Source organism: Gymnoscopelus microlampas (assembly GCF_963454915.1).
Source record: "Gymnoscopelus microlampas genome assembly, chromosome: 1".
Classification (NCBI taxonomy): domain Eukaryota; kingdom Metazoa; phylum Chordata; class Actinopteri; order Myctophiformes; family Myctophidae; genus Gymnoscopelus; species Gymnoscopelus microlampas.
Window position 1 is genome coordinate 49,000,962 of NC_139962.1, and position 72,089 is coordinate 49,073,050.

Here is a 72,089-nt window from a genome sequence, read left to right on the forward strand (position 1 = left end):
TTACATGTCAACCTTAAAGTCACATCAGACAATGAGCATGAAACTGTCACTTTTAAAAACTGTAATAAAAGTTATCCTTGCCTGGGCGTACATCTGTGCTGGAGGCTGACGACAGGGGAACAGGTTCTCCTGAGAGCAAGAAGCTGTGATGGAGAGATGAGTGAATGACATGGTCCAAGGAGTCTCAGATTCACTGAAGCAGTTAAATTTAGTCCAGAGCTCGATGAATGTTAGGGACCAAAAAAAGAGTCACTACAAAGTACTACCAATCAACTGTAAATTGCCTGAAACGTACTCCTAACAGGTTTTCGGGGGGACGATTTTGGCCTCCACACTTAGTGATTTTTTCGGATTTAACTTTCGTTTCGGTAGTGACCCAATGGTGAAAAAAGAAATGTACTAAGTCCAGAGCTCGATGAATGTTAGGGACCAAAAAAAGAGTCACTACAAAGTACTACCAATCAACTCTAAATTGCCTGAAACGTACTCCTAACAGGTTTTCGGGGGGACGATTTTGGCCTCCACACCTCCACACTGATTTTTTCGGATTTAACTTTCCTTTCGGTAGTGACCAACTTTCGTTTCGTTAGTGACACAATGGTGAAAAAATACATTTTCGGATTTAACTTTCGTTTCGGTAGTGACCCAATGGTGAATTTACTAAGTCCAGAGCTCGATGAATGTTAGGGACCAAAAAAAATGACACTACAAAGTACTACCAATCAACTCTAAATTGCCAGAAACGTAATAGCAGAAAGTTTGATGACCCAATGGAGTTAGCTGGTTTTGTCAGAAGCGCTTTTTAATACTTTTCATTGTTCAATATTTTTTTAATCAACACACAGACGTAAAGGGTGTTCAATGGCCCTGATTTATGGAAAAAAAATGCAAAAGCGGAAAAATGGAGTTAGCTGGTTCCTGCCGGACAGCAACATGGGCATGCCCACATATGGGCATACAGTATACTGATGACATCAGGGATCTCCATACAGTATATCAGCATAAAAAGGGACACAGGCAGATAGATAGCAGATACGATATCTCCATATATGGTCAAACATTGGGCATGAAAGGGACAGACGGGTACAACGGGTATTGCATAACTGGGTGTGGCATGCATTTCCAACTTGCATCTTGCCCGAGTAGGGCACCGGTCTATATATCTTAAAAGATACAAGGTTTCTTCCCGACAGTGAACGACATAATGTATGGTAGCAAGTTATTGTGTGCTCACTAGCTCTTCCCGCTGCAGAGCGAGCGCACTCATATTTATTAAGTGTGCCTGCCGTGCAATGGCAACACATTGTAATCCCCCCTTCCTTACATTTTATTTATTTAATCTTCCCACGTTGAGTCTGGGAGAGTCTGGGAGATCATGTGTCAGATCAGCATGACATACACTTTGGAGGGGGGTCCCTTGCTCTTTTCCCTGTACATATTACCACTTGGTGATGTTATCAGAGCACACTCAGTAGATTTCCATAGTTATGCAGACGATACACAATGATACATCTCCGTTGAACCCAACAACACCAATGCCATTTGCTCCCTCATTAACTGTTTAAAAGCTGTAAAAGATTGGATGAACAGCAATTTCTTTCCATTTTAAGTAAGGTGACCATGCAGGACAGCCTTCTTTCACCTTAGAAATATTGCCAAGGTACGCTCATTTTTATCCCATAATGATGCTGAAAAACTGATTCATACTCTTATGACAAGTCGGCTGGACTATTGTAATGCCTTATTTACTGATCTCCCCAAGAAATCCTTACACAAAGTCCACCTGAGATGTTCTACTAATCCCAGTAACCCACTCACCCAACACAAAGACCACCTGAGATGTTCCACTGACCCCAGTAACTCACTCACCCCAACATAAAGGGGAGAGTAAAACATCTCAGGTGTAGCGCCCCAGGCTGTTAGTGGTGGAGGGGGACTGCCTTGGCATGCTGTGTCTGGTATGTATTGTGCTTATCATTTTAGTTAGTATGTGAAAGGGAATTATTTATTGGGGGAAACGTGTCATGAAGTTAATTTGTTTGTGTGTGTTGTAATCATTGTGTACGTGTCACATCATGACATCAGCGTGGTAGAGAGGGGTAACATTCCCTCATGTTAGTGAGTAGGTTTGGTGTTTGGTTTGCTGCATCGCAAATAAAATAATGTTCTTATAAATAGTCATCAAGACCAATCCTTTCCATCTGAAACCATCATTACAATGCTGTAGTTTACTTTTTATATATGAACATTTGGGATATTTGCTCATCCCTCCCTGTATTATGACACTGTACAATAGGCCTATAGCTATAGCACCGCTGTGTTCTTGTTGATTAATGGTAGCATGTTTTGAAACCATCTCCAGTGACATGTCTCATTGTACCAGCAAATTAATTAATTTTAACGATGCACCTGTTGCGCCACTATTTCATCACCCCCTGGGGCCAGTTATCAGTGGGAAACACACACACCTGCCTTTGCTTTCCCAGCTCACATTTAATTTGTATCCTCCTGGGTATCTATAGGGCATTGCAGTGGTGGCCATGTTGTGGTTCCACAAATCGAAAGCCCATTACATTTTAGAGATTTCCAAAAATATTTATATTTATTATTATATGCCTGGAATCAAGCCATCCAAGCTCCTGGTGCATCATGACCATAAAACATTTGATTCTGTGTCAAACAACATTTGAAAACCGCAACAAAAGGGTATTTATTCAATATAGTACATTAGATAATTAAATTCTTAAACATTTTTGACACAAAATCAAATGTTTTATGGTCATGATTCACCAGGAGCCTGGGTGGCTTGATTCCTGAGTAGACATTAAAATTACTTCAAACCTGTTTGAAATGGTTCCTTTAATCTGTTACACAATATTATAGAGCTAGTAATATTTAGTAATAACAAATCTACAAGCTCACAATGCAGTCCATTGTGAGCTTGTAGATTTTAATAATTTATATAGTAGAAACTAGTCCTACATTATTGCGTCATCTAATTTTTTATATTTCTTTAACTGAGTGAACACTGGATGTATTGACTTCCACTTGTATTTATTAAAATTGTCCACATGAGGGCAACAAAGACCGAATAAAAACAGATCAACGGTGTCAGATCTTTGCAAGTGCTGTAAACATTAACACTAATCCATGTATTACATCATTTATCAATGGATTTAGATGAATGTTGTGTTTTCGACCCATGCTGCTAGTTAGTTAGTTAGATAGTTGGACACACAGCACACTGGTCCCTCTACTGTAATTATCTTCTTTAAAGCCACTCTTCATAAATAGCCTACACTACAGGTTCAAGCATGATTCATACATACACCATACACGCATGCATTTAAGATATTCAGGATAAACAATGTACTTTTGTCACCAAATTATTTATTAGCTTAAGAATGTCCACTTAAATTGCAACATAAACACAGGCAGAGATAGCTCTGCTATCAAGACATTACACACCACAGAAACAGAATGCTGCACGATTGACCAATCTGAAATGAGATTTGCAAGTGGGTCCTGATCCAGAAAAGCTTGAGAACCACTTGTTAGAACACAACAGATTCACATCTGTGTATCTGATATGAAGTGCGGAGTGGGAAACCTTCTGCCTCATGCAGAAGATCTCATGCAGAAGATCTGCATGAGGCCTGACTTCAGTAAATCTGATGTGAACATCATCTGAACATCAACACACTACGAAGACATGATTCTACAGCATGTATAGTACAGTAAAATGTCAAAATATTCAATACAATTTAACAGAAAAGCATATATACACCACATAAATATAAAACGAAAGCAATTTCTTAAAAAATAAATGTCTTCTATAACATACATTTAAACGTCAGGCTTGTAAAGGTACAAGAACAATTCTTGTTGACTGTATAGTATACAATACAAACTACACACCTAAAGTGCTACTTCAAAGTACTGAAATGAGCCATGAAATGACAAGTTTACACGGTACAGCAAGCAACTAAAACAAAAGCTTATCAAAGGTTTTTATAAAACAGTAGCTTTCATTTACACCATCTAAAATGTGTATGATGGTCATTTCAGTGCAACGGCCTAAATCTCCATGCTAATTGCCCTTGGTACCCAGGTCAGCACACACGGGTGGGCACATAATTTCTTTCCAGATGGCCATACTGACTTCAATAAAGTGAGTTAAGGGCTGAATCTTGATACACATAGTGCTGAATAATATCAAAACGGCATGACTTTAATTGACACAAAATGCTGACTTCACTCTGGTGTACTCTGAGGTCATAATGAAAATATGACTTATATAAAACAATCCACCTCAATGCATTATACATTTTTACACTAACCTACTAATTTATATCTGGTCAGTTGTCTTATATGCACCACTTAATAGATCACAGATGAAACGCCATTAATGCAATTAATAAATATGGACTCAAGGCAGACTATTTCACAAGTATAAACATTTGATATTTACCATTTGAGTATACAGTTGCCTGCATCGGCGGAATGCAGGTACAGACTGTACATATGTGCATTGCCAATATTTGGAATTGGGTTAATTTGCCTCGAAATCTGCTGCCTTTTATAATTCAGATTTTTTTTTGGAAGGGGGGGGGGTGTTTTGTTTTCCTTTGAGGATGTCGCAGGCCGGACTGAGATAGTCCACGGGCCGGGTCTGGGCCCCGGGCCGTACGTTGCCCATGTGTGGTCTAGCTTTATCTTAGCCTGGGAACATTTATTCATGAATCAGCTCAGATCACATTAAACATAAAGCTTCTGGCTGTAGATACAGGCACCAGTCCTGTACTACCAGTTCCTGAGTGATGGTGGATGCAATCAAGAGCAAAACTATCCACCAGATTACAACAATTCTGAGCCATTGTTTTATCCTACCAGCCTACCAGGGATGGGATGATATTTCATGTCACGATTATTGTGGCCAAAATAATTGGTGCTTAACGATAATAGCCGATCTACAAGCTCTCAACGCCAATGAGATTTGGTGTATGGAAAAAAAGCAGTCCAAGTACAGAGCCAACTCAGGTCCAGTGTATGATGACGGTCAAATTGACGGTAAATTAAGATCTCTGCGATACGATAATTGTGAGTTTTGTTTTATTGCAATAAACAATAATAACGATTATCGTCCCATCCCTAGAGGAATGCTTAGCTAGTATCACCAAACAACCACCAGGGTGTAGGAATGCTTAGCTAGTATCAGGTCAACCTTTACCTCCTGGTTCAAGGACCTGCACACACACACACCCATGCTGAATCAGTAGTCCTGCTAAAACTGAATGCAAAGTTCAAGCAGCCATGTGCTTTGTGCCACTCGTGTTAGAGTCCAGCTCTTTGTAGGAGTTGTTGTCGTGGGCCTGCAGCATGTGCTGCCTGGTTGAGCCGCTGATACTGGACCTCTGAGCGGAACCGCTCTCCTTCCGCCGCATTCTGTCCAGTAAGAAGAAGCGCAGTAGCAAGGAGAGCCCTGTTTTTTTTTGATTGATTGAAATTTTTATTAGGCAAAAGAATGTAAAACAACACAGTTACATTTATAATGCTTTTGTCTAAAAGGTCCGGCCTGTGGGGAGAAGAACCGAGCAGTCAGACAAACAGAAAGAAGTTAGAACTGGAAAGATTGGGCTCTGTACCTCCACCAACACTACACTTAGGAGCAACATATAGCGATCATTCCCCCTTAAAGATGGGGTGCCGTGATTTCTCCCCCCATAAACATGATCATCAGGTATTATTATTATATAAAAAAGTGTACAGTAAGTATACTTTAATGCATCATGATGCTTCATGATGCTATATGACATTAATTGCAGTGGTTCTCGTGTCAAGGACCCCCCAAATTGATATGCATATGAACCGTGGACCCCCATCTGAAAATCCGGTCCCAGAAGAGAAGACTTATGTTTAAAAAATGCATAAGTTTCCAAACATTTTCGATATTTTTCAAAAATCTTCAAAAATATCAGATCTACAAGCTCTCAGTGCGGCACAAAGTGACGCGCTGTGAGCTTCTAGATCTGTTATTTTCAATAGCCAATGTATAAATGGATAAAGTGGTTAAAATGATTGTGATGCTACATTAACTACTTTTGCCGGGGACCCCCTGGAACCCCCCAAGGACCCCTGGGGGTCCCCGGACCCCACTTTGAGAACCAATACATTAAAGTAGCATCATGGAAGCGATGACTACTGTAAAACCCTCTAACCTTTATGAAACGTCCTTGGCAGGCAATGTGTTAACTCATTCTGTGCCACATGACGTCTAAGACGTCACGTGGCCTGATGCCCTGAGCCCATATAACGTCTAAAAGACGCCATGAAAAAAAAAAAATATATATATATATATATATATATATATATGTTTCCTTTTTTTTTTTTTGAAAAAAATGTTCAGAACCCAAGATATCATGATTTGAAAATATTCTGCTCCATTCACTCTTTGTTTAACTTCTTACTGAAAAAGGCTGTATCTCGGCTCCTAAGCACTTTTTTTTTACAATGAATTTTGGCTGTGAGCCAAACTTCCATAAATAAGCTGGGCACTGAATGAAGGGGAACCACTGGTCTAGAGGGGGTCATCCCTATGTTCCCCGGGTTCTATGATCCCCCACTAAGGTTAGGGTTAGGGTTAGGTTTAGGTTAGGTCCTATGTTCCCCGCTCTCCCGAAAGCGGGGAACATAGGACCCGGGGAACATAGGTACGGTCCTGTCTAGAGAATCAAAGTCCAATGTGAAACCACATACCTTGGAGAGAGTTGAGGATGCAGGTCAGGATGAGGACATACTTGGACAGAACTCCAAAGTTGAGAAAGCTGAGGCTCCAGGTGCTTCCAAAGAGAACGCTGAGACCCCAGATGCCAAAGAAGGTCATGGAGCTCTGGGTCCTCCACTCGTCTCTGTCGCGGACCTGCCTGTAGATCAGGTACAGCATCACCAGGCCTGAGGCCACCAGGAGCCCCAGCATGCTCACGTTGGTGCAGTAGTGAGCCAGGAAGGCCTGATCACTGCTCTTCATCCAACACCTGGCAAATGGCAACACACACACACACACACATTCATTTTACATTGACGCAACCTGGGGTCAGACAAGCCATTGTCACTAATTGTATTTTCAACCCCCCAAAAAAACACTATTTGTTTACAATTCAGAATTACCAACCAAGTTAACTGTGTTTAGTGCTGTCCAGTGACCAGCACCAGGGCAAGGTCAGTGGCAGAAATAACTGGTACTTAAAACGACTTTGTCTTTTGGTGGGAGGAAAGCCACACATGTGGAGGGATACTGGTTAATAGCTTACTACTTTACTCATTCATTCCAGAGTGGCAGAGAGAGAGACGGAGAGAGACAGACATTACAACAACCTCTCTCCCTTTTTTCCGCTCCCCCCATTGGCTCCCAGTTGCTGCCCGCACCGAGTACAAAGCACTGCTGTTGGCCTACAAGGCAACCAAGGGCATGGCACCCCCATTCCTTCAAAGCCTGATCCATCCCTACCCTCCCACATATTCAGATCAGCTAACACAGGGAAGCTGTCTGAACCTTCCTAAAACACCCTGGACAACGCTCCACATAATCCCAGACTCTTCTCCCTGCTGGCTCCCAAACTGTGGAACAAACTCCCCATTCCAAGTTTCCACTGTAATCTGAAGACTCACCTCTTCAGACTCCACATCAGCCCTTAGCACTTACAGTAACTCTCTCCTCATACCCTCTCCTGCCACCTTCTGCTCGATTGCTGCTAGCTGCTACATACTTTGGTCATTTGTTCTCATGTTTTTAGCTTGTTTTTCTTGACCGCAATGTTAATGTTAATTTATATAGCATGGTATTTAAACAGATGCTAGGTTCATTGTTTACCTGGTATCCTAAAGTTTCAATGTACAGATTATTATTTTGATAGTATATTAATTACACTGATGCTAGATTCTTGGTTTACCTGTGATCCTAGTTTACTGAGGCACTAGTACACTGTCTCTCGGCATTCTATGTACAGTATGTGATTACCTTGCTTATTGTAAGTCGCTCTAGATAAGAGCGCCTGCTAAATGCCTAAATTGTAAAATGTAACCGAAGAAGGGCATGGGTGGGAAGGGGAATCGCATACTGTATCTGTCATCACTATTCTATAAATGAGTCGTAGTAAAACCTTTTAAAAAGCACACACACACAATCAAAAACAAAAGAAATGTTCATCCCACATTTATACATGTATCTACATGATCCATATTTACAGTAACATACTGCTTACATCTTGAAAGGGTTGTCGACATCATTTGCTGGAAACACGTGTCTCTCACCGTAGATGTTACCCACAGCGAGCAGGATGCCAACAGGAACAGTTGGAAGGCCTGGAATATGACATCATGCATCATAAGTCCTATTTCATACTTCTGCAGCTACAGGTCTGCAATTTGCTTCAACATTTTGAAAATGTTTTTCAATTCAATTTTCATTCACGCCTAATGACGTTGACGTGCCCAAAATAGGGACGCCAGTTTGAAAGTGGAAGCATGGAATCAAAGAGTTCTTCTTTAGGGTACGTCGACCACACATAGGCATCTGAAGGGGCATAGCCAATGCAAGCCGAGGTGTTCATTATTGACCATTATTATTGCAATTGCACATGTTGCTTTGCGGGTTGTGGGCAGTGCCGATTTTCTGGTGTGTAGTTCGTTTGACTTACGTTGGGAGTGGTTGGCTCACTGAACGAAAACTACAAGCGAAATGCCTGCCAAATAGGGTCAATCACTTCTTTCCCTGCGACATACTAGCATCATGTCCAGGGGGTGTGCTTGTACATCATGGCTGGGGGGATGTACTTGTACATAAAGCCGCCTCACGGTACAGAAACAGGCTCGGGAACCGTTGGTTCTCAAGACTACCACTTCTTTCCCATTGGTTGATGCTGGGGTGAACATTAGCCAAAAATAGCCGATCCATAAGCTCACAACATGTCGCAATCTGCTATTTGTGGCGAAGAGATTTGGTGTAGACAGGAAAAAAAACGGTCCAAGCACAGAGGCAGCTCATGTCCAGTGTTTGACGAAGGACAATGTCACGATAAATCTCTGACATATGATTACTGTGAGTATTTCTTATCGCGATGAACGATAATAACGATTATCGTCGCATCACCCACACTGCTGACGGAAAACACTCACCGAAGCCAATCAGGTTCCAGACGTAGGGCTTGGGGGAGGGGCTGAAGAGCACGTAGACCATCCAGAAGGTGTGGAAGACCTCCACCCCCATCCAGGTGAAGGAGCTGAGCAGGGCGTAGTGGAGGGCTGCACCCACCCACACACACACCGCCTCACCTACCACGTTGGCCAGGGTCCCGGTCAGGAAGAACAGCACGTAGAGGAGCAACAGGGATACCGCTAAACCCTGGTGGACATGGATACTCTCCTTATGTCTCCTGAGGATGACAAACAGGAGAGAAGTGGCAAGAAAAGAGGTTACAAAACCAGGGATTACTAAATGATATTATACAGATATGTTTATGAATAATAAAAGATAATAATAAAATAATGATAATAATAATGATAATAATAAATAAGACACGTCAAAAGTACGTTTTGGGGGGTTATTGTTTACCATACTATTTTTAAATTAAAATGATGAGTTGCCCTCTGGGATGGGTGCAACTCATCATATTAAAAGTTAGGGTAATGATATTTTTTGGTTAAAACAAAAAGTGTTTTGTTAAAAGGTTAAAGCACTACATTCTGATAGTAATCATAGTAATAGAGTGTTCAGTAACAGTGGTCTTCCTGTCTCCCACTCCCAGCTCTTTAATAAACAGAAAATCAGGTATAATAATAATAATAATAATAATAATAAATGGCGTGTTCTCTGCTCCGCGTCATCAGTGCCCATACCCTAGGTGGGGTTGGCGAAAGGGCCTCTCTGTGTGGAGTTTGCATGTTCTCCCCGTGTTCCCTAGGGTAGGTACCCTCACAAAAACATGCAGTAATCCTGGTCACTATACTGCCTCCCCCTGGCCAACCGGGGCACCTGATGGAGGGGAAGGGAACTGGTTGGAATAACGTGTTCCTTCCACGCGCTACGTCCAACCAGGGAAACTCTCCCCTGTCAGGTGACAAGAAGGTCAGTTGGCTCTCATGCATTGAAGGAGGCATGAGCTCGGCCCTGGCCTCCCTAGGTTGGCAGAGGGAAGGTAGTGCCCAGGATTACAAAAAAATTAAATAAAAAAATAAATAAATAAAGGAAGTATCTGCATTTCACACATCGTAAATATAAGGAGCAGTGGGCACTATGGGGACAGTGCCTCTGGGAGCAGTTAGGGCTCAAGTGTCTTGCTCAGGGACACCTCGGCACATTGCTGATGTCTTTAATCGAAAGTGGGACCTTCGGTTTCCCAGGCGGGCTCTCTCTAACCATTTAGCTATGGCCACCCGAAAGGTGGGTTGCCAATTTCAGCCAATGAGGAGAGAGTACCCATTTATCAGCTTAAATGTTATTCCAGTTCCGATTTTGTCTGCTAATTTATTTGTGTCATCACTTCCAAATTCACTTGTTTATCCTGTATCCTGTGTGAGTTCTCTCTCCTGGATAAAATTGGTATCCCGACCTGACAATGCATTTTATGTTTACTAAAGAGCTGGAGAGATAGTTACTGAACATACACTCTATACCAAGGAATACTATCACAGGCCCGGACGGTTGGCGTGACCGTCTGGTCACATAGGCTGGTAATCCATCCCGACGGCCTTTGCTGCGTGTCACCCCCCCCATCTCTCTCCCCGTTTCCTGTCAACCTACTTTCCTTTCAATAAAGGCCCAAAAAATATATGTATATCTTTTTTTTTTAAATCAAAATATAGAGCTATTTAACACTTATTTGAACAAACAAATATCCCTTAACCAACCTTTAATAATATTAACTGATATAGGTCAGATGTCTATTATTTACAATCCATGGAAGACAGATGTAAAATGGAGATTTTATAATGCAAGTTGTCATCATTTTATTATTTATTCATATTATTACCTCTTTATGTTGAGGAAGATGATGAGAGCAACACAGCTGATCGCGGAGGCGGCACAGCCCAGAGATGTAATGACAGTTAGAGCCTCCAGATGGGGCACAGGCTTGTTCTCCAGTTGCTAAGATGGAACATAAAACAGTGTTTGTGTATGTCTGTGTAAATGGATATTAAAGTATGCATCCGTGTTATGCTTATTATAGGCGACTTTGGGCTTGTTTTTCTGTAAAGTCGACGCTTGTAAATATTGGAAGTTGTGGGTTTTTGGGGCTTGTTTCTTAAGTGTAGTTGCTTATTTGGGCTTGCACCAATTTTACCCTGCAGTACATCGGCTATTTGAAAATAACCGACATACAAGTTCACAACGCGTTGTGAGCGTGTAGATATTGTAGAGCTTGTAGATCCCAAATACATTAAGGGTCCTTGACATGAAAATGTTTGAGAACCACTGGTTTAAACAACATCAGGAAGCAAGCCCAAATAAGCAACTTTGAGTGACTTTACAGAAAACAAGGCCAAAGTCACACAATAAGCAGACTTGGCAACACTGGTCTCACCACCAGTATAGTGAAGTAGGTCAGGTGGTTGCAGTGACACTCTGTGTCTTCTTCTCCTTTCTGGAATGTCCAACATCCATCGTTTCTCCAGTTCACAGTTGATGGGTCTGCACACAGAAGTATGGTTAGGGTTTAAAGGGTGTTTTTCTGTTTTCAATTCAAATAATATTAAAGTTACTGTATACAGCACAAGTACACAGAAATGTAATAAAGCACTGATTAAAGCACAAGTCTTTTCTTTGGTAACACAACAGAGAATGTATCAACTTAATGTATTGCTATTAGGGGTGTGACGATACGTTTTAACAACGATTCGATACGTATCACGATACTTGGTTGTCGATACGATACATAAACGATACAAGTTCATTTAGAACGATACGATACGTTTCGATTCAAGGATTTAGTCGATACGATACATGAACGATACAGGACAGGTTAATTTAGAACGATACGATTCGATTCAATGACTTAAAATCGATATAGTAACTATTTATTTACCCAAAAATTCTGTGTGAAAAATAAATACCTGGAGATAGTGGATATAAACCTCTCTTTCTCTTTTTTCTCACAAGTACTTAGTATTGATAAAATGTATTATTTGCATTGCAAAACGATTCGATACAATTATTTGCATTGCAAAAAGATTCGATACGATACAAAGTCAAACGATACTTTGCTGTTTGCATAGCGATATAGTAGATCGTTGAAAATTAAAAACGATTTTTCGATGCAGTTACTATATCGTTACACCTCTAATTGCTATTCATTGATACATGCTAGTGGGGAAGTGTGTACTGTAGGTGAATTATCTGGGTCTGGCAAAAAAATACTAACATACGGTACCTCAATGACAAATAAAAACAATTGAGTCAACAATACAGACAAGAAATTAAAAGTAAAAACTAAATCTGAAAAAATGAGTTTGTGTTCACACAGGCAGCCCAAATCCAATTTTTGTAGTCCTTGATTATTGTGGGACCTGCAGATTTTGTATTTGTATTTTTGTTTTACCTCCCATTTAAAAACCACCCGCTTCCTCAAGACTTGCGTTGGATCCTGATCCCGATGCAAACTTTGCACTTTTAAATTTCCTTTCATTCAACAATAAAAAACACTTTTGATTGAATTCAAATCACTGGAACGGTTCTTTAAGAATCAATATCTAGCAATGTAATCAAATCTAATCATCTGACCTGTTCTGGTGTCCCATGAAACACATGTCCTCGAGTGGTTTTTCTGAAAAAGAGAAGCGATAGAAAGAGAGAGGTGGCAGTTATCATCCATTAATAAATTGCTGTTTCAAAATAAATCTGTCACAGGAGCATAGCTGTAATTGGAACAATGTACTGCCATAGTCTCAGTCTCAAAGATGGTGTGTGTGTGTGTGCTTACGTACGTGCGTGTGTATAATCGTATTGCATATACTGTATAATGCATGCAACGTGCAAACTGCTTACAGGTATTATAGGGTGATGGAAGCGGATCTTGATTGGTTCAGGCAGATTGGTGATGATCTCATTCTCCACACTGATTCCCACAACGTCTGCCCAGATTGTTTCGTCATTGACATCCGCTGGAGCAGAGTTCTAGGAACACACACACACACACACACACACACACACACACACACACACACACACACACACACACGGTTCAGATGTCAGTTGATATGTTAGATACAGTATATTACATAATTAGATATATTCATTTTGCTGAGATCAGTGTTCATTTTGACAGCTAATTTTGATTTTGAAATTTAGTTTTAGTCACATTTTAGTCATCTGAAATGTTTTAGTTTTAGTCCAATTGTTGTCACCTAAATACACCCACGCGCAACTAAGCATAAAATGACACGTCTTAGTTCTACTGGATGTCTTCTCCAGCAGTACCTCCCAAACATTTTCGTCTAGTTTTTATTTGGTGACGCAGAAAACAGAACCAGGTGGAAACGGATGATCCGCTGTGGTGACCCCGAAAGAAGAACAAGATTACGTTTTGTTCAGATGTCCGTTGGTAAAGGAGAACTAATCTTACCTGGAACAAGGAAGTGTCTTTAAACTCTGTGATGACCACTTTGTCGGTCTTATAAGCAGACTTCATGGAGGGGGGCAGGTAGACGAATAGATTGGAGTCTGGAGGTAATCCTCTAAGGGCCTGTTGAAGAAAAGTACAAGAGCTTAATGCGTGTTTCAAGTTGCATTGGCCAAATGCTCAACAACACAGCCAGTGTGTGAAAAAAGTGTGAAAAGCTTGGTACTGCAAAGCTTTCCACAACCATGGTAAAGTAAAAGACAAGATAAAATATAAAATAAGTCAGACATGCCAGTAAAAAGGGGTCAAAGGTCGGTCGGACCTATGCTCTTATGCTCGGCGGTTTGGTGTGTTTGCACTAAGTCTGTTTGCACTCAAATGTAATTGTTTGCACTAGTCTGTTGTCTCAGTCACCTTATTACTGTTACAATGAACCTGAAGAAAGGCCTTATCGTTCATCTATGGCGGCATGACAAATAAAACCACCTTCTTGTACTTTGTACCTTGTTTGCAGTATTGTGTGCTCTGCATCCAGTGGGTTAACAGGCTTAACAGTAATAAATGAGTTACAGATAAAGAAAGAAAAATGTAGCGTAGTGCAGTGGTTCTCAACTTGTGGACCGGGGCCCACTGGTGGGCCATGAGGATATTGCAAGTGGGCCCCCCAACTAATTGGCAAAACACTAAGATTTTAATGATAATATAATATTAATATTGAGGGGGAAAAGTAATGTAAAAAGAGAATTCATGCAATTCTTTTCTTTAAGATCTTGAAAAATGTGTGTTCATTGTGATACCGCTAAATAGGAACTTAAAGTATACTAGTTAGTTACATTTAAGGACCGCAATGGAAACAAGCTGTAAGCTTTTTTGCGTTATCCTTTTATTATGGTGGGTCAGATGTATGTTATGATGTAACATAATATGTTTTATTTCATGATCAATAAAGATATCAATCAATCAATCAATCATGGAACAATCATCAATCAACGGAACTTGTAAAAATACGAATAGAAATAATCATAATAACAATATTGTGATACTCTATGGTGATGTGTTTGCATTGACAAAGAGAGACAGACAGAGTGTGAGCATCTCTTACATTCAAAGTGACATTGAGTCCTTGGAAGTGGTCATTCATTTGTATCACAGAGCCCAGGGCACCACAGAGCTCAAAGTTTCCTACAGCCTGAGAACTCATCACAGTTTCCTCAATCCTGGATTGACAAACACACAATCACAGATTTCATTGAACTTGGGGTAAATCCAAAAAAAGCAGGTTCAGGGGTGTGTGGATGGTACAGGGGTAAAGTTTGTGTCCATCAGCGTACAGGATGGGGTTTGAATCCTCCACATTGCATCCTGCTCAAACCAACACAACTAGCTTGTACAGTAGGTGTTTGTGTTACTTTTTTTTCTTGACCACAATGTTAAATTGTGTAAATGGTGTATTCTTTATAGCATTATTTAAACAGATGCTAGGTCCATTGTTTACCTGGTATGCTATAGTTTCAATGTATAGATTATTATTTTGATAGTATACTGTTGGTTAGTTTTGAACAAAATGCCCCAAATCATGAACGCAGCATGCAATTGCCATGAACCTTCGCACTTCTTCGCATCTGTAAACCTGTGATGGGACAATAAATATGAGCACTTGTCTAGTTGATCTGCACAATCAATAATAGGGAGATTCAACAGGCAGGTCACCTCTGTCCATAATGGGTTGAATCACCACCCATTCACACTGCTGGACTCAATTTCCTGTTCTGCTTTTCAGTCACATTAGATGACATGAAATTCAGTTTTGTTAGAAGGAGAGAGAGAAGCTTACATGTTGACTTTTTGTGATCCCTGGCTGTCTCCAGTACAAAACGCCTTTTCTGCAAGGAAATGAAGCACATATTAGTGTCTCATTAATCACCTCTTGATGTGGAAAATTATGTCCTGCAAATGTCCTGCTCCTAATAGTTCGGATGGCTAAATGCACAGGGCAAATTTCACGTTAAAAAAAGGCGGTACACACCGAAAGCGTTTATATTGTGCAATGAATTCACATTCATTTAAACTGCTGTTTGTATGAGTACAATGCACACTGGGCGTGAGGCAATCATGGAACGAAACGGCATCACCAGAAATAATCGCATCGCTTTTTTGTTATTCACATTGAGTCTGCTTTAGTTGTTGTTGTGGACAGGTATTGTACATTTACACATACAGCACGTGAAATGCATCCCCTGCATTTACCCATCCCAACTATTAGGAGCAGTGATTGCAACTAATACAGAACCTGGGAGGCAGTTGGTGGTTGTCTTGCTAAAGAACACTCATTCTCTCATCTACCCATCCATCCATCTATCCTTACTACAGTCGATGGTGCCTCCATAGAAGGTGTAGGTGTCAAGTGTTTTGTCGCTGACTACGTCATTTCTGATGGTTGCGTTGACAATGCCGTAGGCTGCGATGACTTGTTTGCCTGTTTGGGACAGGTCAGTACAGCAGTTACCCTGCAAGCCTGCAGGAGAACATAACGTGTGGTTCTTTCCCCAAACCTGTGGCAAACAAACAATCACAGACAAGAGTCTCACACAGGGCCCAGGACAAGAAAGATTTTACATGAACCACTTAAACCCCAGCATCTGTATTGTGGGGAAAGCTTTTGCAGAAAATAGCAGATTGACAAGCTCACAACGTGTTGCGTTGCAACTCGTTGTGAGCTTGTCGATCAGCTATTTTCAGCGAAAGCTTCCCCCACAATGACAGAAAATACCCTAGTATAGAGCCCTGAGGGACTCCGGTCAACCATATAGGTTAAGTGGTTAAAGGGATACTTCACTTTCAAACATGTTTGGGGTCATTTTAACGTCAACTACATTTTGTATTAATACGAGAACAATGGCTTCTATTTCCGCATGCTAACTTTCCACGAATAGAAAGTCTGTAGCTTCTATTAGCTTGGATTGCCCATCAATGATGTCACTAGTAGGTATGTGTCTGAACTGTCCACAGACTAGGTAGACAAAAATGGTATCATATTATAATCAGCATTAGTGAGGACCAATTATGAAGATAGGTTGCATATGGGTGAAGTGCTCCTTTAAGGTTATGTCAGGTTCAGGTTAGGTTTCAGTTTAAGTGGATAAAAGTGGATAAAATGTATAGATATTTGGTAATAAATCTCAGTCCAGAATGATCTTACCTCCACTAGTAACTGGTCCATTAGGGGCTCCCAGTACAGACAGAAGTGACTCTGTCCCCCTGACCCGGGTTTAGGCAGGCCCAGGGAAATCTCCCCGGATTTTTGACAACGGGCCGCAATGCGTCCCTCCACAGAGAGAGAGCTCTCATTGGCTGAGACCGAGATATCGCCACAGCCTGGCAAAAGGGCATAGGTCAGCTTCAGGGGGTTGTTGTTGCCATGACGCCACGTGCCACAAAGAATGAAATCCCGGTCGTTTTCGCCAGATACTGCAAGAGGTGAGAAAACATACTGGATATAAGGAGAGGAACAAGTATGTCCAAAAGGCACACAGAGAGGGTTTTATAAGTAAAATGCCTTCATTTCATTTGGGCTAGAGACATCCACACCCTGAAGAAGGCGCAAGCCGACACGCATTGGTGTATTTTAATGTCTCTAACTCAAATCTAATAAAGGCCTTTAAAGGTTTCATGACATGCTGGTTTTACACAACATTAAAGTCTTTATTTTGTTCCTTCAAACGTGTATTGAAAGGTTTTAACAGAAAAACCCACTCTAGTGAGCCATGGCAGGTTTTTTTCTCTCTGTGTTCTGAGGCCTTTTGAGCTGCAATGAAAATGTGCCTGCGGGTGTCGCTGTTGAGGGATTTTGCCAGTCAATCATCAGCTCTGCTCCGCCCCCCCCCCCCCCCCCCCCCCATGGACTGTGACGCCAAAGTCCATGGAAAATCACAGCACTTTTCTGAGCCTAATTATTCAGAAAACCCCAGACCACAGAAAATCCACTGAATGTTTTTTTGGGTGTAAATGAGGTCAGAAAACCTAAAAATATACATGTTATACTAACACGCTATCCCTCACTAGTGCCTGCGCACGCACGCACGCACGCACGCACGCACGCACGCACACACACACACACACACACACACACACACACACACACACACACACACACACACACACACACACACACACACACACACACACACACACACACACACACACACACACACACACACACACACACACACACACACACACACACACACACACACACACACACACACACACACACACACACACACACACACCTGAGGAGAAGGCAGCCAACAGAAGGAGTAGCATCCATGCAGCAGCTGGCATCAGTCGGTGTTCCATTTTTCTGGTCTGGAAAATGACAGGGAGGGAAGTGGTGTTAAACATTTCAATCTGGACAAACTGGAACAAAACTACATTTGTTGATCAGCAAATTTTGGCTGAAGTTAACCCCAGAATATGGATGCTGGGGAGCAAGACGTTATCAAAAGTGCCATTTTAAGAGTTTTAAGCATCTTATTCATTACAGCGTGAATCACAACTATTTTGGCCACAATAATCATGACATGAAACATTATCTGTAGCTCATTGTATAGACATCCTCACTATTTGTATCTCATTCTATAGACATCCTACTGTTCCTGCAACATTATCTGTACTTATTAATTCTACAGACTTCCTGTTTTTCGGACCCTGCAGCATTCTCTGTACCTCAGTACTGATCAGAGAGGTCACATTAGGCCGGTAATTGTCAGTTTTAGTTCTCTCTTATGACAAGAGCCGGAAAATATAAATCCCTCTGGACATCCTGGCCGGTAAAAAAAAAAACACTGCAATTTATTATTATTATCAATGACATGACACATTACAAACCCTCTGCTACGCAAGTACTGCCTCTCTGTCTGTCATATCTGTCTCGCTGTCTGTCTGTCTCTCTCTCTCTCTCTCTTACACACACACAGACACACATACACACACACAGACACACACAGCCAATGCACACACATTTGAAGATGAAGCATCACACAGAGATGCCTACATAGACGTCACCACAGCTGTCACCAGTGTGACAACGTCACTGTGAGGTGGCTATGGCGTGAAACCACAACGCTCGTCACAAAGATGGATACATGAACAGAATACATGGTCCTTAACCCGTAGAAAGTTACCACATTGAAATGCTCCATCAGGAAACTGTACATGATCTCTACAATGCATTGTTTTGTTGGGAAATCATTATGCACACAGCCACGCTCACAAGATGTGTGATTGTAAATAGGGATGTCCGATATTATCGGCCTCCCGATATTATCGGCCGATATTAGCATAAAAATTGATATCGGGAAAATATCGGTATCGGTTTTTGAAAAAAAAAAACATTTTTTTTTTTTTTTTGCTTTATAAATAAGTTACAGGAGTTCTTACTGTATATGGTGTGTGTGATATGAAATTTGAGCTTACCCTAATCACAATAATCCCCGCATATATCGGTATCGGTTGATATCGGTATCGGTAATTAAGAGTTGGACAATATCGGTATATCGGTTATCGGTAAAAAAGCCAATATCGGACAACCCTAATTGTAAATGTAGACAATTAATCCGCTTGTGCAAGATGAAGGCTATATGTTCATGTTTGTTATTTTTTTGTTTTTTTCAATACAAAATATGATGTTGTAACTGTAACTGTAGGCTATATTTATGCACTTGCTTGATGGTCATGCATTGAAATGCAGATATGCGGTAAACTGTAGATAATAATTGTGGACATAATGGCCTGCAGTTTAAAACCTTGACACCACCTCCGGTACTGTCAGTACATCAATGAATACAAATGAGTTCAGGCCAAAAATACACACACTGGTCTGTCTGCAGTGTTATCAATAGAAACAGTCTTTCCCTTTTAACTGACACAACCAGACCCCCCCATCCTGCCACGCCCACCCTCCCCACCCCCACACACGCACCATTCAGACTATCCATACATTTAGATTTGTATTTACCGTACATCCACAGAAAGCATCACTATGCTGACATTAATTGAATACTAAATACACAATACTACAGAGAATGGAACTTGAACATTACAGTATCCGTTTGTCATGCTCAATGTTATTTTGGATAAGTCACTTGCTCTAAATCCTGTGTCTGTTTTGATATCAGAAATAGGCCACTAGGCCAATAGGCCACAAAAACCCACGTAGGTTTTTGTTTTTCAGTTTCTACCCCTCATGGCCATTCCAGACAGACAGACAGACAGACAGACAGACATATACACCACAAAGAGTGAAGAAATGCGTCTGTTGGGGAAAGATTTGCTTTCAATAACATGAAACCAGCAAGAAGCTGGTGAACCACACATGCACACATACACATGCAACCATGCACGTACGTGCCCAGCTACAACACAACATCATCTCACACACAGTTTCATTTGATTTATATACATTTTATTTTCAGCTGAAGAAAAATAAACTGCCTTTTTCTGTTTAAAATACACCATTTTGTCAGAAGACACTTGACAAAAGTGTTGTACATAAAAGTATAATGTCTTAAGTCAAACACTTTATTGCCAACTATGAGGTAACAGGACTTTCCTTGGGCACACACCACAGTGACACCCAACGGAAAACAAGAATAAATCAAGGCAGGCTCAGGAATGTGGACATAAAGGACTCAGGGTGGCAGGCCATTGTAGAACAAATATTCAAACAGCACATCGACCACATGGACCCTAGCGTCCATATTTTGGGCATGTCATAACAGGCGAACGTTCCACAAAAATATCCAATCTGCAAGCTCACAGCGCATCACAAGGTGATGCGTTGTGAATTTGTAGATCAGCTATGTTTGGTGAAGAGATTTAATGTAGAAGGGAAAAACATAAAGGGACCAAGTAAGTATGGTCCCCTGGGGTACCCCAGTAAATGATGTATAATAGAGTAGGTTAACCTGTAATGGTATATTTTCAGACTTTGACTTTCATCATGATAGACAGAAATATTCGTAATTAATCATGAATAAAATGATGTTTAAACTAAAACGATGATATTGAAGCGTTCTGGGGGTTTAGTTGTCTGAGGGGAGATTTCCCAGCATGCCTCTGTGCTCGTTATTGTTCTGTCATAGTGTTATTGCCGTCGCTGTCGGGGTGGAAACCTTTTAAGTCCATTTTAATGTTATTTGCAAAGAAAATATTCGCACATCCATTTAGTTCAGATGCAAGTGCGTTGGACAGTGACAAATGAAGCAATCATGAACAAAAATTCATGAACAAAAATCTAGCTCTTGCTCAGCAGCATCAGTGTTATTCAAACTGACATGACGGTTCCCTCTGGACCTTCATCAAGAGTGTCTTGAAAATCCTAAAATTGGCTAATGGGAGGACCGGCTGGCTGGCGGGACGGCAGTCCACGTCGTCACGCTCATGTCACTATGACTCAGCCATAACCATATAAGGAGTTCCCAATGGAGCTACGTCCAAATATGAGTGTGTTGTCTAACCTCAATGTGTTGTCATGGCATCAGGAGCAAACAAATCAGTCAGCTCCATATATGGGCACAAAAGGGGGCATGCCCATAGGCATGGGACACGGACTGACAGATACAGAGATCTCCATATACATGTATGGGCGTATCGGTCGGATCGGCGGTGCAACGTAGGTGTGAGGGCCGTGTAGCGGCCCGAACCTCTAGTAGTGAATATAGCTGATCTAAGAAGTCACAGCGCATCACATCATGGCTCTATGTCTATGTGGTAAAATGCGTCTGGCCATAAATTGATGCAGCCACTGTCAAGCAGTTATTTCTTAAACCATATGTTACGTTGGGTATGGTTGGGTTAACCACCTGACTACGTTGTTTTATTCACCACAGTATTACATGTTCCACACCATGTGTGTGTGTATCGTTTCCTGATATATATAGGCCACATTTGACATTTGTTGACTGGAGGCGGATATCAAACAGCAACACACAACAGTTGGGAAACATGACAGTAAAAAAGATGACAGTAAATGGCAGTAAAGATACTAGTACACTGAAAATTACTCCTAGTAATGCAATGAGAATCAACTGTGTGTGTGTGTGTGTGTGTGTGTGTGTGTGTGTGTGTGTGTGTGTGTGTGTGTGTGTGTGTGTGTGTGTGTGTGTGTGTGTGTGTGTGTGTGTGAGTGATGGAAACGACAACAAAATGTTGGCGCAAACATGACTTGGCACCTGCAGGCTTGTGGTTTTCAGATCTTCCTTTGTTTGTCATATGAGAATAACTCTGGAGAAACATGTCACCATAATGGTTTATACCAGTTTATGAATATGGGGAACTGCTCTGTACTGCACATGCACACACGCACGCACGCACACCCACCCACCCACACGTTTCATGATTTTGCTGAATTAAAAAGGGTACTTTTTTTGGTTAGTACTTATTTAGCCAAATCATGATGCGATGTCACATGCCATACTTTATCATGTGGTGAAATATTATGTAATATAGCCGGCCCTGCTTCAGCATACCATAATCAAATGTCTGTATGACAGTAGCCTCGATACCCAGGTTTTTTTTCCTCCTGGCTCAAAAGTAGTATGACAGTAGATGATAGAAGCAAGCTGTGGAGTAATAGTGGTGTAGTGTGTGTAGCAGTGAGGCAGGCTGAGACCTGTGTTAACATATAGCTGTGGTTGGTTAGTCATTCCACTGAGACAGAAAGCATGCAGTGGTGGAAAAAGTACTCAAATGTTTTACTTAAGTAAAAGTATCAATACTGCAATGTAGAAATACTCTGTTACAAGTAAAAGTCAGGAATTAAAAATGTACTTGAATAAAAGTACAAAAGTATTGGTATAAAAATGTACTTAAAGTGCCAAAAGTAGAAAGTACTCATTATGCAGAATGTCCCATTTCACAAGTTTTCAAATCTTTCAAATCAAAAATCTTTTGAAAATAGTAGATCTACAAGCTGACATCGCGACGCGTTGTGAAGTTTGTAGATCGGATATTTCTAAATGGCCGAAAGGTATTTAGGGCTGAAGTGGGTAATGTGTGTTTTAACGATACAAAGTATTTTTTCAAATAATTGTATTGGAGTAAAAGTATAATATTTGCCTCTGAGATGGAGTAGAAGTAGGAGTAGGAGTAGTAGGAGTAGAAGTAAAAGTACTGAAAATTGGAAATACTTCAGTTAAGTAAAAAATACCTTGAAATTGTACTTAAGTGCTTAAATCGATTCATGAATAAATCGCGATTCTTAATGCCACGATTTTAAAAATCAAATCAAAATATTAAAATCGATTTTTTTTTTTTTTTTATAAGTTAGTACCTTTTTCACTGGCACTTTGTCTGAAATCAATGTCAGAAAGACTGACTGACATGATCTGGCTGCATTGAAGTGTATGATTCAACTTGTCATGGTTTATATTATATTAAAATGTTCTAGTATAATTAAAGCAAAGTGATTTGGGGTAGAAAATCGCAATAAATCGCAGAATCGAATATCAATTAATCGCAGAATCGCAATTTTAATCGAATCGGCACCCTAGAAAATCGCAATAAATCGCAGAATCGAATCGAATATCAATTAATCGCAGAATCGCAATTTTAATCGAATCGGCACCCTAGGAATCGATTTTGAATCGAATCGTGAGGTAAGTGAATCGTGACACCCCTATTAAGTGCAGTACTTGTGTAAAATGTACTAAGTTACTTTACACCACTAAAACATGTAACACACACACACACACACACACACACACACACACACACACACACACACACACACACACACACACACACACACACACACACACACACACACACACACACACACACACACACACACACACACACACACACACACACACACACATTATACAGACATAACAGACAGACTGATAGATTTAACCACTTAAACCCTCTTTTCTTAGTTAAACGGACCTGAGTTACAACTGGACTTGGACCGCTTTTTTTCCATCTACACCAAATATCTATAGCCTACTGATGTACAAGCTCACAACGCGTAATGTTACGGCGCATTATTTGTGAGCTTGAAGATCAGCTATTTTTGGCGAATGTTGCTCCCAGAATAGGCATGCTGGGGGTTCAACAGTCCACCAATGAGACACAGTGTGGGTAGACTGGAATGGTACCATCTTATAATGAGCATTAGTGAGGACCAAATAGCCTATATGACGATAATGGTTGAAAATGGGTGAAGTGCTCCTTTAAGAGAAATCAATCTCAAGCCCGGACATGTGTGCACTTAGGAGCCAACCGGTGCATGAGCAGCTGCCTGATTGCTTTCGTTTTATGCTTTAATTCCTCTCATTTATGTCTCTCTGGCTGAACCGCGCGTTGACGTCAGCACTGGCAAATAAGCAGGCTATGCAACAGCTTCCATAATGCTCACCAGCAGAAGGAAACAGCCTGAGGCCTTCCTCCGCACATTCTGAGTATCTCATGTGGGTGTGAAAGTGTGGTTTTAAGTACATGTCTGACACGTCTGTCTCATGCACATCACGCTAGGACCTTGTGAGAGGGAGAAGCGGACAGGTCTACAAAAACAAGCCCAAAAGAAGCCCAAAATATCACTTCCGGCTGCTCAGGATTGAACAGTTGTTTTATCTTTTATTCATTATTTTTTCTTTTTTTTTTGATTGACACAGTTGCCCTGAGGGCTTGTTAGTGTGGTTGCCCTAACAGGGCAACCAGACTATTGTTATCCTCCGAGGCCCTAATAGTTTATTTTGGACCGCATCTCCTCCCACAGCTTATTTTTCCCAATTTAGTGCCATATGTCAAAATGAGCGGCTTCACCGGGAATCGTGCGCTTGTATTTTGCTAAGAGATTGGTTACATGGTTTAATTGATATTGATTTATTAGTGCATTACATTTCCCCATACACTTTCATGGGAAAATGAAAAAACTCCCATTCAAGTATTCTTTTCTCAGAAACCATAAGGGCTAGAGTTTCACGACTTGGAGGAGTGGTTTATGATTTAGTCCGAAATTACTTAAAAAATAATTACACCAGTCGGCCTCATGGTGGCGCTATAACAGCCCACTTTACGTTTTGGCCTATACCTCTTGAACCGTAGGTCGTAGAATAAAAACCTAAAGATAGAATTTACGCCACTTTGATCCATAGGGGGCGCCACAAATGCGCAAAATGTAACCATTTGATGCAAAAACATGATTTTGGGGGGGATCAATCCTCTCAAAATGAATCACAAGTGATCTCAGGAGTTACGTGACAATGTAATTGGCGCAGCCTCCGACGGTATTCCTCCCAGCGTATTCCTCGAGTCCCGGTGGCAGCGACCTGCGACTCGCGTCGGCGCAACCACACTTTGCAATTGCCCTGAATTGCGACGCGTCTACTTTCCATTGTGATCCTAGTATGTATTCAATTCATCAAGACATATAAAGACATACAATCCTATACAAGAAATCATCAATACTAGGAGCAATAAAGGTATGTAAAGAAAAACATAGAAGACCTGATAGGTCCAGTTGAAAATTGCAGACAGGTGCTCTTTTATGGCGGTTTTGAAGGAGGGCAGGGAGTCGCACTTTTTGATAGGGCATTCCACATTTTGGTGGCATAACAGTAGAATCAATTCATCCCCATGTTTGTGCCGAATCTGGGGGTAATGAGATCAGGGGAGCTCCCTCTGGTGTTGTTGCCCGTGGGCGTTTCTCAGTCTTTTGAAGTAGTTACAGTAGACAGGTACAGTACATGGGCACTGGTCCCTTGAGTATCTTGTGCAAGTTGCTGTACTCTGTCCTCTACCCTGAGCCATCCCACCCTAGCATAAAGCAGGGGTTAGGTGAGTCCTAGGTGTGAGGTCTAGTAGTAGTCTGATTAGTTTGTTTTGAGAGGTCTGTCGTTTAGATTTTAGTGCCTTTGAGCTGCTAGACTAGTACCATGAGGTGCATGCATAGTCAAAATGACATTGGATGAGTGCTCCAGCAGTGTCCTCATATCAGTGCATTCCTACTGACCATGACCAACAAGGAGATCGTGCCCCAAAATCGTATTCTTTGGTTGACTTCCTTGATTACTTTTGTTGCCATTTTTTCACCGGAAAGGTTTTTATCTCAAATACAACCCAGATAGGTAATCTCTCCTTTCCTTGAGATAACATTGTCACCCACTCTGATCGTAAAGTCTGGCCTTACTGGGGTTCTTTTGTTCTTTTGTTTGTTGACATCGAAAAAAAAAAAGGCCTGTGCACATACTGATCTGTGCTCTCCCAGGAGTGAAACAACACTCCTTATCTGTAAAAAGCATTCATGTATTCTTGTATTACATTACTTTTTTTATGTATTTCTACTAAATAAACCACATTAAATAAACACACACACACACACACACACACACACACACACACACACACACACACACACACACACACACACACACACACACACACACACACACACACACACACACACACACACACACACACACACACACACAGAGTACTGTAATTAATACAGTGTTGCTGACAAGGAAGTCAAAGGAGATAGGACAGACGTGTGTTTCTGGCAGGTTACTGATCAACCCGAGTTTTATTAGTAAACTGAAGGAGCCACATGAACTGAAAACCCTGATAGATTCAGACAGTAGCCTAACTAAAACAACTAACCCTCATGCATAAGTGAAACATGATTAGCTAAATGTTCTTTTTGCCATTGAACACATTGTTCAATTGCCGTTGAACATATTGATTCAATATGTGTATTATGTAGATAAATATGCACATGATTCAAGCGTCAAGATGTGCATTAGTTGTGTAACACTTTGGGGTGCTTGAAGATACTGTTTGCATGATTCTTAGATACTTACTATATTAATAGGGGTCCTTGACATGAACATGTTTGAGAACCACTGTAGTTGGCTACAATGTTGTTTAACTCTTGTACAGAGTGCAAGGAGATGAATGCAAGATTAGTGAGGAGATGAGTGCAAGGTGTAATTCACCTGACTGAGTAAGACCTTTGAATTAATGGCAGGTTTCAATATTACATAGCCTGAAACATTAAATGTAATCATGCAGCCCTATACTGTGTGTAGTGGTGGCAGTATGAGTCAGTTTGAAACACTGAGGAAGGCCGACGTGCCGAAACACGTCCGTTTCTATAGGTAGACTGCTGCTGCTGTGCAAACCTATTAAATAAGAAACTACTCAAGAGAGTACGGATAATCCTTTTATGGCAGTATGAGTATGACATTGCGATGTGGCTCAGAACCAGTGGTTCTTTTTTATGTCAAGGACCCCCAAATTAATACCCCATACAATATCTGTGCCGTTAAAATGTTTCAAAAATATTCAAAAAATATTATTTTATTTTATAGCAGATCTACCTGCTCACAACATGTCACATTGCGATGCGTTATGAGCTTGTAGATCAGCTATTTTCAAATAGCCTATCGATATAAGCGTTAAAGTGGTTAAACTGATTGTGATGCTACAGTATATTAATACATTTTGATGGGGACCCCTGGGGGTCCCCGGACCCCACTTTGAGCACCACTGGCTCAGACCATCTCTTTTGTGTTGACTCCATTATTCATAATGAGGAAATAACAGTCCCTGATGACTTGCTGAGCCTCGCGACCTTTGCAACCAAGGTCATCCCCTGACAATTCAACCCACTAAATATGCAACTGTGTTTTCATTTCATTGATTTATGTGTTATCCCCTGAGGAAATATAGGCTACACCGCACTCCACCTGCTACTCCTGCATCCTTATCAAAGACCTCAATACCCCCACCACACACACACACACACACACACACACACACACACACACACACACACACACACACACACACACACACACACACACACACACACACACACACACACACACACACACACACACACACACTACTGTAATACCATATATATTATATACAGAAAAGGTTTAGAAATGAAGATGCCAGCATTGGATTTGGCTAGAGGCAAGGTTGACCTATCAGAACCAGAATCTGTTTCATAATTTGACTTTATTAATAACATTTGGCACATTTAGTTTTGATCTCATTTGTTGTTATTGTATTGAGACCTCAGATTTTTTATTTGTTTTGCAGAACAATCTCTCAGTTCTTTTTTTCTCCTTTTTTCCCTCAGACATTACATTTAGCTTTTTGACCTTTTAAAATAATTTTCTGGCTATCAAACTGGGACTTGTAAGAAGTCTCATATGAACACAATTGGGTCAATTTCTCACTTCAAAAGACAAAGTGAAAAGGGCTTATTTCCTGGCTTACATCCTGCATGTTGTGTTTATCTCTCATCTTGCTTTCATCCTCGGTTTGTTTCATCTTCATGTGAATCCCGATTCAAAGAGCGTGAACCCTGTGTGTGTCTCTGGGCCTATAGTGTGTATATACGTGCATGTGTTAATGTGTCTTTAAACCGCCCCTGCTCTGACCTTTGACCTGTCTGTCGCTTCAGCTCCAGCGCCTGACATCAGAGTCCAGCTTTTGTTCCCTGAATCACCCTTAAAGATGAAATTTAGATGGCATGTTATTTAGACAGATGCTAGGTGCATTGTTTACCTGGTATGCTATAGTTTTAATGCACAGAATGTTATTTTCATAGTATATTGTTTAGACTAATGCTAGGTTCTTGGTTTACCTGTGATCCTAGTTTACTGAGGCACTACACTGTCTCTCTGCATTTGATATATGTGATTACCTTGCTTATGAAGTCGCTCTGAATAAGAGCGTCTGCTAAATGCCTAAATTGTAATTGTAATTGTACAAGTGCAGCCAACCTGAGCTTAAATGATAAAACAGTGGTTTTGGTCGTGCAGGAAGGGTGTTAACATTGCAGCTTGTTAAAATTTAACTTTTTTTCTACCATAACGTGTAACACCTTCAAACATTCGCCGCCTGTTCTTTTCCTATTCTCACGCTTCATTTATACTACTCTATACTCATTGTTGCACCTAGACAAAAGCAGATCTACAAGCTCACAATTGTGTCACGTTGACAAAATATAAATCAGGCTTTGGTTAAGAATAATTATTCTAAATGGGAACAAAATCATTGAAAGGTCCTGATGTCATTCAGACTGTTACATTCTTTAGCTCATTCTTTAGCTCACTGCCTAGAAACCATTCATTCATCCATTCATTGTCTTTCTTTATCTTTTTTTATCTTTCTTTCTTTCCTCTCTGTCTTGTCACATTATTTTGACTGCTGCAATTGATCAGAAGTGTTTGTGTGACAGTGTGAGTCAGTCGCCTGGGTGATGATGGGGCGATAAGCAAAGCTGTTTACTGGAAACCAACAAAGCGAGGCAGTCAATGAAGAGGGGGTTTGGGTTTACCACATAGCACGTACTCATGCATGCACAGTGACAGGACCAGACCAGACAGACACATGTGGGTATAAGAAGAACTTTAGAAGAAGCTACAACGTTTCGCCATGAGTGCGGGGATATTGCGAGAATATGATGATGTTGTGACTGTGAGAATGGCAACAGCGTGACCGTTTGTCACTCACTACTGTATCTCTCACGCTCTCTACTCCCTGACTCATACACAACCCCTGAAACAGCACAGCAACACAGAGCTCTCTCACACACACACACACAAGGAGAATTGAAAGAAAGGAAATTCTCTGGCAGCATTGATGCCTTGGAGCCATGCAGGGACAATAGAAAGGGTGTGGGGAGGGAGGGAGAGAGAGAGAGAGAGAGAGAGAGAGAGAGAGAGAGAGAGAGAGAGAGAGAGAGAGAGAGAGAGAGAGAGAGAGAGAGAGAGAGACATACAGGGACAATAGAAAGGGTGTGGGGAGGGAGAGAGCTTGGGAGTGAGGGAGAGAAAGAGTGAAAGGGTGAAAGGAAGCAGAACTAAAAGTGTTTTGAAGGAACAGAACATGAGACAGCAGACAGTGTTGTGATGCTGAGATCACATTTTTTTCCACACATCAGCTTTTCATGACTACGTTTTCACACAAACACCCACCATGAGGACACACACTGTAGTTGAGAGACACGCACGCACGCACAGGCTGCTCAACCACAGACTGTTTCAGATGCCACCACTTGGCAAGTGGCTTGGCAGCCAGAAGGCTGCAAAGTAGCTCCTTCCCCAAAACACTCAGCTTTTGGGGAAGACCAGAAGGACAATAATCATCTTTTGGAAATGCTAAGGATCCCCCCCCCCACAGAGAGAGAGAGAGAGAGAGAGAGAGAGAGAGAGAGAGAGAGAGAGAGAGAGAGAGAGAGAGAGAGAGAGAGAGAGAGACAGATGGACCCCCTCATACAACATTTGTGTTATTAAACTCTTTCCAAAATAGCATCCATGAGCTCACAATGGTGTGTTGTTGTGAGCTTGTAGATCGGATATTTTAAAATAGCAAATGCATATAAAAATCATGCAGCCGGGCAGCCGCCCCCCCCCCAGCAAGATCCACAGAGCTAAAATCACAGAGGCTAGTATTACATACACCATTTAGACAAAAATATGACATAGAAACAATCAATAACACAGGCATCAAGGAAATAATGGTGAACAAACAGCTCTCCACCATACCTGGCGCACAATACCCTACAGTGCATCCAAAATGACTCAGTCTGCTGTCAAATGTCACAGATAAACCATACCTGCCAACATTAGACTGTGAAAACTTAAGGGGATCTTCTGGTGGGGAGCTTAGTATCCACTTAGTATTCACTGACTTATAGTAGTATTCACTTAGTAGCAGTGGAGGAAGAAGTACTCACATTTAAAAGTAAAAGTACCAATACCACATCGTAGAAATACTCAAATAAAAGTACAAAAGAATTCCTAATAAAATATACCTAATTACTGAAATTAAAAGTACTTATTTTGCAGAACGTCCCGTTTCACAAGTTTCCAAAGTATAAAAATGCTTTGAAAATAGCAGATCTACAAGCTCACAAGGCATTGCTTTGTGAGTTTGTATCGGCTATTTTCAAATAGCCTAAGAATGCATATAGGGCTGAAGTGGTTAATGCATGTTTTGTAATAATAATTCAAATCTACAAAGTAACTAGTAACAGTGGGATGTGTAAAGGAAACACAGGTACATGGTCACTTTTGCCACCTGGGTCTGGGTTGAGTTGTATGTTCAAAATGAAGGACATTTTCAGGAGAAATGACAGTTCAGAAGCACAGCAGGAGAACGGGTGTAAATGCAGGAGTCTCTGCTAAATGCAGGAGTGCTTGCAATTGCATGCAGGTCTGAAGGATAAACGATGTCAAATATTGAACATAGAAGCCAAATCACAAGAGAATACTCTACCAGACCAGTCGGACATGCAGTGGCCACGTTAATAAAATAGCCTAATAGGCAAGTTTGTCTTTGTAACTTTGTTTCGATGCGTGCAACTCTTTCAATAAAATATATTAGGCTTTAACAGATTTAAATCGGCTATTATCCTACCGTCCGTCATCATCTAGAGGTTTCAATTTCACTCATTATCGCAAATAATGTAGCCTGAAAACCTTTGATTTGACAGTGATCTGGGTCCATTATATTCTTACCTTTGGAGATTCACACATGAAGGTCCGTTCGTCCCTATGGTTCATCCGTATACGTTCCAAAGGTCTCTTTTCTGATACAAAGTGTCCAATCGCGACAACAAAGGAACGAATTTAACAAACTAGAGAATGATCAAATGTATCCTCCTTTCAGATTCACAAATAAAGGGCTTTTCCGTCAGCCCTGCTGTGAGTAAAATCCTTTGACTTTCCACCTACATGTCTGTTTAACACCTCCTAAATACACTGCACTCCACGCACCACCACAAGGCTGAGAACCACCTGCCCACTTTACCAAGACATCAGAGACACATTACTTCCCACAGATTACATTCACCCAAACAAAGTGAGTTTGAAAACATGAACAACGAAAAAAAAACTCCCATATCTACTGAGAGAAGAAACACAACAACGTGCGAACACAGCAGCAAGATGTGTGTGAACTGTTGCGATAAGAGAAGGTTAGCCAATGCAATGGAATACAACCACCCGAGTATCTGTAGGCTACTGAGTAGACCTCTAGACCTACTGCACATACAGTATAAACAGAGCTGCAACCCTTAAAGACGTTTTAAATCTGAGGCTTTTTTGTATACTATTTACATAGTTTTGAGAAAGAAATGCTGCTATTTGACTCAAAGTGACTGCAGAAGATAGTTGCTATTTGTTTAAAAAAAGCTTCATACCCTGCATTATGCATGCGTATATATAACGACACAGTCCTGTGACATAGCTTTGTTTAACACAATGCTGTATTGTACCCCCTCCAACTATTTGTACACTTGCTTTGGCAATGTAAACATATGTTTTCTTATGCCAATAAAGCTCATTTGAATTGACTCCGCACCCATACTCCGCACTAGCAGGAAGCAAGGTGTGAACAGTAAAGCCTCATTTATTTATTTATGCTCTGTCACACGACGGTGTCGTGCGCCGAAAACAGCAGACCTACAACATAGACTGACCTATTGAATTGAATTGAATTGAATTGAAAACAAACATGACAACAAATGTTCCCAAATAGCAGACCAACAAGACCTAACAAACAAGCCCACAAGCAGACCTGCAAGTGGGCTTGTTTGTTAGGTCTTGTTGGTCTGCTATTTGGGAACATTTGTTGTCATGTTTGTTTTCAATTCAATTCAATTCAATTCAATTCAATTGAGCTTTATTGGCATGAGAAAACATGCGTTTACATTGCCAAAGCAACTGTCAAAACAAAATAAAAAACTAGGAAGACTAAAGAATACAGCAGTAGTTCTCAAAGTGGGGTCTGGGGACCACTAGGGGCCATTGAGTGGGTTCCAGGGGGTCCCCAGGAAAATGTGTTAATATATAGCATCAAAGTCAGTTTAACTACTTTAATCACATTGGCTATTTGAAAATAGCAGATCTACAAGCCCACAAGACATGTTCTGGGCTAAGAATACTAGCCTGGGACCAGACGAATCTGCGAGTGCAAAAAAATATTGTGATATAGTCTAGCTACGCCAGGCTATAAGAATACAGCAGTGGTTCTCAAAGTGGGGTCTGGGGACCCCTAGGGGCCATTGAGTGGGTTCCAGGGGGTCCCCAGGAAAATGTGCTAATATATAGCATCAAAGTCAGTTTAACTACTTTAACCACATTGGCTATTTGAAAATAGCAGATCTACAAGCCCACAACGAGACATGTTGACATGTTGTGGGCTTGTATATCAGCTATTTTCAAAAAAACAATATTTAGATGTTTGAATGTTTTTGAAACATTTTAACAATGCAAATCTTCTATGGGGGTCCATGGCACAACATATTTTCAAATACATAATTTGGAGGTCCTGAGAACCACTGGAACACAGTATTGTGTAAACAGAGTCATAATATGTCACATTAAAACTGGGAAAAACTGGCTTACATGTTAGATGACATGTAGAATATAAGTAGTTATATATAGCCTACATGATGTAGAATATAAAGACTGTAGTTATATAGCCTACATGTAGATAAATAGTTATATATAGCCTACATGTAGAATACAAATAGTTATATATAGCCTATGAAGAAAAGGGCAGCTTGGTGTAAAGCTTTTTGAAACAAATAGCAGCATTTTTTTATCCATCATTTCCCTCTATGCCTACCAGCAGTTATCAGCGACTGGAGTAGTGTGGTGGTGTTTACCAGCAGAAACACACTGCCCGCTCGCTGTATTTGGTTTGTTTTGGTAGATGGGGACATTTTTGGGCAACGAAAACAAACAGTGAAAACACCAGCTGTGTGTTTCTCCAGGTAAATGGTGCATTTATATAGCGCTTCTATCCGAAGCGCTTTACATTGATTGTGCCATTAACCCATTCACACACACATTCATACACCGATGGCGGAGGAAACCATGCAAGGCACCAACCTGCTCATCGGGAGCAATTAGGGGTTCAGCGTCTTGCTCAAGGACACTTCGACACTAACTCTAGGGGAGCGCCCCAGCCCGGGATCAAACTGGGAACCTTGCGGTTTTCCAGTTCACTCTACCCGGCCACTCTACCCCTGAGCCACTGCCGCCCCATGTTTGTTTCAGTGAGTGTCCTCTTATCTCCACTACAGACAGAAAGCAATGGAAAATACAGGAAGTGGATGAAAGAGACACGGCGAGACGAACACCTGGTTTCTCTTCTGTAAACCGTCTCCTGGAGTGTGTGTGTGTGTGTGTGCGTGCGTGAGTGTGTTTGTGTGTACGCGTGTTTGTGTGTACACACGCATATGTGCGCGCGCGCGCGTGTGTGTCTGTGTGCTTGTGTGCATGTGTGTAGAAGGGTGACTCAGAGCCTCTGCCTGAAGACCAAAAGCCTGATATCTGCCCCAGCCACTGGGGATTTCCCTTAAGGGTAGTATACCGTTGCTGTCGGGCAGAAACCTCTTATCTCCGTATTCTAACGTTTGTGTTTTTTCGTAAATTAATGCCCTACTTGATCATACTATAGCGTCACACGAAAGTATCAAAAATTACAGATCTACAAGCTCGAAATGCGGCGCTAAGCAACACTCTTTGAACTTGTAGATCTGCAAGTTTTGCTATATTTGAATTTGAATCCTGAAAAGTAACAGCAGACGAATTTTGGCTTTATAGTGTCCCTTCCCTAGTGTGAGGCCCTGGTTCGAATCCACACATGCTTGTGTGTGTGTGCGTGCGTGCGTGTGTGCATGCGTGTGCTTGTGTGCCTGCATGTGTGTGTGATCTGTCTTGGTGATAAAGGAGCCACTATCCTGGTTATGGCAGGTGTGTGCTTGAAAAAGATACCAACGTGTCATGCGAGCGCACACATTCCTACACACACACTCAGAAGGTTCATAAACATAAAGCATGGGTTTTCAACAGGAGGTCACCTACAAAGCAAGGTGAAGGGGTTAAGGTGTCGGAGAAATGATAGTCGAGATGGAGAGAATGACTACGTCAGTAGGAATGGAATGAATGATGAAGTGAAAGGCAAGCATGGCTGTTAGGTCTGTAACAACCTGCCAGCCAGACACCAAGACTTGTCTTCACTTGCTCTGTTCTACACGTCAGCTCTGGTGGTGTACACAGTCTGTCTGCTTTGTCAACACAAACAACTACAATTACATTTCATTCAAAGGGGCTTTATTGGCATGAGAGAAAACATACATTTATATTGCCAAAGCAAACATGAAACAAGACTAATAGATATGTTCAAGGTAGTAGTAGAAGTTTTTCCAAATGTATTTAAAGGTAGTTGCTCTGTTTGTATGTGCAGTAGTTCTTTGTGCAGAGATCAACTCGGTGCAGATAGAGCAGGAGTGCACGTCGGGTGGTAGTAACTACAATTACAGTCACAAGACAGCAGCAAGACTACAGGATTGGAGATTACATTTACATCAATTATGTGTTAATCTGAAATCCATATCTGCACTGAACGGATCCATTGATATGGTAATTTGCTTCTCTGTTGCTCTCTCTCTCTCTCTCTCTCTCTCTCTCTCTCTCTCTCTCTCTCTCTCTCTCTCTCTCTCTCTCTCTCTCTCTCTCTTGCCCCATCCCCCATCCTGCCCAGTCAGCAGGGGTCCTCCAGCTGGTTCCCTGCATGACATCCACGGTCACCTTGGTGACAAAGCCCTGTAAATGACTGTGCGGCGCGCGCACACAACATTGGCCTGCAGTACTGAGAGGTTGAACAAGCTACTACCTGTTTCCTCTGCCTGTCTGCGGTTGAGAAAGAGGAAGGACGGAACGACAGATAGATAGGAAATGATAAAAAGATACAGTTGCAGACAGTGTCACGGAGCCGGCCATAACACAGATCTCTGCCTACCATGTAAAATCATTTTAGGGCCTTGACCTGGGTGGAAACAGTGGAGATTTAAAAAGTAACAGCACTGCAGAAGCAATTAGGGGCAGTCATCATAGGGTTGGTTTTCAAAGCCGTAGGCGTAGCTTTGTTAGGGGGGTTTCTACGCTGTTGTAGCCCCTACGTGGAATTTAAATGTCACCACATGTATCATCACTGAGCTTCACAGATTAACCATATCCTAAAATGGTTCAATACTTATAATCCTACATCTATTGATCTGGAGACTGCAGCCTGTTCTGATGTTAGATAAGCCATTTATAAATAATGCAATGTCTTAGGGATAAAGGTCAAGGTTCACTTTTATTTGTCTCCATGGGGAAAATTTGTTGGAGTCAGGGACTGAAAACTGCAGTACGAAAAACACAGACAACAACATACGAAAAGACAAAAAGACAAGTGACACATATGCACAAACAAGTTGAGGTAGTGGAGGTAGACATTCATCACATCATCTATATTAATGATTGCCTTACAGGCATGCCTCTCTATCCATAGTCATTGTGCAACAATGCAATATAAATACAATAAACTATGGCAATACTATACATTCAATATAACAACTTTTACATACCAAACCTTAAACTAGTGCAAATATTTCAGAGTCTCCTGTTGTTGTCTGACCTCAGAGGAGAGCCCATTAATCAATTTAATTGATAGAGGAACAAACAAATAATTGTAACCTAGTTACACAGAGGGACCCTACACCTCCTACCAGAGTTCAGCAACACATGAAATAAAGGAAGTTTGTATTAATTACCCCCAAAACCTGGAATCGTGTACATGGGAGCGGCAGTGGCTCAGGAGGTAGAGCGGGATTGCGCGGTTCCATTCCATTCACACACTGTTGGCACTGGCAGAGGCAACCATGCAAGGCACCTACTTGCTCACAAGGAGTTGTCTTGCTCAAGGACACTTCGACACTAACCCTGTACTGAGTTAGTGTCAAAGTGTCCTTGAGCAAGACTCTTAACCCCTAATGAGCAGGATGGTGCCTTGCATGGTTGCCTCCACCGTCAGTGTGAATGGATGTAATAAATTGTAAAGCAGTGGTACTCAAAGTGGGGTCCGGGGACCCCCAGGGGTACTTCAGGGGGTTCCCAATCCCCAGCTACAGGTCCCTTCCCTCTTTTCAGATGGGGGTCCGTGGACAGATATAGATCAATTTGGGGGTCCTTGACATGCAAAGGTTTGAGAGCAACATGTTGTAAAGTGTACTGGATAAAGGCACCATCTACTATTGACGTATGCATGTTTGTACAGAGAGTCAACGTTCTGTTCTGCTACTAATTGTGTGTAATCCTGATTTTGTACAATCTTGCTGTGGGTTTCAAAAGGTGGGTTTCAGACAGACAGACAGACAGACATACTGTATACACCACAAAGATTGAAGCAATGCGTTTGTTGGGGAAACAGATTGAGATTTGCTTTCAGTATGATACAAGCAAGAACCTGGTGAATCACACATGCACACACACACATGCAACCATGCACGTACAACCGGTTACACAAAACAACATCATCTTTATACACACACTCACTCACTATCTCACTCACTCACGCACGCACGCACGCACGCACGCAGGCACGCACAGGTACAGGACAGTAGCATTAAATCAAAGAAGCTACAGTATCTACAGTCTAGATTCAGTCAAGATCCATCGTGCATGATAGACGTGATAGACGTGTACCTGAAACCACACTTTAAACCCACAAGTGCTGAGGAAAAGCCTGTGGCTGTTGTTTCCTTCTGCTTTGCTTCTGCTGCCGCTGTGTTGCACACTTAATGCTTACTTGTGCTGAACACTTCATTTATTGCAATGCGACGTGTTACTTGTGAGCTTGTAGATTGGTTATTTTCCCTAGTTATGAAACAGGCATAAGTGGTTAATGTCTCGGGGGGTATGAACGGATCCCGTGTCAGTGGATGATGTAATGTTTCAGTATAATTTGGAGGACAACAGAGCTAGAAAGAGAAGGACAGGGAGTGGGTGAGAAGGACAGAGACTGGGGGCGTGCAGTAGTTTTACCACCTATACAAGGCCCTAGACAACCAGGCTTGCATGCTACCTCTCTGAACTCCTCCAACGCCACGCCCCCTCCCGCTCTCTCAGGTCTGGACTGGTGATGCCAACCTCCTGGACATCCCCAGGACAAAGAAACAAACCTGGGGTGACAGGGCCTTCTCGGTGGCAGCCCCCTCCCTCCGGAACTCACTCCCAGCTCACATCAAAGATGCCCCCACCCTCGCCACGTTTAAAACTACACAAAAAAACCCCATCTTTTCAGACTTGCATTCCCTACCTAATCCTAACCCCCCCCCCTTCTTTTTTTACCTTTACTTCTATAGTTTTTAACCTTTAAACTAGTTTTTCCTAATAACGTTTGTTGCTGATTTGTAAAAGCAACTTTGAGTACTCAGAAAAGCTCTATACAGTATGTATTTATTATTATTAACAGGTTGAAGAGGGTTTCACACTGTGGACAAAAGAGCCTCTCTGTTTATAAACCAGTTTGTAGGTTGAGCTTAAGGGTATAGCTTAAATGCTATTTAAGACCAATTTAAAAATTACAAAATACAAATTATAGTAAAACATGGAGTGTAATATTCTGTATGCCTTCATACTTGATATGCATCAAATAAACAGATCTCATATTGTATGCGTGTACTATAATCATACAGTCTAGTTTGCTCAATTATCCAAGCTTTAGAAATAAAACTAACCCATAACTTAGAATAGACGTTTGGTAACTCCTGGTGAAAATACATTTCAGTTACATACAGTACAGGAATATACATTCATACATGTATTTGATGCATCATCAATCAAGTATGATGAATATTATACTCCATGTTTTACTATGTTTTACTATAATTTGTAAAGTCTTAAATAGCCTGGGTGAAAGGCTGTGAAAAGAGGGTCTTCTGAGCTTAACGCTGGCCAGGCCAATCATAATGTTATCGTCCAACCGCCTCAAGCTAATTCTATTGTTCAGGGCAGACATGGGAATGGAATAAGAAAGCCTAGACTTTACACTGGCTCTGTTCCAATGCACTTAATACACAGTGTGTTAAGCTGTGCACATTAAACTGTGTACTTGAAGTCATACTATGTAACTTTGCCCTGCATGTGTTTAAATAACAAATGTATGTATATATTTTTTTACCCATCATTTCCCTCTATACCAGCAGTCATCAGTGACTGGAGTAGTGTGGTGGTGTTTACCTGCAGAAACACAATGCCCTCTCGCTGTATTTTGGCGTTTTCACTGTTTTGGTTGTCCAAAAACATCCGCATCCACCAAAACAAACAGTGAATACACCAAAATACAGTGAGAAGGCAATGTGTTTCTACAAGTAAACACTACTGCACTACTCCAGAGGCTGATGACTGCTGGTATAGAGGGAAATGATGGGTAAAACATTATAATTATACATTGTTTTGTTATGTACATACAGGGCTACATTACATACTATGCCTTTAATGAGATTCCATAAAACACACAACTAGGGAAGAATTAAAACATGCAGACAGAATATCTATAAGCATAATTACAGAACATACATTAATACGGTATCCACAGAAATGTGGATACAGTATTAATGTATGTTCTGTAATGTAGAAAGGCTAAAAGAAAGGCTGAAAGAAGGCTGAAAGAAAAACATTTAGGAAAGGCTACAAATTGAAAGTCCCAGGTTTGTGGGTGGCAGCCCATGCAAACATTGTGGCCGTAAACACAAAGTATTTGTGTGTGTGTGTGTGTGTGTGTGTGTGTGTGTGTGTGTGTGTGTGTGTGTGTGTGTGTGTGTGTGTGTGTGTGTGTGTGTGTGTGTGTGTGTGTGTGTGTGTGTGTGTGTGGTGTTGTCATTCACCATGAGTTGAAAGCACTGTTATAAAGCAGCATTCAGCTTTATAACAGTGCTTTCAACTCATTAAATGGATGGTGAATGAAGAACATTCACAGTCTGACTTTAACAATCAGGGTCCTCTGTCAGTGACTTCCAATTCACAAATAGGCATTCTTTCTGTGTGTGTGTGTGTGTGTGTGTGTGTGTGTGTGTGTGTGTGTGTGTGTGTGTGTGTGTGTGTGTGTGTGTGTGTGTGTGTGTGTGTGTGTGTGTGTGTGTGTGTGTGCGTGCGTGCGTGCGTGCGTGCGTGCGTGCGTGCGTGCGTGTGTTCTTGTACTGCTATACTTGTTAGGACTAACAGTTCCCACAAGTGTAGTAGAATGTGAGAAATAGATAGTCACAGTGTGAGGACTATTTTGGTCCTCACAAGATAAATTGTTGTTTTATGGTTGAAAAGAGTTTGGGGAGTTTGGATTACAATTAGGAAATGATTCAGGTTGGGTTTAGGATTAGGAATAGGCATTTAGAGGTTAGGTTTAAGGGCTGGGGTTGGAGTTATGCCTAATTGATATTTACAGTAGATGTCTTGCAACGAAAAATAGTCGATTAACAAGATAGTAGGCTATTTTCTGCTTCAGGGTTAGAGTTAAAAATGGCAAGAAAATTAAGAAATGGCACTAAAATGTTGTCACAATTATAGTAATACAAACATGTGTGTGCATGCACACGTGTTTAAGAGATCCCCTTGACCATTGTGACTTATATACAGTTACTGTACTTACAGAGATCAAACATACTCCTTGAAGCATTCAGACTGATGTATTTTTAAAAATGATTTTCTATTGAGCTCGCTCGTAATATTAAGGAAGCATTATTCCTTGAAGTGACCCCTGAGGCCATCCATTTGTCTTACTGTCGGCCAACCTGTCACATGATAACACAACAAAAGCATATCTTTTCTTCTTTTGACCATAAATGGAGAACAGTGTACTGAAGGTCACGTGTACTGATCCTCCTGCCGTGTAATAGATAGCTCACCTGAAAGAGGCCACATAGCCTACATCTCAGTGGTGTAAAGTAACTAAGTACATATACTTAAATACTGTACAATTTTGAGGTCTTTTTTACTTTACTGAATTATGTAAAATTTTCTGTACTTTTACTTCTACTCCCCTGTATCTCAGAGGCAAATATTATGCTTTTACGCCTCAATTATTTGAACTTTAGTTACTACCAGGGGTCATCACCATGCCAGCTTGTGGTGGACATTTTCATCAATATTTTATTTTTGTCACAGACATACAAAATAACTGGTCAATAATTTTACCAGAAACCCAAATGACTATCCCTAAATGTAATGTGCCATAGTGTCTATGCCAGTGTGCTACACATTTTAAAACTATAGACTAGTATTTCTGCATAAACACTAGTGCCACAAACACTGAGCCACTGTGTGTGTGTGTGTGTGTGTGTGTGTGTGTGTGTGTGTGTGTGTGTGTGTGTGTGTGTGTGTGTGTAATACATTTGTGACGTGAGTGCTAATTCAAGAAGGTTAGAACAGAAGGGCAAAATAATGCAAATATAATAAGTCAATAGTTTAATATGTATAATTAAAAAAGTGTAATGCACATCAAACAATAATAAAAACATGATTTATGATTAACATACTGATGATTGCACTTGACAATGTTTATATGGTGAAAATGGTTGAAATTTCAGTTTATTTATTTTTCTCAGTTCTCTGTTTGCTGGAAATGTCTAGTCAAATGATTTGTGGTTTTGTCTTTCCAAGTTCTCTTTCTTCACCATCACTGTGCAGTTCACGCTAATGAGACAAATAGCCTACTTAGAATTCTGATGACATCACAGTTTTCAGTTCCTTATTTATTTTTCTGTCTGAATTTCAATTCCTTTTCACACTGCCCCACTCATTTGTTCAGGGTTCGTATTCAAAACAGCAAACCTGAGAATGGTAGAACGGAGGACGATAGGAATGCATGTTTTTGTCAGGGTTTTCAAATTGCTCCACAATAGATGAGCTAAACTCGTTTTCTGTTTGTTTGTCAAGGTACTGTAGTTAGTTTCAAGAGTTGTGGTTTCCGTTAAGGTGAACAAGTATTCGATGTTGATGAGAAAGTAGACCATGGTGGTGTAATGTAAGGTATGCCAGTGGAACAATGAAAAAATAAGGCAGCTATTAACATTACTTCTAGCTGTCCGTCTTGTCTTGCATCCTCACCTGATGCAATCATGTACGGGTACCAATACGACAAATCTCCTGCAATATATTAATGAGCATGACTTTTAGGAGTCACCAAAATCATTCAAACAAACTCTTTAAAAACAAATGTGATTATAACCAAAATACAAAATGTGCCACGGACATGGATATGTCTTGCAACGGACAAGTTTGTCTGTGTACGTACATGTTGATGACCCCTGGTTACTAGTTACTTTGTAGATTTTGTTTATCACAAAACATATATTAACCACTTCAGCCCTATTATATATACATTTCGGCCATTCGAAAATAGCCGATCTACAAGCTCACAATGCGTCACGATGCAACGCATTGTGATCTTGTAGATCTGCTATTTTCAAAAGATTTTTATACATTTGAAAACTTGTGAAATGGGACATTCTGCATAAAGAGTACTTTCTACTTGTGGTGGTACTTTAAGTACATTTTTATACCAATACTTTTGTACTTTTACTCAAGTAAATTTAGAATTCCGTACTTTTACTTGTAACAGAGCATTTCTACATTGCTATATTGATACTTTTACTTAAGTAAAAAACTTGAGTACTTCTTCCGCCACTGCTACCTCTGAAGATCTCTGATAACACTCCATTCATTGACCACAATAAACCCTTTGTGTCAGGGGTCTTCAACGTTTTCCAGTCCAAGGCCAGCTTAGCTGAGAGAGATGAAGCAGGGACCCTCACTACTATTACTGTACAACATTGTGTTGCGGTTTAAACATTTTCATATATTTCATAGCTTCAGACTTGTTTGACAGCAGATGTTTTGTAAATTGATGTATTTTGCTTATTGTGTTTACATGATCTTTTCTATGTTGGATTCATTTTAATGTGTAGGCCTATTTTCAGACACTTCACCTCTAAACCATCAATACTTTGTAAACTTGACCTTTGGCTCTGTACTTTGAGTCTGCTCTTTTTTCCCCTTTTGGCAGATGTTATCCTTGGAATAGGGATGCCAGTGGTGTAAAGTAACTAAGGACATTCACTCAAGTACTGTACTTGGGTATACTTTTTAGGTATTTTCACTTTACTGGAGTATTTCCCATTATCACAACACTTTTACTTCTACTCCACATCATCTCAGAGACAAATATGTCACTTTCACTCCACTACAATTACTTGAAAACTTTACATTTACTTTACAAATTGGAATTGGAAGCAGCTGAAACAAACAAAATCTGTGATTTCACAGGACCCTCCACACTAGCCAGGGACCAGACGAATCTACCAGTGCAAAAAAAAAATTGCCAGCAATTTTTTGGTGATATAGTCTGGCCATGTGAGGTTACATCCTCCACACACCAATGAGACAATTTGGAACTTGTGCCAGGGCACCACCTAGTGGCCTTGGAATGGGCATACAAGGCAATTAGCAGCCTATCCAGAGCGACTTACAATAAGCAAGGTGAACACATACATAGAATGCAGGGCGACAGTGTAGTGCCTCTGGAAACTAGGATCACAGGTAAACCAAGAACCTAGCTACAATATACCGTACTATCAAAATAATCAGAACATTGAAACTATAGGTAAACAATGAATGACCTAGCATCGGTCTAAATAACCTGCCACCATTGTTGTGGTCAAGAAAAACAAGCCTAAGTGACAAACATTTAGCAAAAGCGGTCTTTAACATTCAACTGGTCTCACAGACAGGCCATGGTAACGTTTGTCATCTGAATTTTATTGTTTTATTTTATTCCAAAAAGAATCACACCACTTTGAATAACAGCAGCTGATAAAGCTCAATGACAATCAGAGTTCCATCATATTATACACAATAATATCCATTGTTCAGTTTGAACTTAAAATATATAGAAAGGAAAAAGAGAAAAGTAAAAACCTACAAATAAACGAAAAAAGGTAAAGCATCAAAGAGACACAAACAGCCTAAAATTATGTTTTTTTCCTCCTTGTGTTCCGTCTGGTACACGTCACCCAACTGAATGTCTGCACACACTTTTTCGTTTGCCTTTTTTTCGTTTTAAATTTTGTGTAAATACTGCGCAAACAAAATACAAAATCAGTCAAACAAGAAAATGCCCCTTTTCCTAAATGTGATGTGGATTTTACCGCAGGGCAAGTTGGAAAGCGCTTAGATGAGGAACAGTGGGGATCAGATAAGGAAATTTAATAATTATTATTAATAACGCGGTCGGTACAGAGTCCCCAATTACCCATGACATAACATGAGAATCTTAAGTGGACGAGAAAAGGACAGCAAGTTTCACTGCATTCAAGACATTTTGTAAAAGATTTTCTTGGTTTTAGTCTCATAAAGAGTGTTAACTTGATTTGACGTTTATCGCAGCAAGTGTTTCCACAAGCGTCTGGTAAGAAACAAATCTATGTCAAATCAAAATATCTGAATCAATTTCAATATGTCCGTTCTCCTAGACCCAGATCATTTAAGGACCACCAAACTTAACCCAGATCAAAAGCTCACGAAATATCGCACTGCGACGAGTTTGTGAGCTTGTATATCAGCTATTTTCTGTGCGCTACACCATTGCACAACTAGTATAAAGCCGGCTTTTAGTCCTCAGCGTTGTGGCCTGGGGCTTTCTGATCCCACGTCCCGCTTACTCTGCAGTGAAACTCATATACATACATTTTCCCCTGAAGTAGGGCGGGAGTTCAGTGTGGTTGGTTGCGTGTGTGTATATATGAATTATCCGCAAGCAACTTTGATAATATCTGCATCCAAGTTGCAATAACCTCCATTGACAGTCCAATCATGAAAACAGAAAAGTTCTGATTGTATTAAATGACAATAAACTAACCAATATTTCAACTGAACGGACAGCTGGGATTGTCCACTTTGTCTGTGTCAAGACTATTGACATAAAAGAATCCACCTTTGTCATGTTATGAGCAACTTTCTGCTCCATGCACCTGAGATTCTCTTTGTTCGAGTTTTGAGGCACTCGTAAATCAGTCAATGTCCTGCGTAGACCACCCGTTTTGAAATTGCACATATGCAGGATGCGGACACATCAGTTGCAAAGAGTTTATTGACATAGCTGCTCATAAAATGAACAATGACTTGACAGGAGGTCCCAAGCTGTCCGTACAGGTGCAATATTGGTGAGTTTATCGTAGTTTAATACAATCGGATGGGATTTTTCAGTCTCATGAATGGGCTATCAATGGAGGGTATTGCAACTTTAATGCAGTTAGCATCCAAGTTGCTTGCGGCTATGTGTTTATATGAAGGACTATTGGTGCGCACACTGCACTCCAGGTCCGTGGTGGCCTCCTCCCTCTTCGTCAGAGCTGTCGTTGTAGGCCTCTCTGCGTCCGCCGCTCCCCGAGCCCTGGCTGCTGTCGTAGTCCTGCAGGTCAACCTCCTCCGTGTCACCCGTGATGATGGGCGCCTCGGACCGCGAGGGTAGCAGGTCCTCCAACTCCTATAAGGAAGAGGAGGATCACAGGTCAACACGCTACTTAGGGTTGGGATCAGGGACCTGAGGAACCGGATCCAACATTATGGAACCGGAATCGGTTCCATCACATTTGGAACCGTTTCCAGAATGGGTTTCCGGCTGGTATGTGGACTTCACGTCTGCTATACAATTATGATACCAGTGGTTCTCAAAACGTTTAGATTTCAAGGTCCATTTGGTTACATATGTACACTACACTCACAGACCCGTAAGGGTCCATTCCCGAACAGAAGGGGTTGTACGGTTGGGTCAGGCTATAGAGGTATGGGTGTGCCGTGCCTTTGGTTGCCTTGTCGGCCAACGTCAGTGTTTTGTACTCTGTGCGGGCAGCAACCGGGAACGGAAAAGGGGTGAAACGTGAAAATGTTGGATGGTTGAAGAGCAGGCGTGCCGAGTCATTCTGGACAACTTGGGAGGGGCTTCAGTGAGCATGGCGGGAGGCCAGTGAGGAGGGAGTAACAGACGTTTTGATATGACTGAGGCCTGGATATGATGCTTAAGATGTTACACTGTGCAGACAAAGAAGTCCTTTGTCTAATTGTGGACAGTCAGTCTTGTGAATACATTCTGTGTGTCAAGGACACACAACGGGACCAGGACTTATTGTCTAGGTTTTATCTCATGTCTGCTGAAACTCCCTCACAATCATCTCTCATGTTGTTCTTTGGCCACCTCCCTTGGGACCTTCTGTAGAGCAGGGTTTCTCAAAGTGAGGGCCGTAGCACCCTACGGTGCAGCGACGCAAGTCCAGAGGAACCGCAGAATACTTTGATAATATTTGGAATTTAGCACATCAGTTTAACCACTTAGACCCACTATACTTAGTAAAACGGACCTGAGTTGCACTGTACTTGGTACGTTCTTTTTTCCGATGTACACCGGAAACCAAATCTCTTCGCCAAAAATAGCCAATCTACAAGCTCACAACAGGACGTTGGTTAATGTTCCCCCCAGAATAGGGATGCAGGGGTTCAAGTGGTTAAATGTCACATATTAACAGTGTTGGGCTATATTACTTAGGAGAGTAATATGTTACTTTGAAAAGTAATAATATTATACTACTTATTACTTGGAATCAAGAGTAATATATTACTTTATATTACTTTCCCCGCGCCCCCCGCAAAAGAAAAGACGTGTACAGTTTTTAGAACTGAATCCAATTTAATGGAACAATAGAAAACAGTCAACAGACTTTATCTTTTTAAGTATTTTGCTGCTACAAATTCCATATTTGGAATTGGAACAATAATTATCCTTACAGGAACAACATCAATCTGAACTGCACACACTGGCTGCAGCCTCTCAAAAACTGAAACAATAAAGTCAACTTTTTGAAAATGTCTTAACCTTTTCAACATATCTTACACCAGTCAATATTAATTAGCCAAAGTGCAAGGGGGGAGGAGAGAGGAGAGGAGATATAGGGCAGTGGTTCTCAAACTTTTTCATGTCAAGGACCCCCAAATTGACACTTATTAGCCCGCGGACCCCCATTTCAAAAGATATGCCAGGGACCCCCATTAGAGAAGATGTTTTACTGCTCTAGCAGTGATTCTCAACCATTTTAATTTCAAGGACCCCCAGTTTGACATGCATGGGGCTACAGACCCCCATTTAATGGCATTTCTATCACTTGGACCGCAATTTATATTGTAAAATCTATGTCAATTTAACTCTGTGTACAAATGGAACCAAATGGACCCTTTATTTGTACACTCTCTGAGTTAGACCCATAAGGGTCCATTTGGTGCCTAATCTATCATTTAGCTGGGGACCCCCTGGAACTCCCTCAAGGACCCCTGGGGGTCCCCGGACCCCACTTTGAGAACCAATGATATAGAGGAGAGAAGAGGAGAGGAGAGGAGAGGAACACTGTTTCCTCTCCTCATCAGCAGTTTGTTTCCCCGACCACCAGACAAGTGACGAACGGGGACTTCTGAAAGGGCCATGCCGAAAATAGCTTGCTTTATTCGGATACATTGCGTGTCACTGCCTGCCCCTGCCGGTTCTCTTAAGTTTTATTTTTAAATAGGCTCTGTCATGATTAATTGACCACATATATGAAGTTAAACAACTAAATTCTATCCAAACGATATCTTATAAGTAAATTCCGTGCCTCAAAATAGAAGTTTGAGAGGTTTTTGAAGTTAAAACACGGCGGAGAAATACACGAGTCGGCACGGTTCAATCCGCGTTTTCAGTCTTTTTGTTTTTTTCCACACGGGGGGGGGGGGGGCTGGAGCAGCACTGGAATCACCCATGAACACTCTAAGAAGTAAGGGACAGATGGATCACCGTGCCAAAAAATCTCCTTGCTAAAAACCTCTGTATCTCCTTAACTTTTTACAGTGGGCAAAACGAGTCCTTTGCGTTGTGCGATCGCTCCGCAACGGTGACTCGCATGAGACATGTTGTTGTTCCAGGCTTTAGCCAGGACCATCCATTGCTGGGCACGCATGCATTGTTTACGTGCGTGTGCTCGCCGTGGAGTCTACAGCTCTAAACAGCGCAGCGTTGCAGACGGTGAGATTTCTGGCACCGAACGTAATCGGTTATTATAAAATTCTGGCACCCCATGTGTTAACAGTAATAGAGTTAATAGTATGTATTCACAAGTTGGACAGTTTGACATATTAGTGCGTCTTACAGTAGACAGAATGTTATTTATATAATGTATACAAATCAGTGCCGACATGCAGTGTCTTACCGTGAGTTTCTCAGGACTGATCCAGTTATTGTCAGGGAACTGGACGTCAAACTTGATGTACAGGTCTCCCTTCTCAAAGGGATTGCGGTACTGTGGCATGCCCTCGCCTCGGACCACCCTCACTGAACCTGGACAACACAGTGCATCATGTTAAACAGTGGCCCAATTCCAATGTCCCTAAATCCTCAAGCCCTGAACCCTCACAGTTCTTTTCAAAATGAGACACCACCGTACACCGAAATATAGATCGGATGGTTTTGTCTCGTTGCTAATCTGTGGTCTGAACTAGGGTGTAAACACACAAAAAGACTAACCTGGCTGGATGATTTTGCCAGCAGGGTACTTGATGACAATCTGTCTGCTGTCTAAGTGCTTCAAGGTGAACTGGAAGCCACACAGCGCCTCCACCAGGCCAATCTTATGGGTCATGTGAATGTCGTTGGCCTCTCGCCTGAATGTCTGCACAAAAGAGACGTCACAAAAAAAAAAGTTAAAACCTATTATAAACAAAACGTGGCATCAGGATTGTTCAAAAGAAACTGCTAGCATGTTCCAATAGTCAAGGAAAACAAATGCACTAGGCCCTGTTCACACTGGCAGCCCAAATCCAATTTGTGGTCTATCCAGATTGGAATCCCATTTTTATGCAGTCTGACCCCATAGAAACATTTGAATCACATTCCTTAGCCTGTTTCAGACAGCATAAAAACTACCTAACTTGGATAAGAGGTCAGATTAAGGCCTAAAATTAAATGTATCAACACAGACCTTCACCCCCAAACCTAGTAATGAGCATAACCACCAGCAGGCCAAGCATTTAGGCCTCAGGACGTATCCATAGATATGTGTTAATGTAATAATACCCACCAACACTTATTTTGTGTGGCTTTTTGGAAAAGCTTTATTTTCTTTTTTTTGTGTGAATAAAATGTTATTTTGCCAAATCTGTACGGTTTGCTGTGGTATTATTTGGTCTCCCTGCTCTTCTACTGAGACATTTAGAGCCTATGTCTAGGTTGGACACGATCTTTGACACATATCTCTATGAGCTACATATCCGTAAAAAGGTCCATTTGTTTCCCAACTATCACTAATTTAGCTGGGGACCCCCTGGAATCGCTGGGGGTTCCTGCACCCCACTTTGAAAACCACTGCGTTAAATGAAGGAGTAAATGCTTTCTCTGGACATACATCGTGTTCCTTCTCCTGCAGGACCAGGACGATATCGCCGGGTTCCACGGAAGGCGCCTGGTCGGCCTCTCCTCCGAAAGTGATCTTCTGTCCATGCTTCATGCCTTTGTCCACGTGAACCTCTAGAATCTTCACCTCTTTGAGCACCTTCTTCCCCTCGCACTTTTTACAGCGGTCCTTCTCACTGATCACCTCACCTGCACAGGAAAGCAAAGAATTTACTTTGTTCTGTGATTGAGTGTTCTTCAGTACGGCAGTACCACCTGGTATGGATGTTTGTCGGTTGCCTTAAAGTCACAACTGCTGCAACAACTGAACACGTGTTCAAAGATTGTTGTTCAACCACTTCAGGCATTCATATAATAGCAGTACACTAAGGTTGGAAAGGAATTTCACTTCAAACACTAGCCATGTTTTGAATGGGAAATACAAGTTGCTAGGACATACAAAAGGTCCAAAATTCAATAAGGTAAGACAACAGAAGTCCTTTGTTCATCAGTCGATTTTGAGGCTAAATTTAGAATCTGTCCAGTGGACATCATTGCGCTTGTCTTCATGTATGAATTAATTAGGTTTTTGTTGTGTCAAATGTGTGTATTATGTGTTGCATACACGGCTATGGGTGTCGCAAGACAAATGAAGTGAAGAATATTAAAGGCAAACAAAAAGCAACATTCAGTGTTTTGGCCCACAAGCTCACGTCCTGATGAGTTGTGAGCTTGTAGATGTGGTATTTTCAATTTTGACATTTTTAATATTTCCTCATTTATGACATGCCCAAAACCCAGACACCTGGCTGAAAGTGGTTTAATTGTGACAAATATGTTTTTAATATTCTCATTTAGATCTCAACACTGAGTCATATCAACAGTCAATAACTCAACACCGAGTCATCTGCTCAATCATAATAGTAATAACTCGACACAGTGAGTCATGCTTGAATGAATGAATACCTTCTCCGTTGCAGTCTGTGCACACAGACTGCATCTGTTGCACCATCCCTGGAGCCAGCTGTCTGATCATGATGCGCATACCACGCCCCCTACAGGTCACACACTTCTGTACAGCCCCTGTCTTCCCCCCCTGCCTGCAATCACACACACACACACACACACACACACACACACACACACACACACATTAATGGTACATCTCTCCATTAGGGCTGTCACAATTATGAAATGATACTTCACGATTAATTGTCACCCAAATAATTGCAATTAATGATTGAATTGTTTTTGGTATTGAATTATGGAACATATGAATAAAAATTACTTTTCTGTTTGGCTTTCAGAATTTACACACAAACTGCACAGGGCAGATATGACAAGAACTTAAATATACACAGAAATGACTAATGACCGGTACCAATAATCAAAATACATGATGAACTAGATCTAAAATGGCCACATTTAATAATTGAACTTACCCATTACAACTGCTACACAGAACATTCTTGCTAAGCTGTAGTTTGGTTGTTTTGCCATTGTAGAGGTCTTCCAGGGACACCCTGGTGGGAAAGGAAAATGGCTTATTTATTTACAATTCTAAAATGTGGAAATTTTGCTCACATTCCAGGTGACACCTAGCATGGAATCTAGGCTGAGGCGCTCGTTCAGCGTTTTTTTTCTAACTTCGCTTCTCTGTCTGGCCATCATTCTATTTGAGCTGGATTTCCAAACATCACCAAATACGTAAGCAAGTCAGGAAGGGACTTGAATTTTACATTGGAAGGCTCTGTCCCGCCCGCACCATAGACCAATCAGAAGCAGCGGCTCCTGGGTGCCCGGTCCTGACTCATGAATTCCAGACCGAGATTGAAGTGAGAAAAAAAATCTACCCAACTAAGCTTATCCGTCTCATGACTGAAAAGTAACTTTCCTGTGATTTCTGAAAATTAGTGAAGGGAGCCCTCCCACACTAGCACGGTTTCCTAAACAGTTAGCACAACATGTAGAACTATGAAGTTTAGTTCAAATTCTTCTAAACATTCTAAAATATGTGCTGCATTTCAGTTGAAGAAGTCGCAGATTGAGGGCTTTGCTTTTATGAAATATCCGAGACCATTAGAGTTTTTTGGAAGATGCTTCCAAATTCTTTAATCAAATCTATTGCTAGTTTTAACACTTTAAATACTCTTCCATCATAAAATAACTAATAACCAAAACGTTGTGAGCTTGGAGACATGCTATTTTCGGAAGACAGACTTCTGCGGAATCCAAATGACTGAAATCAGTTGTGGCGACTGAAAACTTTAATCCATGGATTCCAGGCTAGGTGATACCGTCCAAAACTAAAACTACCACTGCCATCTTCTAAGCCCCAAAATCTCCATTACACACATGATGTTGTTTTGAGCTTGTAGATTCGGTGCATGACATAGACATGCTGGCTTCTATGGAATGCAAATGACTGAGACCTCGAATCCATAGAAATGACAATACAATTTCAAACCAGAAAATACTGAGCCCAAGCCTTACTTGAGTGGATGGACCATGTCTTCTCCTCTCCGTCGGCCTCCGTTGCGCGCGCGGCCCTGGCCTCCCATGAAACCAAACAGGCCGCCTCCAAAGATGTGGGAGAAGATGTCGTCCATCCCCGCTCCACCCCCCCCTCCTTCCCGGAGGCCTTGTTCCCCGTAGCGGTCATACAGCTCCTTCTTCTCCGGGTTGGTCAGAACCTCATAGGCAAAACTGATCTCTTTGAACTTGAGGTTTGAAGAGGAGAGAGGACAAGAGCGGAGAGACAGATGTATCCATTAGTGTTCGGTGGAAGGACAAACTTACAGGTGCCATTATATAAGTGATATTTTGTTGTTAAAATAAGTGTTAAGAGCTCTATTATTGTGATAGCAATAGAGTGTTCAGTAACAGGGGTCCGTCTCTCCAGCTCTTATTTAAACAGAACATGGATTTTCAGGTGGGGATACCAATGTTATCCAATCAGGAGTGTAAAGAAATGGAAAATGGAAAATGGAAAAAAGAAATGAGCAGACAAGATTTCAACTGGAACACAATAAAATTAATTGAAGCTGATAAATGGATACCCTCTCCTGATTGGCTGAAATTGGCAACCCAACTGAAAGTGCATTTTCTGTTTTATGTAAGAGCTTGAGAGACAGGGAGACCCCCGTTTCTGAGCAAATACTCTATATAAATGATTACTATCACAATATAGAGCTTTAACTGCTAGCTTTTTATGAAAAAAAAAACGATTCTGAAAATTCACCAGCCACTGTGGTGCTTTAAGAGAGTGATTCTCAACCTGTGGGCCGGAGCCTACTGATGGGCTGTGAGGATATTGCGAATGGGCTCCCAACTAAGGCTAAATACTAATAGAACATTAATGCATATTTTTTTTATTGTCATTATGAGTTTTCAATAAACAAGTATTCATTGTGATACCGATAAATAGGAACACAGACTCTGAAAATGCACGCGGCCCTACCCATCTGGTGCCAGCTCATATCGTGGCACCGAGTGCCGCGCTTTGAGCTTGTAGATCTGCTATTTTTGAGGAAAAGAATCGTGAAAATGTGTGCAAGTCTTTAAATGTATACACTTTTATTTCATGTGCCGTTTGGATGAGTCTGAGAATAGCATCATTGTCAATATAAATAACCCTGTGAAGAGTTGCATCAGATATACCTCTAGTCTTAGGAGACATTGGCTTAACTGCTTGTATGTATAACCGTCCCAATTTATTGTGTAAAGGACTGTCTTTAATTCATGTTTATTGTTGGAGTCTGTATTTGTATGTATCTATGGACCTTGAGTCTGCAATAAAGACCTTCATTCATTCCTTTTTACTCAAGTCTTTGCTTCTGGGGGGTCCCTGGAACAAAATATTTTGAGATGGGGGTCCAAGGCAAAATACATATCATTTTGTGTGGTCCTTGACATGAAAAAGTTTGAGAAACACTGATATATATAGCAACATATATATATATATATCTATATTCAAAGATTTGCAAAGATTTTCACGATTTTTCAAAACAAAGGCAGATAAACAAGCTCAGAGTGCAGCACCGAGTGCCACGCTATGAGCTTGTATATCTGCAATTTTTGAATAGCCAAAGTATAAAATAATGGTTAAAGTGGTTACACAGATGTGTTACCGGATTGAATGAGTTAAAAGTCTGTGATCATTACATGTCACTTGTCACATGCTAGAGTACACATGACCAGCTCATTCCCGAAGAGATTTTCTGAAATGCCATGAGTCCATAGTTACATGCATTTATTATAACACGTGCTTTTATTTCTTATTAGGCTACTAATCCGTCAGAGTGCTTTGTACAGCCTTCATAAGCTTTCAGCTTGCCACGGGCAGGGTGTACATTTATTGTGAAAAGCTTAAAATGAAAACAAGCTATGGGTGTTTAGAGGAATTAAGACAAGTTGTCATATGGCAAATTTATGCTCACCTTGTCACCAGCATTTGGGTTTTTGTCAGGGTGATTTTCTCTTGCCAGTTTGCGGTATGCCTAGGAGAGAAAAAAAAAAGATGTTAATCTAAACAGTAAATGACTCAAACCTCCATATGATTTTAATTAACATTAAGGTTTACACAATCACACAAACACACACCATAACCTTGGGAAACAACTTAACTATACCAAGTAAATCAAAATCATACAATACAAGCTTACTTATGTTAGTGTATCCAATAGCTATCCAGCTACGTTAAAAAGTTGTCAGACAGATTCATTAAATGTAACCAAACAACTACAGCATTAGCCGATGTAAACGCTTGCAAATGAACAATAAAGTAACCACTTAAAGCCCTATACTTAGTTGACTGGATGCCTATGGGCTACACTAAATGTCTTGCCGAAAATAGTCCATCTACAAGCTCACAGTGCGTCACAGCACGCTGTGAGCTTGTATATCGCTATTTTCGCCAAATGTTTCGACCAGAATAGGGACGCTAGCCTAGGGTTCAATTGGTTGACCTATTGTGAGCCTGTCATCAGGCCGGCCTTGGACTTTACTTTTCCCTGTGGCGCTACCATGTGGATTGTACCTGTGAAAGATACACAGCCCTTAGTGGACTATGTGGTTCAAACCAGACAATGCGACAATAAAAAATAGCCCTCGGCAGATTAGTGACATTAGTCTGGCGATGGCAGACTAATGCCAGACACTCTCTTTGCACCTTGATCTCATGTAAAATGCACTGATACTCTTTAGCAATAGCGCCTTAATATCTGATACCAATGCTCAAACTGATTTTAGTCATTTAGCTGGGGACCCCCGGCGGACCCCACTTTGAGAAACACTGATCTAGAAGGATTTTTGTACGAATGATAGGCACATCAAGCTGTTAGCTTCAGCCTATGCCTTTTCGATCAGCATAAACTATGTTACAGCTTAAATTATTATAATTATAAGTTACACTGGGCCTGTCACTCACAATTATTACATAATCATCCTGTCACTCACAATTATTACATAACCGTCTAATCGCAATTATTTGAGATAATTGCAATTATTTTGCATAATATCGTCATAGTCGTTTCCATGTTGAAAAATGTTCATACATTTTCCAAAAATAGAAAATCTACAAGCTCACAACGCATCACTTTGTCACTCTGTGACGCGTTGTGATCATTCCAATTTTTTTATTCAAGTATGAAATTATTAAATATGTCAGTCACTTCTTTGTATACTTGTTGTATGTTTTTTGTCGTATCTGACCTGGCCAATTTTTGATTACGAAGCCTAAAAGGCAAAGAGAAATAAATGTTTTATTCATCATGTTCCAATGCCAAAAACACAATTAAATCATTGATGCAATAATTTGTATGACAATTAATCGTCAATTTAACTTAAAATGTGTAATCGTGACAGCCCTACACTATGTAATGCTTACACAATGTTGTACTACATACTGTTATTAATGCTTACATACTGTTGATGATCGATATTGACATACAATACTGTTATTCATACAGTATAACCGTATTGCATTATTTTGTACATGACATGTAACGTAATTACAGTGATACTGTGTAAGCTAGCTAAAGCTGATGATGACCCCCATGCTAACATGAGGACTAGCCGGCTAGCATTAGCTTGACAACAAGACAACAAACAACATAATCAATGTTAACGTTCATTTAAAAAGCTCAAATTTACTTCAAACTAATTTGTCAAACGCCTCCATTTTCCCCCCAAAACAAAACCAAACAAAACAGAACGCATTTTGAAACATGACATGTCATGTCTGTGGCATTTTAAGACCCTTGAACGTGAATGCAATTCTTTCTTTGACTTTGTTGTGTTTTTAAAGTATTTTATAAGGCCTTATTTGGACAAATTACTTTAATACGTGTTTAATCAATTAATACATTCGCGGACACCCTGTGACCATCATTTCAACGTATAAACGGCCCACTAGCTAGCTATGCTAACCTACAGTAGGAAGGACAAGGCCAGTGTTGCCACTTTTTGAGAGAGAAACAAGCAACCAGGTCTCGGAAAAGAAGAAACTATATAATAGGCCACATGAGCGTTTTAAGCCTACAACATTGCTAAAAGCTCGAGTCGCAATGCGTAGCAGATTTGCTATTTTCAAAAATAATCACAAGCTCGCATTACATAAAATACAGGCAACGACCACGGATAGCTTAAATAAAAAGTAATCTCACGAGTCACGACCCACTTTTTACTCTCGCTTTTAACGGTTCCCTGTAAATGTGGATTTAGTCCATCTTTCAAAAGGTAGTGTCTGTGTGGTTCCTTATTTCAGTGTGTGAACAAAAGAAAAAAGGTCCGCACACCGTCTTGATGCTCCTAAGATAATTTAATAAATCGAGCGGTCAAATCCTTATTTTAGTGTACCTTAACTAGGTGACAGGTGGTTCCCTGTGAATGTAGTCTCTAATGCTTCTAGTGATGTAGTGATGTTTTGTTCTTTCCATTATCTTGTATTGTTTTAATTTAGATCTTGCCTCCTTTTAATTTGTTCTTGATCATGTTTTTGATCTTATTGGTTTTACATCTTGTTTAATATTTATTGTGTTTTTTCTTTTGTTGATCTCTTTTTTTAATGTAAGGCACTTTGGGCTGCATTTAATGCCAAGAAAGGTGCTATACAAATTACGTTTATTATTACTACTTTAGAAACAAGCCCAAAAATGCAAATACAAATATTTCCAAGCAGCTTTAAATAAACACAAGGCCAAAGTCGCTTATAACTAGCAGACATGGCAACACCGGACAAGGCCAATTTATACAGTAGCACGTCGCACGAGACTTTAATTTTCGACCCGACCAAAAAAAAAGAAGAAAATTAACCAATTTCCCCAGTGATAAAAATGACGTCATGTGTTGCCGTCAGGCGTGACGTAAGACACCGTTTTCGGTTGATAATGATGTCATTCTCCTCGGGGGGAAGGGAAAAGGGAAATAACTTTAAAAAAGAAAACGAGCCTTAGTGGTGCTTAACTATGCTAACTAGCTAAAGCCGGGGACATATGACCGTTTCGTCGTACCACGGTGCCTGTGACGCAGCCGGCAAAACAAAATAGCAGATCTACAAGCTCACATGGCGTAGCGTACGCGACGCGTTGTGAGCATGTAGATCTGCTATTTCGTTTTGCGGTTAGCCATTTTAAGCTAAGCATCACGCTAGCATTTCCTGGTTGTGTGTGTGTGTGTGTGTGTGTGTGTGTGTCTTTCAAACCTCCGCGTTTTCCACACCTTTTATCGTTTGTTGTTTTTTAATGATTATAATAGTTACCTTCTTGAGTTCGTTCTCCGTGGAGGTCGGAGACACCCCGAGGATGTCGTAGAGCTTGGTGTCGACAACATTCGCCATGATGATGATGTTGGTTGAGCCGACAAAGCAGAACAGACTGAGTGATGGAGGGATCGTGAGGAGGAGGAGAGCCGAGAGACAGGAAGTGGATGAAACCCTGGCTCTTCTTCTGCTGCTCTGCGCGGGGTGTGGCTGCGAATAGTGCTTTTTCGTGCGCTGTCACCACCTGCTGACCGCAGTCATAAGACTCACTCTACATACCAGGCCTGCAATTTGGTCATTGGAGTTTTTCTTATTTGTTATTCTTATTTATTAGCACATAAAGAGTTAAAACAGAAGACATTTTATTATATATATATATATATATATATATATATATATGAAAATGGAAAACAATAGAAAACAAATGCATAACCTTTGAAGGAAACAACCCACACACAAAAAAAATATGGTTATTATTAAGATTCAAGCACATCTTGACTCTATTACTTTTTCTCACCAACTGCATTTTCTTAATCCTTGAAGTGCTCTGCCAGGTACCAGACGGAAATAATGCCCCATGGGGTTAATTTTTAACCCTATGTTGTACCTAAACCCAAAAATGGAAACAATAGCATATAGCAAATATTTGGAAGTATACAACATACAAATTAACACATTTTCCAATTTGGATTCAAGGAATTCATTAAAATGGGCATTATTAAAATTCAAGCGTTTCTTGGCACTATTTCAGGGCAAAAATAGGAAAAAACAGAGCCAAGAATTTTCAGATGTTATAGATTCAGATCTATATTCCTCTTTTTACTAAATATTAGTTGTTGATTGTTTTCTTGCCTTCTATTTTCTCATAATCCTTGGAGGCTGATTGCTGAAGTAAGGTGTGTGTGTTTGTGTGTGTGTGTGTGTGTGTGTGTGTGTGTGTGTGTGTGTGTGTGTGTGTGTGTGTGTGTGTGTGTGTGCGTGTGCGTGTGCGTGCGTGCGTGCGTGTGTGTGTGTGTGAGACAACAAAAACACAAACATCCAAAAACAAAAGATCTAAGACATTCCACAAATGCTTGTTTAAACATTAGCTGGTTCTTAAAAATGTCCACTGAGGCTGCAGCTCTCAAGACCTGTTGAAGGACATTCCATACCTTTGTGTCTTGATCAGGGACATTTTGACACTATTGCCCTATTTAAAACATTTTCAAAATAGAAGATCTACAAGCTCACAACTCATCTGAGTTTCAGTTTATTTACATTTCTGAAAACGTTTTGGAAAGTGTCTACATTATAATACAGCAGGCTTTGATATTAAAAATACAATGTACTTTTTAATGCATTTTTAAAAGCACCTACTCCAACACAGTCAGTCCCGATCCTAATGGAGGGATTAGAGGAATACAGGTCTCTTTCGGGCATTAAGCTTAATGTAGAGAAGACACAGGTTTACTTTCAACTATAACCCACCTATATTAGTATAGTAGGGAAGTACAACCTGAAATGGGAGTCAGACTCAATACGCTACCTAGGGATTGTTTTGCCCAAAGATATCTCCAAAATAACAGATCTCAATTATGGCCCAACCATCCTAGTTGAATGGTTAGTGATCCCGCCTGGGAAGCCTAATGTTTGAAGTGTCCCTGAGCAAGATACTTAACCCCTAACTGCTCCCAAAAACAAAAAGGTATGGAATGCCCTTCCACAGGTCTTGAAAGCTGCAGTCTCTGTGGAATATTTTAAGAACCACTTAAAAACACTACTGTTTAAACAAGCATTCATGGAATGTTTTCGATTTTCTGGTTGTTTTAATCATTTGAATGCTTCCTGCTGTGTCTTTATTTCTGTTATATGTAAAGCACTTTGTGAGTTCTCTCTGTGAGAAGTGCCATACACACAAAATGTACTTACTTCACCATATACACATTCATAAGAGTTGTTGAACATGTTTCACCAGGCAGGTCATGTCATTAGTTAATGAGGTAATCAAACGTGGCACTGCACTGGCTATGACGGCATTAGAGAGTAATGATGGTGCTGTTGTTCCCCAAATGGAAGGAAAGTTTTAAGGCTGCTCTTAGACTTAGGGCGTCTGCCTCCTGGACCAAACCTCGAGGATGATTCCACAGGAAAGGAGCCTGATAGTTCAAAGTTCTCTTGTGGTTGAACAAGTGTAGCACTTGCCCTGGCCTTAATAAACTTGCAGGCTTATGCAAAGGCTGACATTTAATTTAGATTGCATGTTATGATGTAGACAGATGCCAGGTTGTAGATCTGGCATCCTATAGTGTGTATAGTTTCAATGTACAGATTATAGATTTAATATTTTATATTATACTTAGACTGATTATAGGTTCTTGGTTTACCTATAATCCTAGATCACTATTTCTATGCATTTGATGTATTACCTCATATTTACCTTGATTACTGTAAATCGCTCTGGATCGTCTGCTAAATGCCTAAATTGTACAATTTAAACATGTTTCACCGGGCAGGTCATGTCATTTGTTAATTAGGTAATCAAATGTGGCACTGCACTGGCATGCCTTTCATGATATTAGAGGATGATGATGGTGCTGTTGTTCCCCAAATTGAACGAAAGTTTTAAGCCTGCTCTTAAACTTAGGGTGTCTGCCTCCTGGACCAAACCTCGAAGATGGTTCCACAGGAGAGGATCCTGATAGTTGAAAGTTCTCTCTTGGAAATTCTAGGAGAAACAAAGCAAGCCTTCTGATAGATATGTTTTGTGGACCAGATTGATATGATCTAGAAATATCGATCTAACCAGTCAAATTAATATAGTGATGTCTTTTTGGGCCTGTACTTCAGTCTTTTAAACATGCCTTTTGTAACTCTACTATACTTTCTCTACCAAGGCCATGTAGCTGGCTCCATATTTGCTATCTGGTGCCGGCTCCATAGGTTTCCAATCAGTAAAAATATGTCTTGGTCAACACTTTGTGATTAAATGCCAGATGACCTGTATCTGTATAAGATTATCTGTATGACCGGGATATTGTCACTAATTTACTCTGTCAGCTGTCACCCTGTCACAGATAAACCTGCCACATGTCCTATGATATCGAAGGAATACGGAACTTGTTTATGTACCAAAAGTTGTACACAAGGACACTATAAGATGAACATCTTATTATGATGACACCCTGATGCCTGACAGCTCATCATATGATCTGACGTCTGAGGGTCTTAAAGCCAATCATAAGGATGCACCTATGTCTGATGTCATTGAAGTCCAACTGTGTATAAATACCGTTGTTTGTTAGTACAACTTAAGTGTGTGATTATTATAATTGTCTGTAACTTGTACTGCCTCCGTGTACACACTCGAGCAATACAGACTAATCATTTTTGGACGTACCAGGTGTCTGACTCTCATTTCTTTGGGTGTTGACTGGACGGGTATTGGGGGGTCTTAGTACCAAACCATCTTTTCATCTTTCTTGGGCTCTTGCCTTATTTATAGGGTTCAAATTTAACCCTATCACCTTCATAACCTACATATGGGGACACCTTCATAAATGTGTCCCCAATTAATAACACTAGACCATACCCGGTGAAGTGCGCAGGCAAAAGTAGTTGCAAACGTGGGGTTATTGCCTGTCTCTCTCTGTCCCCCTCTCTCCCTCCCCCTCCCCCTCTCTCTCTCTCCAGCCAGCAAGCATGGCCACATTCTTGACATTCTTTGACATAAAAATGCGAATAAAGAGCTGAGATTTAGTGATATCGAAGAACTGGCTCGACAGTTCCATGCACATGGTAATGGTCAATGGCTGTGCACGATTTGAGAGCAATAGCGCCAAGCAGTGAGGAGAACCGGGCAGAAGACTTTTGACATAAAAATGGGAATAAACAGCTGAGATTTAGTGATATCGAAAAACGGGCTTCGGAGTTCCATGCGCATGGTAATGGTCAATGGCTGTGCGCGATTTGAGATCAATAGCTCCAAGCACCGAGGAGAACCGGGCAGAAACGTGTTTGGGCTCACAGGTTGGGCTTCACTGGTTTGGTCTCAGACACTACAGGTTGGGCTTCTTTGGGCTTCACTGGTTTGGTCTCAGACACTACTACAGAGGATACTAGAATTATAGGAGGATGGGCTGCCCCGAATGCCACCATTCATCAGCTTTAATTTGGTAGTGTTACAGAAGAAAGATTTGCCTGCTTACTTATTTGTGTGTCATCACTTCCAATTTCAACTTATTTTAATATTGCTATAATGCTCAATTAAACTTAGTAACTAAAACGTCGGTTTTTAGTTATGTTTAGGTTAATTACGATTGTTTATTACTGGACCACATGGACATTATGGTGACTGGGCGTTGTCCCCTTTGAGTAAAAGATGAACTATTTCTATAATAAAGAAAATATTTCAGGTGGTTTTCATTTTTTTATTTTAGTTATAGAGGTCAATTATAATGCATTAAGGCACATAAGGCTTATTAGCTAGGAATCCTTTTAAGTTATATAGAAGTTGTATCTTTTGTTGTCAAAAAGCAGTGCGTTTTATGCCCCACCTAACTGCTATGGAGAATGATAAAATAATACCACAAGGTGGCAGTAATACCTTGAACATATATGGCCTACACACAATAAGACATAATGGAAGTAGTAGTAGAGAGTTGCCTCTTAATAGCTAGTTGTGGTTGTTGCTGAATAAGTTAATGTTTGGTTACTAAGTAATTTTTTACAATTGGTATAAAATAAGAAATCTCTCTACAATTGTGTGTAAAACAATGCCAGCATCCCAGTTCCGATGGTCTCTCCGGTAATACTATAATAGGAGGCTATCTGAGGCCATACTTGAGAATGCTGCAAATGTTGTTGTTTTTTAACTACATTTTTATTGGAACAAAGGATTTTCAAAAAACAGTTAGGCTACACATACAGGAAGACAATACAGAACATAAAAGTGTGTGTGTGTGTGTGTGTGTGTGGGGGGGGGGCAGAAATAAAAAACCAGGACAGTACAAAAACAAGAAAGAAAAAAATCGAATAGGCTGCATTTTACAATTGTTAGTTATTTTTCTATTACATATTGGTTATACATTGTCCATGGGCTGAAAGAGAGATGACCACTTTTCCCAGTATTTGTGTGATTTGTCCTCTTGTAGTCTGAGTATGAAAGTTAGTTTTTCCATAGTGTATATTTCCCTTATTATGTCCATCCAATTGTCTTTGGTTGGGGGATCCTGTTGATACCAGCGACGTGTGATCGCTTTCTTGCTTGCTGCTAGAAAGATTTTGATTAAATATTTGTCATGTGTCAAGAAATCTTCAGGAATATTTCCCAACAACAACAAGGTACTGTTGAGGTATCTCAAAACCAAGAACAGCCTCTATGGTGGCGTGAATATCTCGCCAATATTTTTGAATTTTGGGGCACTTCCAGAATATGTGAGCGTGGCCCGCTTCCATGTAGCCACACTGTCTCCAGCATGGTTGATCTGTTTTCAGTTGCTTTGATTTAAAAAATCGGGTTAAATTCTTCCAGCAGAACTCCCTCCACATTCTTGAGTTAGTGGTCGTATATTGTGTTTTACACATATTTTCCCATTCATCTGTAATATTGATCTCTAACTCTTTTTCCCGTTTAGTTTTAATATACTCTGTGGAGTTAGTTCTGGCTGATACCAGGCCCTTATATCATTTTCACACCGTTCTTTTAGACTCTTTTTTTATAGGCTTGGGTAAATACCTGAATAAGATCCTCATTTGAAGCCCCAGGCTCCAGTGGTCTCACCTCTCCTAGCTACAAATGTTTTACATGTCACTACAATGGCTCAATTTCATCAAGTGTGTCCTTGGAGAGTCTCCCTGATAATCTTAGGTGGTAATTGTAAACAATACCCAGGTAAGACGAACAGGTTAGTCTCGCATAGCCAGACAACTATTCCACAATCTCTGAATGCTATATGGAGAGGTAGAACCCGAACCACTTGAGTGACTTATGGCAGTGGTTCTCAAACCTTTTCAAGTCAAGGACCCCCAAATTAATATGTATTTGGCCTCGGACACCCATCTGAAAATATGTTGTGCCAGGGACGCCATACAAGGTTTGTGTTACAATATTTCCGGCTATTTTCAAAAAGCCGATCAGGGTTAAAGTGGTTCAACTGATTTTGATGCTATAATAACTCATTTGGCTGGGGACCTCCTCTGTGTGTGTGATCATGTGACCTAGTCGCTTCTTTTCGTAGACCTGTCTGCATGTTTCTCTCACAAGATCTGGCAACGCTGCTCACAAAGCGTCAAGATGCAACTGAACAAAATCTGGCTTGAATGTATGATGATGCATTCCAGAGTGGATGGCTGCCTGGACACTAAACATGCCATTAAGAGACAGGAGGCTTATCTGCAGGCCCACAGTCACTCACATACACAAGCAAGCCAGATAAGAGCACATGCAGGGCTGGCCATTATGCTATACATAAAAGCAGCAAGGCTGACAGAGACAGAGGCTATAGAAACTGTGTGCTGGCTGCCAGCGCAGGAATCCGTGGTGTGCTTGCTGTCACTCAGACTACATTTTACATCATACACATGAAAGTATGTCAGAGACACGATTATGTCTTTAAGCTGTTATCTCTGGGTTACAGCGCAAACCCGGAGAAAGTGTTAATGAACGGAGCGAGATATAAAAGAAGGATGTGTATAAAGATAGAGGGGGGTAAGAGAATAGTTTGAAAGACCCTGACTCTCTCTCTCTCTCCCCCTGGTCATGGTCATCCCCGGCTTAATGCACAGACTTTCGGGACTGCAGTAATGGGCACCAACCTCGGCACCAAGTGTCATGGCAAAAGTGAAAGAGGACTCTACTATTGTCGAAAGAGTGACGAAATTGAAACAATGGCTGCTGAAGAACCGATAAAACCGTGAAATGCGTTGGCAGCACCCGCTGGTGAAACGAACATTTTCCGCAGCACCATTATTTTGGCCACAATAATCGTGACATTACAGTAAATGTTCATATCGTCCCATCTCTAGTCACACTAGCAGTGACTAAGCGACATTTCCGATGGAAGCCAGTGTAGTTGGTCACACACTCACGATGGGTGATGGCCAGCAGTGTAGCTGGTCACACACTCACGATGGGTGATGGGCAGCAGTGTAGCTGGTCACACACTCACGATGGGTGATGGGCAGCAGTGTAGCTGGTCACACACTCACGATGGGTGATGGGCAGCAGTGTAGCTGGTCACACACACTCACGATGGGTGATGGGCAGCAGTGTAGCTGGTCACACACTCACGATGGGTGATGGGCAGCATTGTAGCTGGTCACACACACTCATGATGGTTGATGGGCAGCAGTGTAGCTGGTCACACACACTCATGATGGGTGATGGGCAGCAGTGTAGCTGGTCACACACACTCACGATGGGTGAAATCAAGCACAGGTTCTAACCAGCTTTCACCTTCCCAAAGGCTACTGTACCTCCTGGAAAGACAAAGCCACTGTGGTCAACTGTCACTGTACAACAACAGTGGGATGGAAGCTGTAATAAAACTGCATGCAGAGCATCGACCTGCTTCATGGGCTCAATGTCTACTCACATGAGACCTGAGGCACTTTGATAAGCAGAATTTTTGGTTTCTCAGAGGAAGTCGCTCTGGATGCGGGCATCTGCTAAATGCCTAAATTGTAATTGTACTGTATATCTGTATGTACTGTACATTTATGTGTCTGTTGCTTGGAATGTGTGCCGATGTGTTCACCAACAGCACACTCTAGTCCTATTTTTCACATTTCAGATGGTGCTGTAAGGAGGCCCTATTTAATAAAGTGTTTTCAATATGTTCTGGTTATAGTAGGCTTTTATGGAAAATATTAGAATATAATTATTTAATGTCTGACCAATAATTTCTGACCAATCTCATAGCTTTTCTCAATCTATATTCATGCATGTCCCGTGGATCTGCCCGTGAAATTCTTCTCATTCACACTTGCGGTTCATGAGATGAGTTTTGAAGATTTTTCGACAACATTCAAACTAGCTTGCAGGCCAGGCCTGCCTGCTGGTTCAGTGACTCACTCACCACAGGCGTCTGTCACATGTCACATCCTCTCTCATCTTTACTATCTAATAAAGCATAAAAATAATGAATACAAGAACGGTCGCCTCTAAACCTACTCGGCTCGGGTCAAATCCGACGACCTCGGAATTATCAGAGTCATCGGACCTGTGTATTTCTGGCCACCAGAACCTACTGAGACCCAGGAATACAACGCATTCTCCAAGAAGGCAAACGCTTGACGTCAAGGGGCTACCAAGTCTAGGGGGAGGGCGATGAGTTACAATTCTGTCCGCATCGGAACGTAACACGAACGGCACTGAGTCGGCTGAGGTGGACTTTGCAACGTTTGGCATGGCGACTAGCTCGCCTAACGGCTTGCTCGGCGGTGCCTCTCGTGGCCTCTTGAGTGTTCTGCGACACACAGTCTGCACTGCACTCTTCTTTAACTATGCTGCCTCCCAGTGGTCAGTTTGTGTATTTATTCTAAGGTTGGACAGTAAACGGTTATTTATCCACTAAATTCAAGGTGAACATGAAATCTGATAAGAGACAAACATATTTTCTACCTTGTGTTGGGTTAGCCATAGACGGAGGGAGAGAGAGGGGGCTCAGTTTAGCTAAGTCCTATATTTGAGCAGTGCATCATTCGAAGCAATTCATCTTTGTAAAACATTTATTTATTCCAAGCGACAGCTCAAATCTCCTCTCACTGGAAAAGACAGCAGCCGAGTTGTTTGTTGTGAAGTGATTTCCAAACAGAATGTGAAGCCAGAGCTCATTTATCTCCTCTGCTGGCTGTGGCGCACGCATATCTGCCAGTCATTTAGTCAGTGTTGCAGACAGTACACAACCCCAGTGCTGAGATGCAGCGCAACATGAGTGGATGTGACTGACTGGCTATTTTTGGCTAATGTTCCCCGCAGAATATGGATGCTGAGGTGCTTAAGTGGTTAACAAAAGTGTCATTTTAAGAGTTTTAAGCATAATTATTTCTTACGATGATATTTTCATATCGTCCCATCCCTAATAAAGGATAATGCTGAGCACTCCATTCAGGGCTGTAAGATGAGAGTAAGTAGGTTGGAGAGGCTTGTTGAATTTTTGAGTATCGGCCATGGAGCGTGGGAGTCTACCCCTGTTTCACAATGCGCTAGACCCCTGGGAGATGGTTTGCTGAGGTGGAGCGCAACACCTACCATCAGCTCCCAATACTTTACCACACGGCTTGCCACACCTTCCAAGCCATGCTACTCATACGCAGAGCTGGTGGTGTCCGGGACCGAATCCATGACCTTCTGATCCAAAGGCAAGAGAGCTACCCGGACAAAAATGTAGGATGTAATATATTGCTGAACACTCCATTCAGTAGCCTGGTAAACCCTCCCTCCGGAAATCTCATTTCCATTTGATTGAAATCAAATGGAAATGAGATTTCCGGAGGGAGGGTTTACCAGGCTATCCATTCAGGGCTGTAAGAGGTAATGTAATGCTGAAAGACTGCAGTAGACACACTTGCATAACAAACATGACATTTCAGTTACAACCCTCGCTAAGGAAAACAAGAGCATCTTGCTTTGCTGGGAGGGCAAAACCAGCATATGGTGAAGAACACACTGGTGAAGAAAGCTAAGCTCTGTAGTGGGAAGCAAAGTGGAAAAGGTGGAGGAGGTCGTGGAGGATTCTAAAATGGAGAGTCCCAATCCTCGATTCTGATTGGCTGGTTTCCATTTAGTAGATGTGCTAAAAGACACTAGAAACTATACTCCTTAGATCAGCTTATATCAATCACAGGTGCGTTATTTGTTTCTGCAATGATCCAGCCTATCTGTAACTGAATGAGGGAAGGGGAGCGCTTGTTTTCCTTACAAGCCGGGCGGGGCTTCTAAGCACCGCCGTGTGTAGGACGGCTAATAATCTCTCAAGACAGATTATTTTTCCTGTTTAAATTTGCCGATGGGTTCCCAGGCGAGTGACTGAGGGGCGAGGGACTGAGGGGCTTCAGGGCGAGGCTTGTAAGGAAAACAAGCGCTCACCATCCCTCACAAACCATCTGTGCTGGATTCTCAGCTGCAAGGCTAAGTAGCTAAACTAACAGTTTACAATGGAAGTTCACAGACGAGACGTAGTAGCTAAATCTGGCTTTTTATTGAATATCTTAGTCACAATGAACAGTTAAGTTTTGTTTCTCTATGTGTTTGTTTGGGAAAAGTTGACGTCTAGCACACAGCCATCTCAATGGACTGACTGAACAGGCACTGGTCTCTGTCAGGAAGTTGCTCTTCCTGGTAGCCGGGAACTACTTTCTTGTAGAAGTTGTTCTTGTAGTGAATTATTAAAAAATGTTTTAATTGGGACGTGTCAATTATTTTCATGTTGCCATATTTGTAACCGTTTTAGAAAAGCAATAAGCCACGCAAGGTCTCAGTTTACTTCTATTTTATAATGGCTGAGAGGGTCAGAGGTACTCGGCTAGCGCCTCGTGCCTCACTACGCCCCTCAGCCATTATAAAACACTTGGTAAACTGTGACCTCTAGTGGCTTATTGTTTTATTAGGAGAAATCTCGAAACCACCCTGACAAACCCCCTCCAACCACTCTTTGATGAGGTAGCAGAGCAGACTCACTGCCCCCCCCCAAAACAAGGGTGATGGTCTGGGCCGGTCGGTCCTGCCATTAGGCCCACACGAGTTCTTCAGAGTTATTGAAAAACGATACATCCATTTAAGGTGAAGCTGATGAGAATGAAATGTATTGTGGAATACAACAGCATCAAAAACAAACACGCTTTCTTTTCTCGGCCCTGTCCCTCCAAGCGCCAGAACCCTGAGCCCAGCTCTCACCGTCCTCTCTCCCTAAACTCGGGAGTTTTTAAGGAGTATTTAACCTTTACAAACCACACCCTCAGACAGAAACAGTCAATAGCATGACAGTACGGCATGGACAGACCGGGCTTGTTTGTACTCCCTAACTAACAAAGGAGTAACATAGGATAGGACCAAATAAAATGGAAGCTGATATAGTTGCAGCCTTATGTTCCACCCGAACAAAGAGGATTAAGTCAGTCTCCACCCTTACCTGTATCTTTGGTTCATTACGGCAGTACTACTATGATAACTGAATTTCAATTAAGGTTCCATATCTAAAAAAAATGTATACAATAAAAACACATCGGAATGACTATATTCTTAAGTACAAACACGAAGGCAAATGGACACAATAAATCACATTACAGTGTGTATGTGATTCATGCAGTGCCTACTGTGTATTATTGTAATGCAACATTAACATAATCTGGGTACATTATACGCATCTGCTGCTGCCTGGCAGAAACCTCTTATCTCCCTATTTTAGCTTTGTATGCTTTTTCATAAACGAATGGCCTGCTTCGTCATATTACAATGTCACACACAATACATACTTTCCCTTGCCACACGACACGTTTTCAGCTTGTAGATCTGCTATTTTTGCTACTTTTGAATTTGAAACCAACATCCAGCATGAGGTTTCCATCCGACATCGACAACATGCATGTGTAGAATGTAATGTAGATGTAACTTCTTACATCACGGAGCTTACATAACTTGCATCATGTACTGTGCTGTACATAGCTTTGCCACATCTCTATGTATGAACATACAGTATGTGTAAATTATAATACTCTGTGAGAGTGCACACTGCAGTGCGTATGCCCTGTCAACGTATTGAAGCTACACATTTTGTTCACGGTAAAATAACTACCATCGTGGTATATTGTCTATATCTGTTGTATTTGTGGCCAGATTAGTGCTGCTCGTTGTATTTCAATTATCATGGAGATGTGTGCACAACTCTTTTGTTGTCATATGCATTGTATTTGTTATTGACATACTTTCCCTTGTTGCTCTGTGGACCTTATGTTATCTTTACTCATACTTTTTATTATTATTTTAATTATTATTAACATCATCTATTTAACATCCACACTTTGTATATATGCTTGCATTTTGAGTTCACAAATGATATCCTCACATAGGAGGAAAAAAAACCCTGTAAAAAACCCAATAAATAGATATATATAAAAAAAAAATAACATCCACACAAGTTAAAAACAATACTAACTAGAAAATGTGCTCCTCGGAGCACAAGTCTCCGCCAGCAAATATTGATTAATCCTGTCTAAGCTATTTATATTACGTATTGATGACACCAGTGTGTCTACATAATGTATTGCTCCGCCATTTCTCAGCCATTTCGTGATTATTCCTGTCTTACCTCTCTTTGAAAGAGACACAGACTCTTTCAAAGTGACACATCTATTTATAGGCCGCTATACGTCATGCGTCTCACTAGCCAATCAGAGCACACTCTTTCAACATATTGTCACGTGTCACGTGAGGCTTGACCAATGTTAGCTTAGCCGAGGGGGACGGGGGACGGAAAGTGAAAACATAGTCTCCTGGCGGAGACAACTAGATAATGTGCTCCTCGGAGCACAGGTCTCCGCCAGTACTGTTCCTGATTAATCCTGTCTTACCTCACTTCAAAAGATATAAATGATCTTTTGAAGTGACACACCTATTTATAGGACTCTATTTCATCATGCGTCTCGCTAGCCAATCAAAGCACACCCTTTCAACATATTGTCACGTGTCACGTGAAGCTTGACCAATGTTAGCTTGGTGGACACACGGAAGGACGAGAACGAAAACATAGTCTCCTGGCGGAGACAATAAAACTAATGGAAACTCAGCACAGACCCCAAAAGTTCACACAGTTTAACCGATTACTTTATTCTTCAAAACTACGGTAGTGTGTACAGTAGTTACAAATACTCAAGGTTTGGATTATGACAAGGTTTGATGGATGGATGGATCACAGTGATTATATAATCAGATAAACACATCGAGACACATGTTTCATCATTTCCACTCTAGGACGACAGCAACACATAGCTGTCAGGCAGAAACCTCCCATCTTCAGATTCTTTTTATGTTTCTTTCAACTTGCAACATGCTATTCCTACAGTGTCACACAAAAGTAGCAAAGTATTTTTGAAAATAATGTTAGGTTAAAGTGAAATTGGTTATATGTGTCTGTGGGTGTTATAAATATTGAACCAATGAAAAGTATTAACAAGAGATTGTTAACTAAATAATCCCTGTAGAATGTTTTGAAAGGTTTTGGATATACAATGTTTCCACCTGACAGCGACCAAAACAAATTCTGCTGCCTACCTTCCTTTGAAATGGGCTTTTTTTTGGAGAGCCCTCAGAACTGGGATTGAACAGCGCAGCGGCGCTCATTGTCATGCAGAGATCGCCACTCACAAACACATCATTTCACATCACGTCGCAAACAGCAGTAATCAGAGAGAAAGCGACATGAGGGGGTTATGGCAAACAGAAGCTATTGTCACGCAGCAAACGCTCCATGCACAAATATGTCACGCAAAGGACACACAACCATGCATCCTCTGGTACAAACACACCCCACGCGCACGCGTGCGCGCGCGCACACACACACACACACACACACACACACACACACACACACACACACACACACACACACACACACACACACACACACACACACACACACACACACACACACACACACACACACACACACACACACACACACACACACACACACACACAGCCCTAGCAATAACATTCATGAAGGCATCTTGATTTGCAATAGTTTTCATGCTGATGGACCTGCATAATATTTTGCTTTCGGAACAGCCTAGAAAGGACAAGCTCAAACTGATGCATGCTGACACGTTAACAGTAGAAACTAAAGAAAGAAGGAAAAACAAGAACAAGCAGCGTTCCTTTCTCTGGGGATACATGACAACACACTGATAACTAATGATCTATAGATAAGCATTGCATCATCCAATGCACCCCTGCACTAAGAGTAGTATGTGTTAAGTCAATGCAGTCCGTCTGCCCTAAGAGTAGCCGTAGCACATGTGTTAAGTCAATTAATGTAAGTACATGTAGTTGCTGGTGATACTAGTTACAAGTAACGTAACAGTTGTAGGTGGTGGTGTGAGGTTTGGGTAATGACTAATTGGTATTCCGTTGTTAGCTTGTAGATCAACTTTCTTTTTGTTGTTATTTTGGAAACATGTTTTCCATTACAACAAATGGGTTCAACACGATGTCTTCTAGCTGACAGAACATGGGTCATCTTTGCGGGGCTTCTAGCTAACAGAACATGGGTCATCTTTGCGGGGCTTCTAGCTAACAGAACATGGGTCATCTTTGCGGGGCTTCTAGCTAACAGAACATGGGTCATCTTTGCAGGGCTTGATGTCTCCTTGCAGAAGCAGGTTCATGACAGCCTTGGTCAGGTAACTGGAGGTTCCTCTCTGGCCCACTGGTGGGGTGTTGTAGAACGCCTCCATGTTGTCCTGCAACAGACACGGATACAACGTGTCTTACAATGTCCTCTAATACAGCGGCTCACAAACCTTTTCATTTCAAAGACTGGGAGTGGTTAAAGAAATAAATATTTTGATATATTTTGTACTTGCTCAAGAGCACATTAGCATGAGGCTGAGCATGTCAAAATAATGATGTCTAAAAATGATGAATTGCATTTTTATAGTGCTTCTCCAAGTGCTCAAAGCGCTTTCCAATGGTTCGTTCATTCATTCATACGGGGGGGGGACTTGGGAGGTGAAGCGGCCAACAATCGACGCCAGCGTCCTCACTATTCCCACATTCACACACACAACAATGGCGGCAAGCTAGCGCAACCGACTCATTGGAGGAAATGTAGGGTTCAGTGTCTTGCCCAAGGACACTTCGACACTAACTCTGGCGGAGCCCGGGATCAAACTGGGAACCTCGCGGTTCCCATCCGGCCGCTCTACCGGCCACTCTACCCCTGAGCCATTGCCGCCCGAAGTCATTAAAGCCGTACTTGGTAAGTCCCAAAATAACGATTTTAGCAACCTCTGCTGGTCACTACCGTCATTGCAGGTCTTTAGCGGATTTCTGCATTACCCAGAATTCCATTTGTTTTCACCGGAAGGCGGAAGCGTTTCAAAAAGGGTTACTTTTGTTGTTTTATACTATATGCGGATCTTTTCTCTTAGCCAGTGGAGCTTTAGTTACCGTGAGCTGTGTTTTCTTTTGCTGTTGTTTTTCCATCTTCAAATCCTATAATGCCATAAAAACAGCATGAAATTCATTTTTGTTACTAGCGCGGTAGTTCCGGGACAAACAGGAAACCGGTGCAATTCCGTTTCCGTTTTCCGGCCGGATGACGTCATTTTCGCGGGAAAGACGCCCCCTGTCCACTTTCAATAGAAAATATGTTTATAAAAGGCTTTCGGGGGTGAAATTCATGGAATGGGTGTTGTGAAACATTTGC

General features: G+C 41.2%; 3 protein-coding genes across 5 annotated transcripts in view; all 3 read right to left on the reverse strand.

Moving 5' to 3' along the window:
- Window positions 1–4,511: 4,511 nt before the first annotated feature.
- On the reverse strand, window positions 4,512–31,553 carry adgrg1 (adhesion G protein-coupled receptor G1). The gene is made up of 15 exons (XM_084052622.1): window positions 31,154–31,553; window positions 17,903–17,978; window positions 16,813–17,081; window positions 15,979–16,165; window positions 15,448–15,496; window positions 14,716–14,830; window positions 13,617–13,736; window positions 13,040–13,168; window positions 12,776–12,818; window positions 11,580–11,686; window positions 11,028–11,143; window positions 9,175–9,431; window positions 8,262–8,361; window positions 6,757–7,034; window positions 4,512–5,482 (listed from the first exon to the last, which is right to left on the reverse strand). The coding sequence occupies exons 1-15, from the start codon at window positions 31,196–31,198 to the stop codon at window positions 5,304–5,306; spliced, it is 2,070 nt and encodes a 689-aa protein (XP_083908748.1). The 5' UTR covers window positions 31,199–31,553; the 3' UTR covers window positions 4,512–5,303.
- A 13,259-nt stretch (window positions 31,554–44,812) lies between these two features.
- Window positions 44,813–56,834, reverse strand: dnaja2a (DnaJ heat shock protein family (Hsp40) member A2a). Its single transcript, XM_084066259.1, has 9 exons — window positions 56,689–56,834; window positions 53,369–53,428; window positions 51,423–51,649; window positions 50,372–50,452; window positions 49,896–50,029; window positions 48,943–49,139; window positions 48,066–48,210; window positions 47,752–47,879; window positions 44,813–45,008 (listed from the first exon to the last, which is right to left on the reverse strand). The coding sequence occupies exons 1-9, from the start codon at window positions 56,764–56,766 to the stop codon at window positions 44,817–44,819; spliced, it is 1,242 nt and encodes a 413-aa protein (XP_083922385.1). The 5' UTR covers window positions 56,767–56,834; the 3' UTR covers window positions 44,813–44,816.
- Window positions 56,835–69,469: 12,635 nt separating this feature from the next.
- Window positions 69,470–72,089, reverse strand: part of phkb (phosphorylase kinase, beta) — a 131,907-nt gene continuing 129,287 nt past the window's right edge. For all 3 annotated transcript variants that reach the window (XM_084044494.1, XM_084044495.1, XM_084044496.1), the window contains exon 31: window positions 69,470–71,121. In XM_084044494.1, coding sequence (XP_083900620.1) covers window positions 70,984–71,121 — 138 coding nt within the window. In that variant the 3' untranslated portion in view covers window positions 69,470–70,983. The remainder of the gene's footprint in view (window positions 71,122–72,089) is intronic.

What these genes read in the sequence shown, in the direction of transcription:
- dnaja2a (XM_084066259.1), bottom strand. Translation starts at nt 56,766, where the DNA reads ATGGCGAATGTTGTCGACACCAAGCTCTACGACATCCTCGGGGTGTCT. An exon ending in CGGAGAACGAACTCAAGAAG is followed by an intron (nt 53,429 to 56,688) that starts GTAACTATTATA and finishes TTTCTCTCCTAG; the next exon opens with GCATACCGCAAACTGGCAAG. An exon ending in GACATGGTCCATCCACTCAA is followed by an intron (nt 50,453 to 51,422) that starts GTAAGGCTTGGG and finishes CTTTCCCACCAG; the next exon opens with GGTGTCCCTGGAAGACCTCT.
- adgrg1 (XM_084052622.1), bottom strand. Translation starts at nt 31,198, where the DNA reads ATGAACCATAGGGACGAACGGACCTTCATGTGTGAATCTCCAAAG. An exon ending in GTCGACAACCCTTTCAAGAT is followed by an intron (nt 7,035 to 8,261) that starts GTAAGCAGTATG and finishes GCCATTTGCCAG; the next exon opens with GTGTTGGATGAAGAGCAGTG. An exon ending in CATCCTCAACTCTCTCCAAG is followed by an intron (nt 5,483 to 6,756) that starts GTATGTGGTTTC and finishes AAAAAAAAACAG; the next exon opens with GGCTCTCCTTGCTACTGCGC.